Source organism: Chiroxiphia lanceolata, chromosome 7 (assembly GCF_009829145.1).
Source record: "Chiroxiphia lanceolata isolate bChiLan1 chromosome 7, bChiLan1.pri, whole genome shotgun sequence".
In the NCBI taxonomy this organism is placed as follows: domain Eukaryota; kingdom Metazoa; phylum Chordata; class Aves; order Passeriformes; family Pipridae; genus Chiroxiphia; species Chiroxiphia lanceolata.
In genome coordinates this window covers 22587057-22659145 of record NC_045643.1, presented here as the reverse complement: position 1 = coordinate 22659145, position 72089 = coordinate 22587057, and the positions used below count along the sequence as shown (strand labels likewise).

The 72089-nt window shown below is 36.4% G+C and overlaps 1 protein-coding gene across 5 annotated transcripts; it reads left to right on the top strand.

The window, feature by feature from the left end:
- Nucleotides 1-43358: 43358 nt before the first annotated feature.
- On the top strand, nt 43359-71666 carry TANK (TRAF family member associated NFKB activator). Of its 5 annotated transcripts, none has more exons than XM_032693428.1 (11): nt 43451-43571; nt 44142-44282; nt 45969-46068; nt 48085-48231; nt 51383-51491; nt 52319-52431; nt 59827-60006; nt 61312-61388; nt 63536-63654; nt 65268-65848; nt 70172-71666. In XM_032693428.1, the coding sequence occupies exons 4-11, from the start codon at nt 48133-48135 to the stop codon at nt 70337-70339; spliced, it is 1446 nt and encodes a 481-aa protein (XP_032549319.1). In that variant the 5' UTR covers nt 43451-43571; nt 44142-44282; nt 45969-46068; nt 48085-48132; the 3' UTR covers nt 70340-71666. The 5 variants fall into 5 exon arrangements, with proteins under 5 accessions (XP_032549323.1, XP_032549319.1, XP_032549320.1 ...); XM_032693429.1 differs by having other exon boundaries at nt 45966-46068; XM_032693427.1 differs by lacking the exon at nt 45969-46068.
- The last annotated feature ends 423 nt before the right edge of the window (nt 71667-72089 follow it).

The following is a 72089-nucleotide window of genomic DNA, read 5'->3' as shown; positions in this document are numbered from 1 at the left end:
CTACTGGATACCCACCACAACAGTCAAGACACCATAGGGATCTGATTCACAAGTGGGAATAGTTTCAGTTCAGGCAGATTCAGTGTTTTGTATCCCTCTTTTTCTTGCTTCTCTTAGATTCCTACCCTGACTACAGAGCTGGCTCTGCTTCTCACAAAGCAGTAGTTGGAACTGCTAAAGTTTATTACACAAATGCCAAGCTCTTATTTGCAATTCTGTAGCTGTTACATCAGAGTCTGAACTGTTCCTGCAGTGTGGGTAGGGAGCTACTGCAGCCATCCCAATATAAGATATCCCATCCTTGATCATGACTCAGTCCACAGCCATTTCTGGTAAAGAAGAGTGTCAGCTAACACATTTTAACCAGTAAGAGAGCATAAATTTTCTTGAGGAAAGGCCACACAGATAAAACAGAATTTGGCTTTTTATAGTACCTCATAAAGGATCACTGCTGAGTATCTTTCAGCATGGAATCTTTCAGCTTGGAAATTTGAAAACTGAGTTGATTATACCAGGATTTGATTATCCAGTGACAGAAAATTTAAAAGGCTCTGAAGCATGTTTAAATTAACAGGACCCTATTCAGTTGAACACCAAGACACAAACTTCCACACTTTCTAATAGCAGCCTTTGGTTTTTCTACATACAGATTGTCTATTTTGTCTTGAATTCTGTTGGACGGCAATAAAAATAGACCATTACCTTGATTCTTCATCATCCGAGACTCCCTGACTCTCCAGAGTCTTTACAGGAGCAGAGAAGTACATATGAGAAAATACTTCTGCTATGATGCTTTCATTCCTCGCCATCCCAGATTGAGGAACAATTGCTTCAAGGTCAGGAACTAGTTTCCTTTTAGTAAACCAGTGACCTTTGGATATATTGGTATATACTGTACAATTTAGCACAAAGGTCAGTCTAGTCTATAAACACCTACATAACACCTAAAAACAGGAGAAAGCAACCAAGAAAAAAAAAAGCCAAAACCAACCAACCGACAAAAAAAACTAATAAAAAAATCCAAAAGAAAACCAAACCAAACAAAAAAATGCACAAAACGCCCCCCCCCCCCAAAAAAAAAACCAACAAACCAAAAATAAATAAACAAAACACCAACAAACCTCAAAATAAATGAACTTACTATGGCAAATAATAACTTCTCATGGTAAACCAGTAACCAAGAAATAGAGTGCCTGTTCAGGGAACACTGTCTGGCTTGTAACTGGGCATATGAAAAATATATCTCGTTTGTTCTGATAGAATTCAAGGAAGACCTCTATGTAATCACTGTAAATTAATGGGATTTTTTGAAAGAAGATAAGATTCATATGGTCAACTTCACATTCTAATAGATATGTGCCAAAGAGATGCAGAATATTGGCTAGTCATTTTGGCTATAAGTGTATTACCTAGTTGAGAGCTGTATAAAGAATGGAATTTTTATGGAATTCCATAACCAGAAACATAATTAATTTTGTGTTGTCCTAAACAATTTCAATTGTCCTAAACCAAAACATTTTACTCCCTTTCAGGATTCTTCCATTTTAATAGAGTTTTAAATTAGAAATAGATCAAATTTTAAGGGAAAATACTAAGCTAAAAAATCCATTTTTAAAATTGTGACTATTTCTCAGTTTTCTCACTTTCTTTTGCTTTTCCCCAACTTTTTTCAAATTAAATTGTTTACTGAATTTAACTTACATTTATGAACAATATTGTCACCTCCAAAATCATTTCTATGAACTACATTCAGCTATCTCCTCACCTGCTCTGAGCTGGGTTAGATTAAAATGCTGGAAGTCAGCTATAAATCTCAACCATTGCACAATGATGGAAATGTTTTTGGCAAGTGATGATAGTGTAGACATCGCCAATAAGTGCTTCAAACTGGACGTTTTGTCTCTTAAACCCCCATTAACACTCATCACTATTTGATCTTTATTTAACAGCATTTCTTTCTTTCCAAAGTACCCCATCCAAAGCAAAAAGAATCTTTGCTTGACTTCTGTCTGATCAGGCCCCAACCTCCCTCTTCCTTTTGGAAAAATAGAAAGGTAGTACGAAAACCGTGTAAACTTTTTATTTAATTTTTTCCCTAGCCTTATCTTTGTTCTGTTTTTTTTGTTTTGCTTTTTTTTTTAATGAAGCTAAATAATTTCTTCTCAAAGTCTGCCTTGTTCCTCTTCCATATGTTCCCTGCCTACGTAAATACCTTTAGCCTCTTTATTAATTCTTTGACAAATGTGTTTAGACCTCCTTCTCACTGTTCCTTTTTTTTCTAGCAGGTTTTAATTTAATTTAATGGTACTTAGTAGCCAGTTCAGGTCCAGCGGAAGTTTGTGCCACTGTCCTGGCATTAGTGGAGCAATATAGCTTATTCTGGGTCTTGGTTTGACCCTCCCTTTCTCTACAGTTAACACTTTCTTTCTGCAGCTCTCCTCCCACCAAGGCTTGAATAATAAAACATGCTGCAAAGCAGTGGTGTTCCTGAGAGTTAGCATTTGGGGTAGCAGATGGGGTGATAAAGAAACTGTTTGTGGGGGCGGGGTATGGCCCCTATTACTCCACACCCACTACATGTATTTTTAGCCATTAAATATAATGTGGAAATGTAATGCATTTTAGAACTGTATTTTATCAATATATTATCCCCTTAAGTACAGTACTTTATAAATATTGATAAACTTGATTATAAACAAACTCATTGCTAATTCCTGGAGAACAGTCATCATGATGTGGCAGTGTTTACTGAAGTGGCGATTGGCATGAAGCTCTGTTGCAAAGGATATATTTCTCTGGGTTAACAATTTGCTAAAGGACATATCTCTGCATATATTCAGTTCAGCGGGTCTGCACAAGTATATGAGAAAATAGTATTTGACTAACAAATGCTAATTTTTACATAATATCCCATGTAAGAGGCATGATAGCATTTCTTCTGATTCTCAGTATTAGTAATTATATAAAATACTGTCTATGAGGGTAATATGAAGAAAAATAAACTGACTGTACCTCTCAAAACTACTCTTAGTGAAAAAGTGCAATACCTATTTCTATAATTTTTATTCATATCAGATCTAATTCAGAATTAATGTAAATTACAATACACATTAAGTAGAAAGTGGGTGCAATGCTCAACTGTTATGATTTAGTGTTGCCTTACAGTTAGTTTTAACACTTCACAGTGATAATGCAAGGTGAACAAAAAGTAGCCCTTGAAATGTTTCCTCACCCCATAGTGAGTCTCTCTCAGCAGAGATTTCCTACCGAGCAAAATACAGGTCAGCATGGGAAAAACACAGAACATGATCTGATAGAAACAATACCCTGAATAAGATAAAATGCTAGTCACAGGAAAAATCAGAATGCTGTAACAATTCTAACTTTTACATTTGTTCCATTAAAAAAAAAATCACAGTAAGCTCCTTTTTTTGCTTTTATATTGCAGAAATTTGTGTTCTGGTATTTTGTTATTTCTAACAACTTTTCCGGATCACCATTTAAAATTAAATATTTTTATTATCTGGGAGAAAAACAGCCTATAAAAAAAAATCTCAAATATTTTGTTCCATTTTTATTTCTAAGCACAATTTAATTTATTCTTCAGCAAAGACAAATTATTTTCCTGAGAAGAAAACTGCTTGGAACTTAAGCAAATTATAAGTAAGATACTTACTGGGTTTTCCCTCTCTGTTTTGCTTTAAATTATATCTCAGATTAAAAGCAATATCATATATTTATGTATTTTACTTTATATCAAGTGGGGACCTTTTATTTAGAGACTAATGAACCATTGAGATTACTTTTCTGAAAACTAAAAAAATGTTTGTGGCAAGGTATTACAGTAAGGCAATTATTTGCATTTCCTTTTAATAAAACAGGTTGTGGTTTCCTATGTACTATGCCTTTGTGTTTCTGCACAAAGTATGGACACAGGAGACTCCAATCTTCAGACATGAGCTATGAAAATGGTTAATGCATTTATGTAGCAACATTTTACATATAATAAGGGTCCATTTGATTAATTTTTTTTCACATATCCTCTGATTTTAGGGAGAAAAAAAAAGGAGATAGAAAAAAAAGAAAAAAAGGAAAACTGCTAATTTCTGCAATTACTATTGTCTTATTGATATTGTTAGAGATGGACAAAAAGTAGTCAGGACACCATTGTGCACACACAAAAATGAGGAAAACAGATTTGTTTTGACAGACTATTATGCTCCAAAAACATTTTTGAATGTAAGCTGCAGCAAAGTGCTTCAGTCTTACAAAATGCAAACCCAGTATACTATATTCACTAATGTTACAGGGAAGTATGGAAAACTGAATATAAAAGATTCTTTTTGGGGTTTGCTAAATAGGCAAGTAGCAGGATAGCCTAACAATTTACTATTGAAAGGATTTCTTAAATGTCATAATTTTCACAAAATTACAATATTTCTTGCATACACTGTGAAGTGACCACCCTTTATTTTGCAATCAGAGAGCAGAGCTGGCAGAACTGAAGTGGTTTGGCAGCTGCAGAGATGAAACTGAACTGAACAAACAGTTTCTTAAGTGATGCTTGGATAGAAGAATTTGGAAACAGTTCAGCTTTTTTAAAAAAAATCATTTAAATGTGTGAATCCTGCTTGCTACATTCTTGGGAGTAATTTCTATATATATGACACAGTAGTTATTATACTGCTAAGGAGAGAAAAGTATAAAAGTATTAGAATAAATTCCTGTTGCAGAAAAAGTACAGCTCTATTTAGAGAGAGAACTATAGTTAACATGTACAGGCAATATACAATTTTGGCAATATTTTTACATAAGTTATCAAGAACAATGACTTCTTGTTTCTTTTATTCCAATGCAGGGACAGAGTTGTGCATAATAAAGAAATCTCTTTCTGTGCTGGCTAGATTTGAAACTCTAAACACCCATATTCAGGAAAAAGTGGCTTGGAGGGCATGTTGAGAAATATTTGCTTTGTGAGTTTTACATCAAGGGCTACAAGTGACAGTCTCATCAACCACTTTGCAAAGTAACCTGCTGAACAGCACAGAGCTCAATACAAACAAATTTCATACAGCTTTCTGCATCAGGAACTATCTAGTGTAGTTTTCAATGAACTCAGTATTTCATAGGGTCAGAAGTCTGTACATTTTCATAGCTTCAATGCTTCATTTTGATCAACTTCAGTCTTCAAAGTATGCATATTCTGAGCTTTTCTGATCTCAAAGGGACAGGCAAAATTTATTGCTTAAATTTTCTGTTCCCTTGAGAGTTCAAAAAGAAGAAAATGAATGTACTTGCAAAGAATATCTTTCACTCAACAACAGCTTCTCATTCAGCATGAGGTCTTCAAAGCAAATGAAGATTTTGGTTTTGTTGGCATTTGGTCTCCCTAACCAAGGCAGCCAGCTGGCTCTGGTTTTAATACATAAAAGCTTCTGTTAATTTTTATTTTTTGCCCAGATCCACTATACTGCTGGAAAGAAAAAAAATGGCTCTTCAGATGAGGTTCATTAATTTTAGCAACAATAATATGGACCAGTGTTATGGACTGGGGACTGTTTATCCAACATCCGGTACTATGTAGTAATGAATACTGTGATTCTGTGATTCAAGGAGGTAGACTGCATATGTTTGCCTATTCAAAGACACTGGTAATTACCATAAAGTTGACATGAACCAAAGGTCATGGAAAATGCAGGGTCGAAGTTTGCTTTTTCTTTACTTATGCAAGTCAATTAGAATTTGTGTGCCTCAAAAATATAAGCTCAGGCCCAGCAAGTGCATTTTATCATGTGCTGTCTAATAGAAAGTCATTGTTCTTCAATGAATTTATAGCTAGTGAATATATAATATCTTCACTGAATATATTATATATATATTATATATATATATATATATATTCCGTGAATATATCTATTTTCACTACCTCACTATTCATGAACTTTGGATTACCATGCTTTCTATCTCACATTCTTCAATATGAATAATACTAAGTCAACATATTGTTTCATCAGCAGAACTCCCAAGTAATTCCCTCTGCTCCAGAATGCATTTTCTGGAAGTCTTCAGTAAAATTTAATGTTAATTATTATTTCTCTCTGATATTTTAAATTTTCCATTTCAAGTCACTCTATGAATATTGCATTCCTTTTAAATTTAATAACTGAAAGACAGTTATTTGATAATTTTGCTCAGGAAGAATGTGTTATAATCCACACCTAACCCTATATATAAGAAACGTTTTAAAAGCTCTCTTTGTCTTCAACTGGCCTTTTTACAGTCACATATGAAAAGATAGAATCAAGAAATATATAGCAAAAGCAAACAAAAAAAACAAGCAGGAATGAAATTACTAACTTAGAGAAACTGCATAAAAATGTGCTAAGTTCCTGTTAGTGTTAAGGTTTACATGGGTGCTTACTTCTAAAACATACACTTGTGGTTCTGTTTGTCTGGACTGTCACCTATCTTGCCTTTTTCACCTCAGTCAAGTATACGTTATATAGGCTTGGGATGGGAAGACTGGCTGATTTGTTGTCAAGGTTTTCTGATAATTCTCTGTACTGTATCTTTGCATGTGTACATTTGCTTAGTGGAGGATAACAATTTTCAAAATGAATGCGTTAATTTTCAACATAAAATAGACTATAGTAATGATAAACATCAACAAAAAAATCCAATGAATAGGTGCCACTAACCTTTTCTGTTTCTCCAGGAATCAGCATTACTGCAATGTTCAGCCATGTGTTCCTTTATTACATCTAAGATTGCAAAGTAAAGAGGATTCGTACACATCCTCTCTGCTGTGCCATCAAAGATTAGCAAACACCTAAAGACCAGGCTGCAGGACTAGGGTAGCAAGGGCAAGTTGAACAAAATTGTGCTCCCTGTGCTCCTACTTTGGGAAGGTGGCATTGCCCATAACTAAGAGTGGTAACAGATGAGGAAAGATGGACACAATAGTAAATTACAGCACAGCACAGTCCCAGAATACGAATCCCAGAATATGAAACTAAATCTTTGATTACAGTTTTTGCTAGAAACATTTGTATGCTGAGGATCTATTAGATGTAGTCCAAAGAAACTTTGAGGAAAGAGAGTAGCACAAGGATGTCTGTTATATGTAAAAAGCTGATTGATTTATTTTTTATAGTAAGAGGTAAAATGGGATTATTAAAGCTGGAATTGTAACTTTTTAGAAGATGATGCATCTCACGGTATAAGCTTCGAGAAGCCGTATCACTTATAAGACCCTGTTTCATTCTTTGACCATGAGCGATCAAAACTGGCAACTGGTTAAGACTAAAATATAAACATCTCATAGAGTTTTCCGATTTCAAAAAAATTATTTGAAACAAATATGAAAGGATCATAGGTTCTATGACCTGATGTTTCTCTTTGCGAATAGTCTCCTTTGTAACACAGTCACATCAGCATAAGCATACAGGTTTATAATGCAGTTAGCAGTAGAGCACTGCTCCAGACGCAAGAATCACAAATCCAAGTTTGTGATTCTTTACATGGTAATAAAAATCTCTTTAGCCCTCATTATTAGGGCTAACAAAATTTGTATATAATGTTTTTCTGCTCTGGAAACAACAGTGATACTTTTTCTTTGTTAGTGAGGGCTCTCTCTGAGCTCAGCATTCATTTGCTTGACTTTTCTTCTTCTGCTGCAAAAGAAATTTTGTCTTTAATAGGAGTCTGACTGGTCCCATTCCTGGCTAGGAAAAGCATCATTCGGTCTCGGTGTTGTGGCCCTAAACTCTCCTATCCATTCCCTAGATCCTTTGTAAAGGCAGTGTGATTCATTCACTTGGTTGAAAAGATGTTCATTTCTCCGTTGGATTTTTCTTGTTTGAAAGAGTGTTAGAATCAATAATCATAAATGGGGCCTTGGTAGAATTTCTCTTTCATTCTAACTTGGCTGTAGCTTTTATTTTCATTAAACATGCATCAAACTGTGACCATACTATACAGAATCTTCTGGGTAGGAAAGAAAATAAATAAAAGTACTCAAAAACCTCCTGATGTTTACTTAGACACTTGGAAAAATGGCTCTATTCTGAATCCAGTGTTCATTTTTTTTCAAAGCTGTTTCATATGATTCGGCACAGTAAATGTAGTTCTCAGAACTGGATATTCACAATTCAAAATCCACACTCATCGTTTGACAGTGGTTAAACTAATAAGATACTGACTACTGTCAGTTTAATATTATTCTTTGAAATAAAAAAGGGAGTTCTAAAGAATATAATAATTTAATATTTCTGAAATGGTACAGGCAAATTTATTGCACCTTATCTCAAACTCTGTCTAATATTGGTGTGCATATAATGAGATCTGTATTTAGTTTAGGCAGTTTCCTAGAGAAAATACAAAGTAAGAGAAATTGAGAAAAATTCTATAGAAACACAAAACAAATCTGGATGATATTCAGGACAATGACCTATGTCAGTGAGACTTCATTATCTTCTTCTAGAACCACAGCTTTCTGGCTTTGTCTCTCATTTTTAAAAGTATAAGTAGCCAATAAGCAAAGAAAATAGCTGTGCAAGGTTGGCACCATCTGCCACTGTCATGAATATGCTTGGCTTTTTGTTTTCACTTCGGTCCTCTGAGTGAAATAAAGGAAACATGCATTTTACTTTTTTTACGTATGCAATGAGCTAGTTACCTTCTCCAGGCTGCTCCTTTATCTCCTACTTGATGAAGGAAAGCAGTGTAGACAGTAAAATACTGACTAATAGGCGGCTGGCAGCATTTCTTGAAAGTTGCTTTAAGAATCACTTTTTGGTTACATGCAGATTTACTATAATGACTGCTTTTCTGTGCTATTTATGAATATGATTACACAAAACTCTCACTTTTGCTGTTATTGATAAACAATTATAGGAAAAATATTTTGTACAAGGAAGACAGAACTGATGATCTTCTGTTACATGTCATGCAAGAATGACATGTGGGTGGATGCTGCAGTTCTAATGTTGAAATGTCTTTAATTAGAACTGTTGGGACTTTCCCTCTCGTGTTTCATTTACAGTTTCTTCTTCTTTCTTTTATCTTTTGTAGGGTTTTTTTTTCTATCAAGAGCTCTCAAATGTCAGTTCACATTCATTTCAAATTACTGAACTAGAAGGTTGCTCTCTTTTATCTTCTATTAGTATTGTTATAAGATATGATACAATACTCATTATATAAATGCATATGCATTGCTTATTATCAAAAAAGAGTTATGAAAGTAAAAACATTATTACATCTTTATGTTATATCCATTCCACCTTTCATATTAGTGGAGTCACTGCTGCACTAAACATGAAAAAAGTATTGCAATATTAACAGAAGAATTATGTCTAAAATTACAAAAATATTAATGAATTAAGATTATTTACATTATATCACAGTAGTATACAGTAGGCTAATTCATAAAGTAGCTTCAAGGCTGTTAAAATGTATGTCAATTCTACCTGCTAACAGATCTTAGAATACTATGCACTAATTCAATACTTTTATGCACATGCTATCATGAATGTTTATTAAAAAAGGGCAAAGATTTTAAAGGTCTGACACTATTCATATCAATCATATTACTTCATAGAAAGTACTGTTTAGTAGCTGTTAAAGATAAAAATTCGAGACTAAATTTGGGATTGATTCTGTGAACTCTTTCGTTCAGATTCTGCAAAGCTGCACACAGTTGTTTAAAATTTGAATCCTTGCAGTTCCTAGGTAAGAGTGTGAAATGTAAAACAATTCACGTGCTTTTCTTTGTCTATTAAAGGGATGAATTGCATACTTCAAAATTTTAATAAGAACAGTTTATCCATCCTAACAATAGAGGATCTTTACAAAGACAACAGTATTTTGCAAAACAATTCATTTAGGAAACAGTCACATGACCTTTTAACTGCCTTTAAGATAGCAATAAAATTGGCTCAGTCAGCCAGTCCTAACGAGGAAGAGAGAGAAAACATCAACCTTTTCCCTTTCCTCTATCTAATTATAAACAGCATTGTTAACTGACTCCAAGATCAACTGAATCCTAATTGACCTCATACACTGTACAGTAAGAGATAATGAGAACTGCCAAATTAAATATTAAAAAAGTTAACTGTAATCAATGTCTTACCTCTTCATTTTTCATTTCATTTTTCTGGTCTTCGCAATCACAACTTTTTCTTTAAGAGCCGTTGTCAGGCTGAAATTTACCGAAACTGGGCACATGCTAGCAAGTCTATATTATGTGTCCCTGAAAAGGAGCAGTCAGTGAGATGGTGAAATTCAGTGGGAAATAAACAGTGATGACTTTGAAGCACATCCTTTAATATCTCTTCCAGTGATCTATGGAATTACTCACTTTTCTTTGAAAACAGCATGCTCATGCCCAACAATCTAAGCTTTAGTTATATTTTCAAAAGCTTCTCCAAAGACTGTAATCCTGCAATTATTTAAATGAATGCCTTAATTTAATTCCATATTGCTCTCCTGTGCTCATATAAACTGATAGAACTATTAATATCACTAAGAATTGTAATTATTTTTGCAATTTGGTCCTAAATCTTTACAAGATTTTACAGCTGTAATATTTTTAATAATCATCAATGGAATTGCCATACACAGAATTTATACTGGCAAACAGATTACCTAGATTTCTAGCTACCTAGATGGGACATGTAGCTTCATGGGGTTTATTACACAACTGTATCTGCCTTGTCTATTCCTTATAACTTATAAAAGCTGAAGCCTTTCTCAAATCTTGCCTGACAGACTTAATTCTTAACAGTGGCGGTATTCTACACATATTACTATTCCCTATAGTATTAATATTCCCTATAGTTAAAGTTATTTACTTTAACCTATGTATTTATGCCTAATATAAACATCTGTCTCATACAAAATCAATCTTAACGTAAGAAAGCAAGTACAAATGTTTAAAAAATGTAATCATCACCTTCCAACATTTTACTCATCACTTGTGCTTAGCATCTATATTAATGTAACATCCAATCAACCCAATTAGAGCTTCCACATTTGCAAGATAAACATTGTATTAAGATATAGCTAAGTTTTTACAAATGAGGCTTCTTCTAAAAAAATCGCTTATTCTAGTTCGGATCGAGTGACTAGGTTGTTGCAATTCCATAATATTTCATTTTATGGTCCCCATTAGTTACTATTACTATTAGTAATTACTAATAGTTACTATTATTTCTAGCTCTATATTGCTGTCCTGCTTCAGTTTAATTTGTTGTATTTTACACCCATTACTACCTGAATCTCATTACAGACTTCCTACATGGCACTTCAGTAATGCAAATCATCCTCCAGCAGGGGTGATACTTCTAATCAACCTAATTTGCATGATTATTCAGATAACATGATGAATCTAGAAAACTAGGCTGAAGTGGTTACTGTTCTTGAGCCCTTGAAAGAGTGAAAGGAAGGCATTTATTCGAGGGAAAAATATGGTAGTAAAGGGGAAGTCTACCTTTTCTGAGTTATTATCCCTTCAAAATCTCCCCGACAGCGAGTTTTTATCTGTATCTGTCGTTTCAGGATGCATATAATGTTTTTCGGATTTTCTAGAGTCCCAGTAACTTAATTTGCATGTAGGTTATATTTTCACAGCGAAATGAGACCATAGTTTGATAATACATTAAAGACAGCAGCATTATTGGCTTAACATATCCACTCTCTAAAAAAAGGGAAATTTACCTTATAATCCACAATCAACTGCATTGGCACAACTGAGAGATGGTTATGTAGTACAGGAACATAAGAAGGAGCTGGAGATGGGAACTGGAGGAGCCAGAAATCAAGGCAATCAATACTCAAGTCATAGTCTCAGCTACAATGGTAACATACACTACTGTAATTGTCATTTCTTATCCTTGTTACCTCACAGAAATGCAATGGCAAGGGTCCCATCCTCCAGCACAAAACAGATTATAAAGTCTATAGGGATTTTGGATGGCTAACCCATGCTAACTCTTTTTCTGCTGTTTTCACCACTGTTGTTACCTCTGCAAACTAGCATCTACAGTAATAAGTACTCCCTTCATTTACAGCATAAATATATCCCCATCTTTGGTTTCCATCAAGGTTGTAAATTAGATGAGATTTCTAAATTTTAAAAAGCACAGTATATTAAGAGAATAATTATTACTTCAGGCAATAAATGATGACTGGCTATACTTGTGTTTCTTACTACTGAGCAAATAAATAATAGCATAAGGAAAGAGACTGAATTCACAGTGAAATCATAAAATGCACATTTCTTACATTAATTTATGTAAGAGAAAAGTTCCTTTAAAAATGCAGATATAAGCATTTTTTTAAATTAAGCATGCTTTAAGAAGTGTGCATTTTATATGGATCAAAACGTGTCTTGGTATTTTTAATTTTAGGCCAAGTGGTTAAAGATATTTTGACACAAATGTTTCAAGTGTGAAATCCTCCCCATAATTTCTCAACAATCTCTTTTGAGTTAAAAACCCCCTGATTTCTGTAACTTAAGATATGCAATACTAAACTTTATAACAACAAAGGATGTAAAGATCTCTAGATAAATACAGGCAGCAGACACTAATGTCAGTATTACAGACAAAACTATTAAAATCATTTTTATATGAAAATAAAGCTATAGACTAAAATCTTAATTTTCACCATGGGACAGTTTGCACAAAAATGTTGTGTAAACCATCACTTTGTTTCTTTTTTGTCCTCCCTGTAATGTGACATTCTTTGGCTTATTCTTATATTATAGCACAATTTAATTTATCTGACATTATTTTTATGTTACATGCTATAGTCATACATTTATAGTAATTTCTCAAATCTGTGATCTATAAAATCACATCTAATCAATCATCCTGATTGTAAAATCAAAGCATTTTTTACTATGTTGTGTTTATTTTAAGATTTGTATCATTATCTCTTCTAAAAAATCCTGTGATGTACTTAATAATAACGGGAAAAGCCTAACTGCAAGTGAAGACATTTTGTAGTTAAAACCAAGAGATTCAGAGCACTGAATTCCTTTTCAGTGTGCCTTCTCATAGTTCTACAATGCCAAGTAAAATCACAGCTAAGTATCAGGTAAATCCAAGTTTCTAAATTCTTTCTTCCAAAGAGGAGACTATATGCTGTTCAACATTTTTTTTTAGTATGATGATTCTTTTCAGGTAGGATATATTATAAGAAAAATGAATACAAGAATCAAATGCTAGCCTCAGATAGAAAGGAATTTTAAGATAACCAGAAGAATGACTATGGGTATGAGAAACATTTGTTTGCAAGATACAATGGTGTTTTAAGCACATACCTAGTGCTTTCTCCACATGCTGAGTAACCAGGCTAATTAAAAAGCCCATACAGCTCTTGTTAAAATCTGTTCAAATTTTTGGAGCACCTGTTATAACAGAATGCCCACAGACTTGATAGTTTAGAGCCAAGACACCTGCTACCTTATGTCTCACAGTATGTTCAATTTTATACTGATAGTAAAAAAAAAGTCCACTTTCTGACATTTAACAATCTCATAAATGATGAGAAATAAATTGCAAAATTTCGTAATTTAACCCTTGACTGTCACTTCTCTTTACCTATAATTTCTTGTGAGCGGGCAGTACAATGTACTTTTGGAAGTGTCTCATTTCTTTGTTGCTGAATTTATTGTATGTTATATTACACTGAGCAGAGTGCATAGTTCTTGCTATGCTTTGTTCCATAAATCTTAAAGCTTTGACTAGTATATAAGTAAATATAGCTTGTATAAATAAATATGGCTTATGTGAAAAAGGGAATGTGCTTCACACCTGCAGTAAAATCCAGTTAGTATGTATTTATGTCTCCTGAACCAGACTTTCTTCTCCACTACTAATCAATGACTAGAATATACTGACAAAACAACTACATTTTACTCCAAAACTTTCTTTAGATATGATTTGGCAATATTAATAAAAATGTACCTCAGCCGACAATTTTGTTAATAAACATATATAAGCCCTGATCTCTCTAGAATGGAGGTATATTCCAAAAAGGGGGACATTATTAACAAATAGTAACCAACAGGTGTAAAAAGTAGAGAAAGATTTGATTATTAAAAAAAAAATCATTATCACAATAGCCTTTGTCAACATTCATGTATATGACTAATTTTACATGTATGTAAATAGAGCATGTGAGTATCTGCAGGATCATGAGTCACCTTTTGTAGGTATCTGAGTCATGCTGGAACCACTTTGTGTAACTGATTTCACCGGGAACAGGATTTCTTCTATGGATTCTACAAGAAACTATTGTAATTATGTAGCCATAGCTATTGGGTCAATCAGACTTCAGTATTTAGGAAGACACTGGAAACCGAGTTTGCTGGAGAGACTCCACGAGCAGGCCTTGAAACCAGCTTACTTTGCTATTCTACAGCTTAGATCTATAAAAATATGGATTTATATATTTTTTCAGAATGCTTTAGATATACTGATGAACAGAAATACAAACCTCTCAAATTCAGAACTACATTTTCTTAGATGAATGTTTGAGACCTCACACACTAAATATCAGACATCAAATTATTTTCATATTAAGATATACAACAAACTTGGAGAAAAATGTGAAACAACGCCCATGGGAAGCACTTTATATACCTCTACTTTTGTTGTTTAACATTTCTACATGAGTACAAGTAATAGTGAATGTAACCTGGGCCTCAAAGCACAATATAAAAAAAATGTTGTGTGAAATGAGAGAAGTGAAGCAAAAATGACAGTCATAAACCCAATAGCATCAGCACAGTTCTTCAATGGGTATATTTAATTCACTCGCAACATTTAAAAGCGCATGGTGAGTATTTTGCCAAGAACAATTGACTAATACTTAAACAATTATTTAAATTCTTTAAATATTTCTTTGTATTTCAAATTTCATTTTCACATATCTTTTCTATGTATTTGAAGCAGAAATGTTGTTTTAGCACACCCCATTTCCATTTAGAATTTATCTTAATTTAAGATTAGAAAACTAATTGGCAACAGATATTAAAAGTTCTTGCAAGTTTTGTAAACTGTTAGTTGCGGGAATGGCATTTTTTCCATACTCTGCCTATTGATTTGCCTTTGAGATAAAATGCATCAAGAAAGCAGGTGACAAGCCTTTGTTAATGCCTCTGGGATGAAATGCTGCAGCTACAGACTACTGTTGATAAACAGATTTTGAATTAATTAGTTCTGCATAATTATCTGACTTACCAAGTCTTAAAATTGAATGCAACTGGTCTTCATATATTTGTTTATACACCTCCTGGCAGCCATGAACAATGCTTTTATTTTATAAAAGTTCATCAATTGAAAAATCTAATTTTAAACAAGGTAATAATAAAATAGTCTGCTACTGTAAGATGACATATGGCAGAAAAAATATTAATTGCAGTTATTTTTGTTGAATTCCAGAGGCAAGTAGGACAGCTTTGCAAAATTCAGGTCAGTCTGTTGGCAAATGAAGAGATGGGCTCTGTGCTTATAATTTTTTTCAGTATGTGCAGTAAATTCTACTTGCCTTATGTACTTTACATCGATAAAGCTAGACAACTAGACTTCAAAATTGAGGGGAATTAAGAGAAAGGCAATCTGTACTTTCCTGTATTGACTTGGAAGTCATGGATTTGAACCATTTCAGATTGAAGCAATTTAAAATATTGAAATGTTAAAGCTATATCCCTCATACTGTTTTGAAAGATTAGGTGCTTGTGGATATTTTGCCTTTATTTATTTTTCTGCTAAAACCTGACTTCAAAGCACAAGGTCACTCTTGCCAAGTCTTAAAAGGCTGTTAATATACAAAACAAGAACAGAATTTTTGTGACTATAATCTCCATTTTAAATTGCTCTTGTTCTTTTCCCTTTCTCTTTTCTTATTTCTTTGTGTGTGTGTGTGTGTGTGTGTGTGTGTGTCAAAGACAAAACATGGAGAAAAAAAATTCTTGTGTTTCTACCTTCTGTTTTTTTATTTTGCTGGAAGAATTCTTAGAAAATTTTCTTACTCTCTACACTATTCAAATGACATCCTTTCCTTCTTGTCAAAAAGAATATGTTGTAACTAAAATTCTTTCATTTAATTGTTCTAACATCACTCTCCTGTGATATCAGCATTTCACCAGTTTTCCAATTCTGAACAAGTCCTTGAGGAAAGATAAGATTCATGTTCTTAATATAAAACAAACTTTAAGAAGTTTAGGCTCTAATGGCCAGGAAGGAATACATGCAAGTATGATTGTATTTCTCTTTGCGCTTTACTGTACATAAAGCTCTTGCATTGTTAATTCTAAGGAGGAGCATATGAGACATGAAGTCCTGACAGATATAAGCAAATTGCATTATTTGAAATATTTCATTTTTAAAGTGTATGTTGTAATTTATACAAATTAAATATTCACTAATAATTAGGATTTCAATCTTGTAAGTTAGAACAGCATTTCAGTCCAATTTCTTTGATATTCCAGAGAAGAAAAGTTTATTTGAACCTCAGCAATCTCAAAAATTTCAAGGAACAAATGATGTCACTAACCATATAATCACCATAACAAGACAGCCACTTGCATTTAGTATAAGGAAGCTCTGAACTTCTCTTCAACACTTCATACAGAATTTGATCAATGCACATGAACAGCAAAACAAGAAAGTGGAAGCAGTGTTACCTTCACCCCTCAAGTAAACCCAGAGAAGAAAATCAAGTGATTTGTGATTAAAAGTTTTGACAGAACATTGCATCCATTAAGAAACACAGTACTGAGTGTACAACTTTACTGTGAATCACTTCCCACCCCATCCAGTACTCTCAAGTTTTCCTTTTCTGCTAATGTCATTAAATTTCCTTCTCCAGTCCACAATTCTCCCACTTATTCCAGCTGTTGCTTCCTTTTTCATTCAATTTTTCATCCAGTATTTTCTTCTCTAATATTCACAAGGATAGTAGGTGTTATATCTGAACCAAAAACATCATAAGAGGAAGATGACTACACTAAATACAAAGAAAGTGGGCTCATCTCAGGCCAAGTGCACCGGGTTACGACATAAACAGTCATTTTGTGTGGGATTGTAGCCCAGTCATCACAAAGAGATATTATGCCAGAATCAGTTGATTTAGTTGATTTCTGTCCTAGTTAGAACAGTTGGGACCAGTTCATCACTGTATGGGTGTAACCCAAAAACTGTGTATTCTAGAGCCTTCCATGCCATTTCCCAGAAACTGTTGTCAATAGATCATTTACACCCTCTGCCCAGAGCAGCCTGACTCCTCAGGCTATAAACGAGGTGTTAAGAGGCCTGCGAGATAGGAGGGTGCCCCCTGCCCTCATACCCATTGTGGAACTCCCCACCCTGAGGGAAATACTGGGCATTCCTGCCTGAACTGGAGGATATATAATCTTGGAGTCTTGGAACTTTTTTAACCACTCGTGGGATCCAGAGGAAGACTGCAGACCACTACTCTCAACCACCACTCTCGACTGGACTGCAACGACCACTTTTCAACCAGACTGCACCAGCACTCTCGACTGGACTGCAATCACCACTCTTGACCAGACTGCAACAGCACCCTAACCAACAGGTTTTCCCCTCTCCCATTACTTTGGACTCAGGGGGCCCAAAGAACACCACTCTGTTCATGCCCCAGGGTGCTGGGTTATACATTTGGGTTTTGTGGGTTAAAACCAATTGTTGTCTGTATAATAGTACTTATTGTATTATTTTATTAAATTGTTATTCTGATTTATAATCTCTCTTTTTGAGTTGGGTTCATTTCCCCTGCCGGTTTACCTTTAAACCAGCACAATTTCTAAATTAACCAATTTAATTTCTAGATTAAGGTGTATTCAAATATTTAAACCTGCCAGAATGCTTACAACTAAACCAGAATCAGAAGAATTTTCAGAGGGATGACAAAATCTATGCCAAAAAGTATAGTTTCAGTCAAATTCTCAGTCCTTGCCCTAATTCATAATTCATTTCACATCTCAATTATATATTTCAAAATCTACCCTGATAAGTTGACACAGTCCTCTACTGCACCAGCTATTTCCAGGATATTATTCCCTTATGCCAAAAAGTGCACATCATTTTCCAGCTTCAACTTGAAAAAATATGGACTTTTCCAGTCTTCAGTGGAAACTACTGGGACACAGTGATCCTGGTTTACTTTGTCAAGTAGCAGAATAGATTTGCACCTTAATGCGGGTGACAGTATTTGTCATTCAGTGAGATAAAAACATTGCATACTTGGTACATTTTATGCTCTGTAAGTACAGAAGATGGACATTTCATCAAAGAGATTCAATTTTAAAATTAAGAAAAGTTAAAAAAATAAATACACTGAAGTTCAGTATTTATGCAACATATCAGCAAATACACTTAATTTCAATGATTTTTATAAAAAAATTCCACATTATAAATATAATATAGTTTAACTGATCAAAGACATTCTCTAATACAGAGCATTCTTAGTTTGAGGGGGTTTGTATTTTGCATATATTACATTTAATATGCAAGCAACACTGTGGTCTTCTGCACCTCATCTGAAAATCAGTTAAATGTTCTTGTCCAAAATCATGTCGATAGTCATACGTTACACATGAACATCAGTAAATGAGAAGAAATACTTAAATTAGAATTAATTATATATCACAGTTAGAAAGAAAGGTCAGTACATTAACTGTTAAGCTAAAGAAATGGCAATTTTTATTTCATGGTTCAATTTAAATTATATTTTGGATATAGTTCACTCCATTTCCATGAAGTTGGTTTTCAAAAGTGTTATGAGCTTGAAGTGGTTAACATTTTTTTAATATGCTTTTCAAGTTCGCTGAAATTATTGTAATGTGACTATATATTGGCTTGATAAGAGCGACTTATGCATTTGTAAGACTCAATAACAATGTTACAAAAATATATACCTGAACATATGTCTTTGCTATCTTGGTATGTGAATACAAAACACTTTTTGCCCATGTCCACAGAATTACTTCAGCACTATATATCCTGTCTGCTTAGCCTGTTACAGGCTGTGGAGTCTCAGAATATATCCATGGTTAGGGCTGGGCTGGATTTGATATGTAGACACAAACTACACACAACGGTTCAAAGCCAAGAATGGTTAAGGACAAATATAAAGCCAGAAATGGACCAATATGGTGAGTCTTCCTCTCCAGGAGTTTTTCTTTAGACCACTTTCATTTCCACTGAATAACTGTGAGGTTTGAGCACAGACACTTGAGGTACTGCATGGTTCCTGCTGACTGCTGGTTTCTAGGAGCCAGGAAAGAAACTTATGAGCAGGAACCTGACTTGAGACTAGGGACAAGAGTATTTCTCTCAGAGAAGGGAGACCTGCATACAGGTCCCTAATCTACAGGACTTCTTCTTTTTTCATTGTTTGTACAGTAAAACACAGAAATAGAGCATAAGTTCTTGGGATGGGCAAGGAATGGTAGAAAGAAAGATTTCTTTGAGAAACTTTGAAATTTAGGAATTTTGAGTATCTAAACTTCTAACACGGTGTGGGAGGGAAACACCTCAAATGTAAAGACATGCAAATTTTTAAACAGCCTTTCTCCTTTAACACTGATGTAGGTGTGCTGTCCCTTTCTTCATTATTTTACTCACTAAATATACAGTGTCCCATCTATTGTGATTGCCATTGTGGGATCTGTATACAGTAAAAACAGTTTCTCCCAGTTTCCAATTCCTAGAGTTCTCTAAGAATTGAGGTACCTAGTAGATAGGATACATTAGCATCAATTTCTGAATTAGTAGTAATATACTGAGTCCTGAGAACTCAATATTGTTATTAGGAGCTGGATGCTGGGTGAAGACACACTCTGGTACTCAGCACGCGATGGCAGTAGCTTGCTCTCACAGTACCTCCTGTGCAGAGGCAAACAGAGTGGGAGGGCAGTGGTTTCCTGGGACACTGAATGTTAGGCAAGGCCTCAGCACTTCTCTTCACATCTTCTCTGAGTCAGAACAAGGAAAGTGGTAAAAATAGGTGTGTGGGAGGTGGGGAAATTGCATTATAGTTCTACTTTAATTGCAAATGGATCATTCAAGTCACGTCGCCTTTACAGATACACAATTTTTTATTGTGCAGAAAATAGCAATTGGAAGCTTAAGAAACTGCAGAAACTAGCAGTGCTAAATGTGGGATAATCCTAAAATGGGTGGGTGTCAAGTGTGTCTACATGATGTCAAGGGATTATAATTTTTTAACAGAAATCATGGTGGTCATTAAATTGTTCTTTTCTGCTGGATTTCTTCCCCCATGAAGTTTACTCTCACAGACACTTAAAATAAAACAAACAAAATAACCCCAACAAATTGATTAGTTGCTTTAAGTTCAACCTTCTCTTGAGTTTCTATGTTTCTGAAGATTATCAGAACTACGTTTGAAATACACGTTTTTCTTAAATTATATTTTGAAGGAAGATTGTAATTCGGGATTTTCATGCTTTAATACATGACTGTTCTTCAGCCATATCTCTGAAGGACCCTCACTCACTTGCTATACTGACCCTGAAAGTGGAGCCCATGTGAATCTTTACCCCAGGACAGACCGATCAGGGAAGCCTTGTATTTGCTATGCTTTCAGAACCTACAGCTGAATGCAAGTTATAGCTGTGACAAAACTTTTAGAGAAAAGAGCTGGTGTTGTCATAAGTAGTATTAAAATATGAATGTAGTTGTAATGACTATCATATAAAAATAATATAAGTATAAGGAATAGCAGCTCAGTTCAGAATTCAGCAATAAAAAGGGCATCTTAAGTTATGTTTACAAGTACACCTGCCATATGCTACATTTAGGGAAAATCGTGCTAATTACTTTGCAGAGACATAGAATTTTTTCAGACCTCTAGGTATAAAAAATACCTGTTCTTTGCAATAGGACTAGCTTTGCAAGATTCAGAAAGTAAAACAGTTTCAGGTGTTTAACCCTACACACTTAAAGACCTAACAATACAACAAATCAGAGTTGAACCATCTGACAGTAAAAACAAGACCAGTACATACTTCTGAGAGCCAGGGTCTGGGGGACATATCTATTTTAGGACTCATTATTTATTTATGCCAAAGAATATGCTTAGTGATTTACAAAATGGAAAATAAAAAAATTCCTACTTTGAAATAGACAACACATAAACCTTGGCTGCTGGAAAACAGAACTGACACAGAAAATATTTGAAGTACCACTTGTCTAATCCTGTATTTGTAATGTTTCGGCAGAACTTATTTCAAATTCAATGTGAATTACACTTACATAAAAATTACATAATTACCCCCTGCTCTGTTACATGATTACTACTTCAATTCTTATCTCTGTTATGACAGCACACTAGAGGTCTCAGACTTTGAGAGTTCATATACTGTACAAATACACAGAAAACAATACTGAGTGTCACAAAAATTTTAATTTGATTTAAAGAAAATGTGAAGGGAGGAAGAGAATAAGAAAGTGAGGGTCATTTATTTATACAGAGAGAGGGGAAGTACTAGTATGCATAAAGGTATGTGTCCTCTATTTTCCTATGACCATAATTTCTATACAGAGTGTACTTCTGTTTCTTGTAATTATTTCTTGTGTTTAATATATTTTTTGGACAGGTTTTGGGGTTATTTTTTGTTTGGGTGGTTTTGGTACAGTTTGGGGTTTTTTAGCTGCAATTATTGTCTGAATTCTTATTGATGTAATGAGGTATGTTATTGCTCACTGCTTTTCATGTCATATACGTGTATATTTCTAAATGCCTTTTCCACAAGGGTAGCTTCCGTTTTTGAAGCATAGTTAATACACTGTATTACAGAGGAGACATATGCAGGGATTTAATTCATTCTTTTGTTTTCTGTTTATTTTTTTCTCTTAATTTAAAGCAAAATTAATTCAGACAGAATGTCTAGAGTTGATCTTTGGTTAGGAAAAAACATGATTATTATTCATGCAGCAGTGTTTATTTCCATCTGTCACCATAGCAGTTCTTTTAATAACTTATTATACAATTAGTTCAATAGCTTTTCTGCTCCTTTGCTACTACTGCACATGAAATGCTCTTATTCCTATAATGTTTTCACTGTCCACATTATACTATCCATAAGTAAATCTGTTTTGAAAGTTTTAGTGGTTATACTGAATGTATTTCCTGCATAGTTTCTAAGATGAATCACCTAAACACCTCTAGAAGTTACCTATACAAAATACATACATGATGAATTGTGCAAGATGAAACCAAGGACTATTTCTAGAATCTAATTAATTAGTTCTTGCATCTCAAATCAAAAATAATTTTTGCACCTGCAGAACTTTTATGTATTTCTTCATGAGGACATGAGGCCTCCATTTCATCTCCAGGGAAGTGGCTAAGATCCTTCAGATCAGCAGCTTTTGGAAGATTCACCAAGGGAAAACTAAATGCATATCCCTTACAATCCTTCACAACCCCGCAGGCTGAACAGGAAGTTTTATAACAAAAAAAAGGCATGCATGATAAGTTTATATTTACAGAACCAGTAGACTGTACCAAAACAAAAACAATAACAGCAAAAACAAAGCAAATGAGTGAAATGTTATTGGGAAAGGAAGGGAGAAATCAGGAGTGCAGGGGAGAAAAGGATGGGAGACAACCGGCTAGACAGCATCCATGCATAAAGGACCTGGGATCCTGCTGAGCAAGTTCAACATGAGTTAGCAGTTGTGCATTTGTGGCGACAAAGCCTGTATTAGCAAGGGCATAGCTAGGACATTTAGAAAAGTAGTGTAGCACTCGAAAAAAAAAAGTAGTGTAGTCTGCTGGAAGAAGTTGTGGAATTGCCACTTCTTAGACACATTTGAAACTCAAATGGATGAGTTCCTTGCAAACTCAATCTAACTTTGAAGTTGACTCAGTTTTCAGCGTGACGTTGCACTAAATGACCTTCAGAGGTCTCTTCCAACTTAAAAAAATTCTGTGATTGTAAGTATAATGCTACAGAGTTGTATAATTTTTCTTCATCATTTCTCATCTTTTTGCCTAGGTCTGCTTTGTTAATATTCCCACCCCCAGGGAAGAAAATATGAGCCTGAGAGTTGATTCGCTCATTTCTGTTCTTGATTTTCAAACCAAGTATCTCTAAAGATATGATATCCAGAGAATAATTTCTTGTAAAGTCTATCTCACAGAATTTCAGAGAAAAAAAATAAGAATGCAATAGCTAAGGAAGAATCTTTTATTTCTACTTTCTCAACATATGGGGGGAAAAGGTTTTTGATATAAATGTTTTGAATGATCACACTAGGCCATGACATCCATTTAAAAATCTGATTAAAATATATAAATACAGCACAAGGAGATGAAAAAGCAGTTGAGACTGCCATCTGATAAAAAAAATAAAGAGGCCAAGGACATCCATGACCTGTGGAGGTACAGATGAATAAATCTAATTGATAGATACTGATATTTCAACAGTTGCTATATCAGTAAAAAATACAGAAACCTGTGAGTGTTGTACTGCTGCTTTTTATTTCTCATTGTAGGCTAAAAAGCCACCCATCTGCCATTCTGAAACTTCTAATAGTCTCTGAACAGGAAATGTAACTAAAAGTTTTATATCCAGTAGCACAAATGATAGCATCACAGTACCAAAGAAAACAAAGCTATACAGTTTTATATCCACAGTCAGTGATTTCTGCAGTCGCAGAAGAAAGAAAATGTATTAGAATTATTCATTATTTTTGGTATATTCTAGAAATGTTACAGTCTTCTGAGTGACTCCATGGATGGTCTGCTGAAGAAGCCAGAGAAGAGCCACACTAGCCAGAAATAGCAAAAACATCGGAATTTTAAATCTCTCCTGGCTACCTGGCTTTAAAACATTGTGCAAATAGTAGCAGTAACCAGTATTCTTCAGCTTCTACCACTACTTCTGGTCAGACAGCTTTTCCTGAATTTACGCCTCCTCAAGGGATGTATTTGAGAAACATCCCTTGGTTGCCAGAGATGAATGCTATGGGATAGGTATGATGCTCTCCTTTGTCTCTCATAGGTCAGAACGTGATATCTTAAGCTGAAGCACATTGCTGAAAAGACATTTTGATTTTGCTTAGTTCAAAACAATTCAAAACTCATGATCTAAAATCTAGATATTTTGAGTGATAAGACAGAAACTCAAATACAAATAGGCACGTTGATTATATACATATATATATATGTATATATATGTATAATGCTTCACTAAAAAGGCTTTCTTCCTGTTGTAAAATGAAGATAACCACTGTTTTATGGGCAGCTGGCAGCCCATATGCCAGAACCACCAGATTTGAGTAAAGGAGTTTGGACTAATCTAGTAAGTGTGCTATGGGAGAAATGGGAGGAGATCCTGTAATGTTTTGTTATCCCAAGTGAAATACCAGAAAATGTAGCTATTTCGGCATGACCTGAACACATCACTGGGAAAAAAGGGACTCTGACCATATGAAACTTGATTTTCACCAAAGCATGTATCACTTTTTTCTCTTCACTCCTTTTGTCAGACATGGATTCTTTTCTTTCTCATATCTTATGAGACTGCTGTTCTTTTTGCTCTTTCTGAGGCTTTATGGGTTTTTTTGTTTGTTTGTTTAGTTGGTGGGTTGGTGGGTTGGGGTTTTTTTTGGTGGGTTTTTTTGTTTTTGTTTTGGGTTTTTTTGTTTGGTTTGGTTTTTTGTTTGTTTGTTTGGGGTTTTATATATTTGAGATTTAGCTTTCTTTTTCCATTCAAAGTTTAGAAACAAAGGCACTTAGAGACATGTCATTTCTAAAGGAATAAGTCAGCTTCTTATGAAAATCCATGGTTCGTAATAGAGTCTTTCTCTATTAATTATTAACTTTGTGCAAATACATTTGGATTATAGGTTTTCTTTCTATCACACCTCTTCCTGTAGAAGTTCTTTTCAGCATATACCTTCAACCCTGACTTCCCAGTGTACTCACCCATCCTCTGTGTTACTTGTGCTGAAAAAAAGATAATTTTGCAATGCTAATGACATTCACAGAATCACGGAATATGCCTAGCTGGGAGGAACCTAAAAGGATCGACTCCAACCCTCAGACCTGTGCAGGACCATCCCCAAGAGTCACACCATGTGCCCAAGAGTATTGTTCAAATGCATCTTGAACTCTGTCAGGCTTGGTGCTGCGACCACTTCTCTGGGTAGCTTGTTCCAGTGCCCAACCACACTCTGAGTGGTTTTCTAACATTTAACCTAAATTCATGGCTAGGCTTCGTGAACACAGATTTAGGATTTAACCTAAATATTTTCTAAACCTAATATTTAGGTTTAACCTAAACCTCCCCTGACACAACTTCAGGTCATAATATAGAAAGACGACTCAAATCTCAACAGTATTTTCTAATAATATTTTCGCACCTGAAAAATGGATATTGCTACAGCTGGACAGAAGCTTCAGAAAAGTAAGATTCATGGACATAGTGTGACTTCAAACAAGACAGGAGATCTTCAGTCTCTCAAATACTGATACATGTCAGAGTTCTCTGAGTTAGAATACGCAAATGTACTTGTAACACATGCTTTGTGACTATTCTAATACAGAGGACCCTAAAAATCTCTAGTTCATTGAAGCTGAAGAAAAATTGGTACAAAAAGTTTAACATTACAAGCACAATCTAGTGAATGGCAGATGAGGAAAGAGTACCATATGTTTTGTGATCAGTGTGTTTTTCTCTTTTAAAAGAAATACACACGTGTATTGATCACAGATTTGTAAAGGTAGTATCCTTTTTTTACATTTAGCTTAACCATGTAAATAAAAATTACTTACCTGGAAAAGATAACAGGATCAAGCACTTTGACAGAACAAGTCAAATATTTCAACTAATTTAGAATCCCATGGCTTCTAAATAACTTATTTGGCTTCAAGTGTAAGTAGCAGAAATAATAGCGGTATCCAAGGGTATGTCATGGAGAATCAGTAAGAGCCTGTATTATGATGTGCATAGAAAGGTATTTGCAAATAAAACAGTTCTCTTAATGTCAAAATATAAAATTATATGATGAGTTGCTGTACTGAGGGGAAATTATAAATTGACATGTAGAATTCTCTCTACAGTAAAATTCATATTTAATAGATGATTGTGAGGCTTGATGAGTACAAAGGAAAGGTTTTCAAAGGCCCCTTAGTCACCAAGAGATTGCACATAGCAGGCAAACCTATCATACAATGAATTTACTACACCTTTCTCAAATATCTTGTGAAGTCAATCATTCAAGTTTGGACAGTGATGGAATCTTTTGAGTAGCTTCACCAGGACAGGGGGAAAAGATCTGAGCAAATCAGATAGCCTGATTTGGTGATCTGCCTGAAGGTTTCCCTGCTAATACAAAAGGTGCAGGTCAGATGACGGTGATGATGGGGGAACTTGGCAAAAATACCTATTTTTGAGATGACCAAAAACTCGAAGAAACATAGTGAACAGAATGTTCAGAATGTTGTTATTCCCTTGTGAATAAACTACAGATCTTCCTTTCACAGTGTGCCCAAGAAAAGAAGTCATCATCATCAATACTGGTACACTGGGTATAGGCAAAGAGAGCAGAGAATGTAGCAAGCATCAAGAGAGAGTCTGGTACAAAAGCCATCTAAAGTTGCATATTAAGTTACAGGAGTAGAAAAAAAGAAACCAGAAAAAGTGAAGAGGAATTGAGAAATTCTGTTTTAGTTGTGAGGAAGTGGAATCTATGCACATTTCTGGGAGCTAGAAATGTTTAGCATATATTTATACTGGAAATCATAAAGCCGTCAAACCTGTGTTTGATCTGCAAGCAAACAGAAAGCTAATTAGAGTCAGGTATTTCTTGATTATCCTAATTGGAAGAAGCATTTTAATGAGGAAGCTAGAAGCTATCATGGAAACAAATGGCACTAGATTGTATACAAGTCAGATAAACAGTGATGCTATAAGCCAAGGTTCCTCTTTGGACTGGCTGCAATTTTTAAACAGGGTAAAAAAAGGGTCAGCAAAGTGTGGAACAGTCATGTGCTAGACCTTAGAAGGGACTCAAAGGGGAGCAGGAGTAACTGAGAAGTCAGATGCAGAAGCTGTTAGCAAGCTGTCTGTTGTTGTTTATTCATATTCACTAAAAAAAAGACTTTGTATTACCTGACCAGAAAACAAAACAAAGAAATCCAAAACATTCTCAAACATTAATTAATACCTTCATGTAACAACCAGTCACACAAGGTCTCAAATGCTGGCTCACTGCTTCAGTCAGGGAGCAATAGTATAGCCTTTTGAGAGGCTGATAGTATACCTGATTTTGAGAAGTCTAGAATACCAGTACAAGAAATTTAATAGAAAATGTTAATTTAAGACACTATCAAGCTCAATAATGTGAAGCTCACCTTAAAGCACCCTAGCAAGCCTGAGGCTGTCTTAGTTCCTAAGAAAAACCACATAGACTATTGCCAAAAGAAAGGAAAGATAAACTGAGGTTGCAAGTGCTGCTCTATCCATCCATCATTGGTGAAAAAGAGGAATGCAGAAAAGGAGATAAAGGAGACAAGAGCCTGTCATCTCTTAAGCAGAAGGTAAACTGTAACTCATTTAAAAACAAAATAGAACCCGCTCTCTCTCCTTGCTAGCACTGCTTTGTTAGTATTAAGCCAAACACCAAAATTAAATTGTTTAACTTTCTTCTAGACCAGGCAAGTGATTACTGAACGATGCCAGGAGATGAATCCATAGCTCCAAGGGCAAGTTATATCCAAGCTGATGCCCACCTACGAGTCTTCAGTTTGTAGTCCTTGGCCATCAATATTCTGTGGAAAAGACTCAGTGTGAAACCCAGCTGTTGTGTGGAGATATTTTCAAAGGAATTTTTGCAGGAAGAACTATGACAGAAAGAAAATCAAGAGCCCAAATCTATTTATGCAAATGCAATAAGAAAGACTTATGAACATTTATTGTTTAGAACATACCATCCTATCGCTTTAGAAATTACATGTTTGTAAATACCTTGTTCCTATACTTTGGATAGGAATACAGGTCTGTAGTTCATCAGATTCTCCTCACTGCCTTTTCAGAAGATAGGCATAGTATTTGTCCCTTTGCTAGTTAGCAGGATCTTTCCCTAACCATCACAACTTTTTAAAAGATTTTGAGAGGCCTCACACTGACAACAACAACTAAGTCCATTAGCAACACCAGATAAATCCCACCTGTTCCATGGACTTACATATGCGCAGTCTACTCAAACTGATTCTGACTCAGTTGCCTATCGTGGATAGTAACTTTCTGCCATGAACTTTGCTGCTGGAAAGAGACCTGCAAGGCCTGAGAGCAGACCTTGCCAATGAAGATGTCAGCCTTCATCCTCATTATTGGATTGTTTACCCTGTTCTTCAGGTGGCAACGTTTTCCCAGGTCTTCCATCTGCTGCCAGTGTACCCACACAAGTTTGTTTGGCTTTTTTTTTTTTTTTTTTTTTTTTTTTGCTGCTCATATTCCTTTCAGTTTCAGCCCCAGATCTAGCTCTGGTCTTCCTAATTCCATCTTTGCATACCCAAGCAATGTTTCCATATTCCTCCTTGATACCCTGTCCATGCTTATGTCTCCTATACACTGTCTTTTTGTGCTTGAGTTGCCAAAAGGAAGTTATGGGCTTGTCAATTGGTAATTACGAAATTATGAATGGGCAAGAGACAGACCAAGTTGCAAGACAGTGTTGATGCAAAATCTGATTAACCTGAGAATATTTTCCACATATGAAATTTACAGTGCTCTATATTATTCCTTACACTTAAATAACTCTGGGTTTCATCCCTGTCCAGTGACCTACAAAGTCTTGAAATCAATTAGATAACTTAAGAGCATTATTGGGAAAACTACAAACCTGAAATATTGTGAGCAATAAATAAGCACCATCTGTAATGTTTTGTTCAACGCATGTTCTAAAAAAACTTTTGAGGTGGTGTCTCTATCTTTTTGATACTCAAAAACTTATGGTGAGCCCAAATGACAAATTATGTATCTAATGAATCATGTTGTTTTATTATACATATATAAAAATATGAAAATGAATGTCATAAGAGGGCAGCATTTTTAATAATTTCCAAAAATACTTTTTGTATTTGACAGCATTTCAAATCTTTTAGGGCTTTTGTATTTTCCAAAACCTATTTTTACCTTTTGTATTATTCATGTAGCCATAAGCTGAGACATGCTTGCTAGCAATGTGTGCATGCTCATCTCCACGCATTAGCAAGAAAAAGTTAAAAATAATAGGGAAATGGGACCTGCAGCACACAGGAAAAATCCCAAAAGAACTGGATAAGCTTAAGGTAAGTGGCATTTTTTTTTAAATCAAAATCTCCCCCAAACTTCAAGTCAGATCTTGTTTACTCAAAAGCCATTCAATCAATCTTAACCAATGTGTTTTTAGGGTTATTTTTAACATTACCCTAGTGCCAAATACATTTAGAAGTCAGAATGAAATAGGAGTGGAGATAAGGAAGAGAAATAAATCTGGTAAAATAAATAACTCTGGTAATACAATAATTGTATATTCATTACCGTGGTTGCCAAGCTGACATTTCTAGGGCTGTCAGACATCCAAACAGTGTAAATAGAAGTTTGCTTTCAAGTCAATTTATTTTGAAAACTTACAGGTTTAAACAACAATAATTTGGCTAAAAAATCCATCTCATATATTCTAGGTGCTGAGTAGATTTAAAGATTTAGTCTGAACATTACCCTGAATGTTGTGGAGGGGAAGAAATAGGATAGTGAAAAATTCGCATGACAGGGAAAGGTAAGGATGGCCAGAGACGTAACAAGCATGATGCAGGTTAGAACCCAAGAAGTCCTTTCTTTACCTTCTATTACTGCTGAAATCTGCTTCAAGACTCTTTCTTTTTAATCTTCCACATTTCAGTGTCCTTTGTTACTCTTGCAGTCAAGAGCAAGCACACATCTTGGAAATGGAATTTGTCTTTTTACAACCACAGCCACTCTTTGGAAAGGACTTAAAGCTGGCAACAGTCATGGCTCCTTCAGGTTCCTGGTTGAAAAATCAGATTCATCAATGTCCTAGTTAGAGCAGCTGGGACCAGTTCATCATTGTGCGGGTGTAACCCAAACTGTGTATTCTACACCCTCTTTGTCATTTCCCAGGAACCGTTAACAATAGACCATTTGCAGCAGCCGCCCAGAGCACAACTGACCCCTCAGGCTATGAGTGTTAAGAAGCCTGTGAGATAGGAGGATGTTCCTATCCTCACACCAATGACTCAGGTGTGATAACTCCCCTCCAGGGAGTCATTAGCACCTCCACACCCAGCCTGAGGGGTCATGTCTGCTAAGGGCCACCAAGGATTCCAAAAATATCTCACAATTCACAATCACCCATTGTGGAACTCCCCACGGTGGGGTGGGGGGGGAAGTACTGGGCATTCCCACTCGAACCTGAGTGTATATAATCTTGGGGTCTTGGGACTTCTGGGCCCACTTACCAGATCAGGACCAGAACCTCAACCAGACTGTGACCAGCACTCTCACCAAGAGGTTTTTCCTTTCCTTTTACTTAGGACTCAGGTGGACAACGTGGGGCTCAGCACAGGGGCCAACAAACTGTTCATGCCCCGGGGTGCTGGGTTATACATCTGGGTTTTGTGAGTTAAAACCAATTGTTTGTCCATATAATTGTATTATTTTTTTAAAATTGTAACTGTCACTTATAATAATCTCTTTTGAGTTGGGTTCATTTCTCCTGCTGGTTTACCTTTAAACCAGCATAATCATATAGGTTGATCTTACCATATATACCCCAGTCTGTACCTGTGAATCCCTTGTTACAATGAAGTTTTCTTCATCTCATTATTTTTCTTCCTCTTTGGTCATCTCTTTAAGGGCAGGTAAATTCCTATTTTACATATTACTTTTCCACCATGTATTTTTTCCATGTATTTTTCTCCTAAACTATTCAGGCAGCAAAAGAAGAAAATACTCTTGTCTCCTCATCTCAAACACCGGGGAAGCTTCTTAATGCTTCCAGTCTGCGGGGCTGGTGTTTGTCATGAAAGAGTATGTGTGCTAGAAACATACACAAGCCATTGTGAAGTATTTAACCAGGAAAAGTAGTGGTGGCCACAGAATTAAAAGGCTGGGAGGTTTCTAAGTTCTAAGAAGCAGATTAGGAAGGAGTAGCTGAGTTAGAGAGGGTTGGTGGAGTCTGGGCAAAAGCAGAGCAAAAACTGAGAAACATTTAGCCATAAGCAGCAGAAGACGAAGACAGGAGAACCTAGAAGGAATGGAAAAAGACCAAACAGAAATATCAATGCATACTGAAAGAAAAGAAGCTTTACCTAGCATTGCTCAGCTTTGTTGGCAAAAAATTCCAAATATAGAGGACAATTTCTAGGATGCTTTGCACATTAGTTGGTCATCTAGGGTAGGAATAGGAGTGAAAGCTATATTTATAATGTAACTGAACACTACTACTATAGATGAAATAATTGCTGTCTGACATCTCTCTATAATTAACCTTTTTCATTATACTGTATACCCATCTTAACCTCTCATCAATTGCTGGTTTTTTTCCTGTAGTATGAGATATTGCACTCATTTCTTTTAATATAAAAGAGGCCAAGAGATTCATTATTGCTGTTTATTATCATTATTTCTAATTATATGATATTACCCCTGGCATTTTACTGTATGTCTACTCAAGTAGATTTGGATTTGCAGCAAGGTCCTGTTTAGACATTGAATGAACCCAACAGTCATGTTTAATAAGTCTTATGTTCCGTCAGAAAAAAACAGCTTATTACTAATGAGGTGTATTATGTTATTTAATACCCAAATAAAACACTATTTCTTGAGTATGCATGCCTGGGGCACAAATCCGACAAACACTTAGGGAAGCAAAATGCTGTCCAAAGAGACAGTGATTAATAAAGACCTGTTGGGGGGGGTCATTTCCATGTTTTAAAATACTGGCTTTGCTATACTTATTTTTTGGAGTGAATCCAGTATGAGGAAACAGTGTAAGTATGCTAGGGAGAGCTTCAGGGAACCAAGGAATAATCACTGGGTCTCCGCCTACTGGCTGAAATGCCGATGTCTTACATGTCTCTGTTGCTGGAAACAAGAAGAAAGATTTGCTTAGTTACTAAAGTGGTGCCTGGGCATCTTCAGTTTCTTTAGCTGGGGTTGAAGCAAAAATAAGCATTATGTTGAACTAGTATTAGATTTTGCATTTCATTCATATAACGTGGTGTGGAGCTAGGCCAACTGGCTCCACACTATGGACGTGACTTTTACTCGAAGCGAATTTGTATCACTTGATTAGCACCGCTTTTCACAAGCCACACTGCGGAACAAAAGCCATAATTTTTCTCATTCTTTGCTGGGATACTAGTGTTAAAACCTAAAACCTGATATGTCTATACAAGGATCCCACCCAGCTTTCTCGCATCTTGGACCAGTCACATCTGCAGAAGCAATGGTACCTTTTATTAAGCCACAGTCACATAGTCTTCCCTTGTTTTCTTCCATGGAAGTACAAGTTCCCGCATAAGAATGCCCTTATTGACTCAGAGACCCCAGCAGTAACTAGGAATGGATGCCTAGGGAAGTGAGTTCTATGCACAGAAGATTCTCTCAGTAGTGCACTTCACCTTTCCTACTTTTGCTCCATTTCATTTAAAACTCACTCAACACACCTTCTAGCCATCCAGAAAATAGAAAAAAGCCCACACCACAGAGGAGTCAGAATATTTTGGTAGAAATACACAGTTAGTGTAATTATTGATAATATTTATTTTCAAACTACTTCCGTGTAAAAGCAAAAATTCCTACAGATCTTAAAAGAAACAGATTTCTGTTATATATTCTGTAGCAGTTACCAAAAAATTAACAAAGAAAGAAAAAACCTACCTTGAAAGTAAATGAATATACAGAATTCTCTCCTATTTATTTCCTTTACAGCAAATTCTACGTAAAATTGTACATGAAGGTTTGTAACTGTGTTTTTCCTATGTTTCCTAATTGCTTACAAACTGTTCAAATATGATTAGTTATATGTTTAATTTTACTGAATACAGATGTAGTTTAGGTTTCTCCTTGAGATTGTCCTCTTTTTATTGAAAGAACATTTAATTTTAACATTTATTAAGCTTCTCATCTGTAATCAGTATGATGGTATTGAACTGATCTAAATATTTTTATTGATATGACAATTTGAAAAATAAAATATTTAAACCATACATTAATTTTAAAATGGCTGGCATTCCATTTGGCACAATGGAAAAGAAACACAATAATTATGGTTTTGCAACACAATTGATGTATTCAAACAGTAGACTTATGATTTAATAGACAATACATCATCTTTAAGTATCTTTATAGTGGAAAAAGAAGCTTAATACTCAAGAAAGGAAATAGAGTGGTATTGCCCAAATAAGAAGGAGCTGACCTTTGGATTTGGGAAAGCAATCTGGACATCACATAAACTTCAGGGAAAGAGTAAGGAAGAGGTTGTAGTTATTTGACTGCTTTGCATTGTTCCCAAATGAATGAATATTAATTGAGAAGTGTTGTTACACATTTTATGACACTCTGGGTACATGTTCTGAAATCCCATGAGGCCTTGTTTAAATACAAATTAATCCTAAACTACACTTAATTAGCAATGCTGTAGTTGATTTTGCTTTTTCTGTTGTAAGAAAGAATACAATATCTTAGAGTTTTGCTGTTTTCAAATGTTAAAATATACAATGGAGGTGAAGAAGTGATTTCGTAGCTGAATGACTTCCTGGCAGGAGAGAATCTGACAGGATGGCATTTTACTAATTAAGAAGAGTGCTGGACTAACCAGATGGGAAAAATACATACTGAAACTTTTTTTTAATTCATTACTTCTTTTTTTATTCCCACAAGACAATGCAGAAATAATCAGGGACAACGAAGGGCACGTAAAGAAGAACTCATAAGTAAGGAAATTTGCTAGCATAAAATACCAATCAGATAGTAACCAAATAATCCTGCTTTAATCAGATCAAAAATTAAGCAGGAATCAGAAGCCACTGATGTAAGCAAGACATTTCTATGCTTCAGACCCATCTCTAACAGAAACATATAGTTTGACTTCTGATGAGTCAGTCAGGACTAGATCTAGACAGACATTTTAGGTCCTAAATCCAGTGTGCAGGCATCATTTTGATCCTCCAAAAAATGGAGTTTTTGAGATTTTTCATCTCCTTTAGAAAAAGAGGAGATAACACAAACGACCCCACTGCTAGTGACAAAATAAGAAATTTGCTTTGAAAAATCCCGAAATGCTAAATAACAGTGGGAAGGCCTTTTTAGTTACCTAAGCTCAACGAAGTCACTGAGGAGTAAAAGAATAATGCAACAATGTAAAAAAGATGCCAAAATCAGAAAAGTCAAAATGGGGTAAATATCTACTCTGTAGCTAGATAGACAGAGGAAAGAGAGATCTGCTGGTCAGTGGAGAAAAAGTATGATTAGAGATGGTATCCAAAAAGCTGATACCTTTTTTACTTTTCTTCACTAGAAGGGTCAGCCTCAATCAGCTGGCTAAAATCATTAGTATCAGAGACAAGGGGACAGAATACAGGCTTAGATAAAATACTTTCAAACCAGATGAGCTTGAAGAAATTCCTCTCAGAATACTTAGAGAACAGAATAAAGATGTTTTGGAGCCACTAGCAACAATCTTCAAGAACAGATGAGCTTCTACAAGAAAGAAAAAGGACAGATGACATGTTTATCTTTAAGAGCAGAGAACAGAGGAAATCAGGAAATTACATACTGTTCTTCTTTATTTTCATTCTGAAAAAAAATACTGGAGCAAATAATTGAAGAAGTTTGCTTAAAAGCTTAAGTTTTTGTTCTGTTTTAAGGATATAAAACAGCCGGCATGTGTTTGTTGAAAACTACAGTGGAAAGTCTCAGCTGGATCATATTGTCCAGTTTGTTCAGTATACCTTGTGGAAAATGTGGTTCAACTGAAGAATAATTAGAGATTTAGAAAAAAAATCTGTAAGAAAGAACAGAAGGTCCCTCGGGAGGCTGTGAAATCTTTATCACCAATATAGATCTTCAAACCAGGCAAACATATGTTCGAAATGGTTTAGGTAAAGCTGATGCTGCCTTTGGCAAGGATGGTATCCTCAGAGGGCTGTTCTAGGCACCAGTAAAGTAGAAAACCAATCAGTAAAACTGATTGTCAAAAGCAGCAAAGTGGGAATGACCTACTGCCTACCATGCCATAAAACATGTAAATATTGTTAGAAGGAGACTGGAACACAAAGATTATATTAGCCATGAGACTGGAGGACTGTAATCTCTGTTATCTGCCCCAATCAGTCCATGTAAAATCTAATTTTCATCTCCAGGAGATGTGACTAGAAAGGATTGAGGACTAAAGAGTTTTACCCAGAGACAGCAGCTATGCTTAAAACATTGCTTTTCAGCAAGCCCCATTACTCTGTGCAGCAAAGTTTTGTACCAGAGGCTGTAGCAGCCTCCATGAAGCCACCGGTACCATAACCCTAAATGCCTTTTGTGATTCTTGTCTTTAGCTACTCTACCATCTGTCAACAAAGTAGGAAGAGATAGGCTGGAAGATACAAGTGTATCAGGGATTGGACTGATAGAACCGTACCTTATTAGTCTATTACCTCTGAAGAATTTGGAGAAAAAATTTAAGATCACCTCGGTTAGTTCCAGCATATACTTTAGATCAAATACTTTAAAACAGGGGTTTAGAGGCAGATGTCAATTTGGTCGTACTTCAGGGTATGAATGGAAAGGTAAAGCCGAGTACTAAGGAAGGAGGGCCTCTGGTATTTCATTTGCTTACTCCCAACTCACCTGACATCTATGACTTTATCTTTCCTGGTTTTCCTCCTCATATTAAGAGTTGCCTTTCTTTGATGTTCTTTTTGCCTGAAGTCCTTCTGTGATCTAAAATGCAGTTGATACTCACTGTTGCAGGGAATGATTTTTTGGTTCTGTCTAAAATTCTACCATTTGATTTAATACATATGCAGTGCAATCAAGGAGCGCTTAATTGCAGTTATATGATGACACTATAGCAATAGTCAAAACCTGGTCAAATAAGACTATTTCCAAATGTCATAGAGGCAGAAAATAAGAGCAAAATGTCACTTAGAACATTTCATTCTAGACCCTGGGTGTGTATCTGCTGATGTAAACTGCTAATTAGTACAGAGAAGTTAATGTATAATAGCTTTTACAATATTGTTTTGAGTTATCGCATTCTTATTCAGATCTCTGATCCAAGCCAAAATTCTCTTGCATCTTTTTCTTCCAGAAAGCCAACAATAAATGGATACAATGCTGGAAGAGCAGGTGTGTTTTCTCTTAGAGGAAGCAGCTATAGATATGAAAATGTCTTAGCAGCTGGTGAATAAGAAGACTGAAGCTGTGCCAGACGAAGTAAGCGAGTGAGTGTGCATGTGTGTGTGTGTGCACGCGTGTTTTGCCACTAATTATGCAAAAAGGCCCAAACCCATTGATCATGTGTTTCTCTCCCTACTTCACCAGGAATAAATCTTGAAGTGTGACAGCTCTTTCAGAAAGTCAAAGTTATTACCAGTGATGCATTTTCTGTATTAGAACTGAGAACATACAATGAATCACCCTTTTTTTTTTTTCTTTATGCTTTGTGCACATGTTCCTGTTTACTGCATGGTAAGAACAAATGTAATTTGCAAGAAGCTGGTCTGAATTTTTGTTGTCATTTACTCCATTTATCTTCACAGACAATAAGGCTGTATTCAACCAAGACAGTGTCAACACACAGTGAGCCACTACAGAGCACATGGCTTCAAGCTTTCTTTGTTTAAAGTTGGGAAAGATTTACCATAAAATTCAGAAGGCACAGCTACTGACTTATCTTTGGTGTATGCAGATATCAAGAAATTTTAGTTAAAACCTGAGCAGCCTGACTGCTCAAATCTTTTTGCTTTACTTGGTTATAGAACTTCACTGCAATGACACATTTTAAGATTTATAGAAACACTCATTTGACCATCTTATTTTGTTTTGCCCACTCTAATTAGTCAACCTTAGACCCACCAAACTCTCATAGGAAGACTAGGAGTAAAAATCAAGAAAAGCACTTTGTTGAAGTCTCAAAACCATCTTTTCATTCATAAAATTATTTAAAAATTAACATGAGGAGTTGGAACAACTGTATCACAAGACATAGATGAATAATTCCAAAATACTTTTTTGCTATGCAGATAAACAGAACCATTTATTTTCAAGTGCTGCTATAACATACAATCAAATAATGTTGAAAGAAAAACGTGGAAATGTATACCAATTCCATGTATCAGGGATATTATAGATACGGTTTCAGTTTCTCTATCTTGTAAAAATACTTAAGGAGGACTTGTGGTTTTGTTAAAAGATTAAAAATGATTGAACCATTTTACTACCTGTTCCTATAAATTTTACTTTAGGAGGAAACCTAGGAAGTTTATTCCATTGTACAGTTTTAACTAGGACAACATTAATTGGTGTATATGGAGACACAAACCCCCTGCACTAAATAAACTGCATTAAATGGTTAGATGCTGCCTCCACTTAAAGAATGGGAAAAAAATCTCTCTAACTACTACTCTTTGTGAGGCCTTTTTCTCAAGATCTGTTTTCAATCCACCAATCAAGAAGGTCACCTTGCTGTGTATTTACATAGACGTACCTTCTGTTAAGCTTTGTGAGCAGTTAGAACGATATTATGCAGTTGATCTGTTGGTCATCACAATTTAACTAGAAATGTAGTCAAACTATAAAGAGTATCTTTGAGAAACCAGATAAACCTCACTGGTTATCTCTAGTAAACCTGCTCAAAGGTTTTATATTTCAAATGGATATTTTAAAATAATAAAAAATAATTCTGAATGGATTCCAATATCTCTTGGAGCTTCTGCAATTGTAATGCTCCCTATCCTTCTAGAGAATCCTATCTTTTATAGAAGATTGTTTAATGTAGAGAAATTCCTGCACATTTGTATCAGCATGAAGTCATTAACATAAGAACATACGTCGCATTGGTTCAGACCCATCTTCTCTTCAGCAGTGGCTAGAAATCAGTGCCCTGGGAAGAATAAGAACAGGGCAAGCATATGTAATACTTCCTCAGAGTCTTCTCCCAGCTGCCAGCTATTTTCAGGTCAGAGAACTTCCTGAGACTGATGCTGCCTGTCTCTTTAGTTTCCCACAGTGAATTTCTCAAGTATTTACTTGTCCAATCTCCCCTTGAACACATCCAAAATTTTCACATCCTGAGCAGTTTCGACAAGAATTTTCATAGGTATACTAATGCAGATCCATTAACTTAATGACTTTGCATCAACACCTGTCTCTTCCTTTTCCCCAAACTTTGGAATTTTATGACACTACAGAAACAAAAATAATACCATGGAATCTATGATCTTGCTGCACAACATAGCTCCCCTTTTTGCAGAAGAGGAAAAGAGATTCCAGAAACGGAATGTGGTATTTCAAATGCATCTTCCTTGACTTCTTCCACTCTTACTCCACACTGATAACCTGAACAGAGGTTCGGGATCAAATAACATTCAATGAATAGTGCAAAGGCTCCATATATCAACTATTTTTCTTAAATTAGATACTGAATATAATGTAGTTCTATCTAAATCAGGTACCAAGATTTATGAAATTTTAACAAGGAACAGAGGGAGAAGGCCTATGTAATGTAGTTGATATCAAAATATCTCAATTTTCACATTGACAGATCTAAGGAATTAATGTTTGTATGTTAAATTTTCTGAACACTTGTTTCTCTGGCAAAAAGGCACTCATGCTACAGAAAACAAATTTTCCAAGCTAAGTGTTTTCCCTACACTGTTCTACAGAACTCAGTTTCACTGTACAGTGGTTTGAGGGGGAAGGGGAGGAAAGACACAACTGTGACAAGAAGCTGAACATGAGCCAGCAGTGTGCCCAGGTGGCCAAGAAGGCCAATGGCATCCTGGCCTGTATCAGGAACAGCGTGGCCAACAGGTCCAAGGAAGTGATTCTTCCCCTGGACTCAGCGCTGGTGAGGCCACACCTGGAGTGCTGTGTCCAGTTCTGGGCCCCTCAATTCAGGAAGGATATTGAGGTCCTGGAGCAGGTCCAGAGAAGAGCAACTAGGCTGGTGAAGCGACTCAAGCACAAGTCCTATGAGAAGAGGCTGAGGGAGCTGGGGCTGTTCAGCCTGGAGAAGAGGAGGCTCAGGGGAGACCTCATCACTCTCTACGACTCCCTGAAAGGAGGTTGTAGCCAGGTGGGGGTTGGTCTCTTTTACAGGTAACTATCAGCAAGACAAGAGGGCATGGTCTCAAGTTGTGCCAGGGGAGGTTTAGGTTAGATATTAGAAAGAATTTCTTTACAGAGAGGGTAATCAGAGATTGGAATGGGCTGCCCAGAGAAGTAGTGGATTCTCCGTCCCTGGAGGTTTTTAAGAAGAGACTGGATGTGGCACTTAGTGCCATGGTCTAGTAACCACAGCGGTAGTGGATCAAGGATTGGACTTGATGATCTCCGAGGTCCCTTCCAACCCAGCTGATTCTATGATTCTATGATAAAACTAAAAGTAAAACTAGAACTCAAGGGTTTGCATAATTAAGTTTCTTTGGATCTTAACTAAGAATAAGTGCATTGGCTAGTCTTCTCTGAGAAGTATTTCACTCTCCATCTTGTACTCTCTGTATTTGTAACACAGGTTATATTCTATATAGAGGAATAGCATTTGTCTTACAAAGCTGTTGCTACTTTCTTTTGGTGTCATTATCATCACTGGCTTTTTCTTCACAATACATTAAAAAACATGTATTATATTTGGTACAACAGTTGCTATGTATGTTAACTGTTCCCACGCATGCAGAGTTGCCTGTTCATGCACTGTTCCCTTTTCATGAAGGCTAAACTTATTGCAAGGTAGTGAGCCTCCAGAACCCACTGACCTGAATTATGGAAATCAGGAATGTTGCACTGGGTCCAAAGCCAGTTTGCAGGTTGTTTCTGCTAAAGTCTCCATTTTAGAGAATGACTGTCTGCTTGCAGTTACATTTAAGGAAGTTCTTCAGTTGGGTATTTCTCAGTGGAAGTTCCCAGCTAATATTAGTCATAAGCGGTACTGAAGTACAAAACCACATTTCATAATCCTGTTGACACTCCTCCTAGGCAACACAAAAATTTTCTGTACTCTTACCAAAGAGATTAGAAAAGAAAATGCAAACCTTTTGTTCCTACACTTCATAAAGACAATGAGTAAATTATACTTAGCAACTTCAGCATTTGGATGCATAGAAAAAGTATAAAGCACTATGTTTATGTTGCTTATAGTTCACCAAATCTGTATGTCTGCACTTTGACTAATATCATTTAGTTAGTTTCTGGAACTCAGGCTTTGTCTGTTACCACCTATTGGCAAAATACATACTAGGGTTTCCATAGGCTCATCAACTTTTGATGTTGGGGAAAAAAAAATCAGCCTCAATCTTCCTTCATACTATGATACGACAACATTTGTTCTAAATTAAGCCACAATTCTCTTTTTCTGACCAGGAAAGGCATTTCAAGTTCAAAGCACACTATTTTATTTTGTTAAAGCAACAACAACCGGTTGCAAGGATGGAGAAACATCATAGAGTAGCAGAGACTCCTTCAGCACCCAGCGCACTCCTTTGGGACCACAGTTTATAAATTCTGGAAAAGGTTTAACATCTGACGTGAGCCATCTAGTGTCTGAACAAATGGCTACATTAACAACTTGCAAGAAACATTTTAACCTCTTTCTGGTAGTAGCCAATTTGTATTTATAAGCTTATAGAGTTGTATAAAGCAATCAAATGAAACCTTCGATGAACTACAGCCTTTTGTCAGCTGCTGCAGCACCAGCCTCTGCTGAGAGCAGTCAGTTCCTTCCAAGACCTCAGCACAGTGTAACCAATATTGTTAACACACCAGCACAAACTAAGTAAAATTCCTGTTAAAATACCATTTTGGAAGTAATGTCAAACAGCAAACTGCATATAGATGATGTGAGGTACATAAATAGGCTGCTTGACCCACTCAGAGCAAATTTGAATTTTCACTATGAAAAAAATATCAACTTGTTCCCCCCCCCCCCAAAATAAAAGAAGTTTCTAAGTGTAAGTAGTCAAAATATTACTTTCTCTGAGTCTAAAGACAAAGACAAAAATAATAAAGACAAGAACTTCTTCACCAGCACTCCTGAACTCCAGATAGGTGTTTTGCAACTGGTTTTAAGACTAGTAGATTCTTAAAATCCTAAATCATTTTTAAATACACTGATATATGCTTATTCTTTCCAGCTATCTTGTGAAGACTACATATAGGAAAGCAATTCTGTCTTGACAATGACATAAAAGTGTGAAATATTGATGTGGGACAAAAATATAGAAAGTTGTTTCTCGAATAGCTGTAGAGAAGGAAATACAGAGACAGAAGAGGAGGAAGCAGAAAAACAAAGAAAAAGAAAGCAAGGTGAGGAAGAAAAGGAAAAAACTAATTGAATGTAAAGCAGAAAACACTCTAAAAGATCAAAATTAGAGATCAAGTTAGCTATGCATTAGAGGTTCTGTATTATTTTCATGGGTATTTTTCTTTTCTTCTATTTAACAATTTATTGAAATGTTGGAAGTCTCTAGGAGTATCAAGGGGGTTACTGTAAAGCTTGTTACATACATCTTTTTGTATTTGGGGAAGAAACATAAGGAAAGAAGACACTAAATAATGAAGACAGAGGAAAGAGCACCTTCTCTTGTGGTTTACTGTGAAAGAATATTACTGATAAAGAACTAAGAGATTCCAAACTGTGTGATTCCAAAAGTGATGTTTGTAGATGGTTGTCACTTTTGCTTTGCTGAGTTTGAGACCTTCACAACAAATTAAGCACATTTCTAGAATTTACAATTTTTTTCCCTGTAACAACTAACATGCTATGGATGCTGTATATGTTATGGTTCTATTTGAATTCAGGTAGTCATAAACTTAGTTGATACATGTTTATCATCAGATAACACCCACTTGTACTTTTCTGCACATTATCCCTGTTTAAATATAGTGTCTGTTAAATTATATTTACATACATTGATCTGAATTTAAAAATTGCATGTTTTATTTCAGTTACTGAGATACCCATTACAATTTTAAGTGTATAACTACTTACCAAAACTGAATAAAAATTTAACATGTAGAAATTAAATTTAAAAAAAAAAACAGCCATAGTCTTTTTTGCCCACCCACCCACTTTTTTTTTTTTTCTAAGACCTGGTTGAGAGAAACCTTAACTAGGACGTCTCCAACACTGTCTCTGAAAGAGATTTCATTCCCATTTCTCGGAAATATGTTAACAGAGCAAACCCTCTCTGCACCTTAATAGTTCATTAGAACCTGAAGTTTTAGTAACCTGAAGTTACTAAAAGTGGCCAAATAGGAAGTATATTTATAGGCTTATTAAGCCGTCTGCCTATAAGTCTCTTTAGCTTTAGCGCAGGCCAAAACAGAATAAAAGAGTTGTTACGGATCTGTCAGAAAAGGTAAATTACAATAGAAACAGCCTTCAGAGGAGCACAGAGAAGAACACCTGGCCACTTTTCCTGTGGCTATGTTTGAACTCAGTCCTCAGGCTTCCAAGTGCATGCACCCAGGGAAGGTAAGGTTGCAATAGCTGGAACGCAGGTTCTGATCTGTGATGGGCCAAAGGGGAAAGTTCTGCTCCAGCAGAAGAAACACTACAGCCTGGCTGCGTGGATATGTTCACTGGGGTTCAGAGCCGGCTGAGATTAATTCAAAATCTGTAATGCTTCTCTGCTGCTGGCTCCGTGACTATCCTGGGCAAGTATGTAACAAACGCCTCAAGTTTTCCCATCAGCTCCCACCCTCCTACACACCTTCAGGGAAAAAAGTTGTACTTATACATGTGACCTAAAGAGAGAAGGACTTGTAGCAGTAGCAAAATTAAAACTGTATGTTTCCATTATATTCTTATGTATAAAATTCATTGTCTGCATGAAATAAGTGCAGAGGGGGAAAATGCCAGCGTAGTAACCTAAAAAAAAACCACTTCAGACAGAAACTGCTCTGAGCATAAAAAGTATATTACAAACGTAAGTATTGTTATTTACAAATCACCCTGAAACACGGAAAGACAGAAATAGGGAAGGACTGTGGAAGTCGGGAGCGCCACAGACCCTGCTTGAGGCGGGTGCTTGGCTGCGGCCAGGCAGAGGAGGCACTGCAAGGCAGAGGGAAGCAGAAATACTCCCATCTTTGAGGTGAGGGCAGCTGGGCGCTCCCACGGTGGCGAACTCCGGCGGCCGCTGCCCTGCCCCGACCCGGCGGGCAGCGCCCCGTCACAGGGCGGGGAGAGGCACGGCAGGAAGTCGGTTCTGGTTCCTGGGTTAAGGCGCTCGGGCAGGAGCGAGCGCCTTGTGCCGGGAGCGGCCGCGGGCTCCGCGAGGCGCTCGTAAGTCTGAGTCGCTTTGGGAAGCGCCACTCGCCGTCCCGCGGGGGGCTGCGAGCGCTCGGCCCGGGAACGCGGTGCGGGCCGGGCGCTCCCAGGCCGCGCTTCCGCCCCCCGCTCCCGGGGGCGCCGAGTCCCCCTCGGCCCGGCTCAGCGAGCGGGGCCGGGGGCGCAGCGCTGGCGCGAGGAGGCGCTCCCGGAGCGGCGGTAGCGGGGTCGGCGGGATCAGTGTCGGGCGGCGTGGCCCGGGCGGCGATGGCAGGAGCAGGAAGAGGCGCTCGCTGTCCCCGCGGACAGCGGCGGCGCGGCGGGGGGGAGAGAACCCCCGCGCTCCGGGAATCACCGTCCCGCTCCCTGAGCGCTGAGGGGCGGCCCAGCTGTAGCGCTGAGGGGCGGCCCAGCTGTAGCGCTGGTGTGGCAGGAGGGGCTTCTGCCGTGTTCCCGATGCATTCCGCAGTCGGGCAAAGCAGGAACTTTGTCCCCTAAGAAAAAATAAGGGGGGATAAAAAGAAAAAAAAAATCGAAAGAAAGTGCCGTGAGCTCGCATTCTCTCACAAATGATTACCTCAACAGGTTTCCAGTTCCCAAGATGATGGCAGTGTAACTTAAAAAATATTTCCATTGAAAAAGCTGTTTTGAAGGCAGAATTATGTAAAGAATTACTTGTTGCTGGATGGCACCTATGTTCTCATCTCTCATATGAACCTATGAGAGGTAGGCATGTGTATTACGAATTAATGTGTATATATACACATGATTAGCTAAAATATTTTTTCAGAATTAAAGGTGTTTTCTGAGGCACTAAGAAAAGTCATATGCCTCTCTAGTGAGCTGTGGAGCTGAGACTGCAGCAGCAATATGCTGCTAATCTTTGTGTTGGAGCTTTTTTGGCATTTGACTCAGAATATTCATATTGTGTTTCTTTTTTTTTCCCACCTATATCAGCAAAATGTTTCTCATTTGAGGCAAGTATTTTAAGATAATCTGCAGGTTTTATTTGGTTTGTTTACTTAAAAGTTTGTCTTACAATGTTTACTATACCCAGTTGTTTTCTGGTGTTCAAGTCTTTACCTAGATATGAAAATTGAGTTCTCATTGCCATAGCTTCAGCAATACAGCACTCACAGGTATTCACATTTGCAGGCTGAGCTCTGGAGCTAATCTCTTCCTCTAATTCTGACCCTGTTGGAATAAATTCAGCAATTTGTATTGCTGCATCTCTGCTGACTACATATTGCTGTTAATGATTGTGGAAGTCTTTAGGATCTAATGAATATCTAGAATGTCAGTTGCTAAAGATCAGGGTTGTCAGTTTTGGGCTGAATTATGTATGGAATACAGTGACTGGAACATAGCATAACTAAGACTGGTTAAAATAGGGGGATATTTGAGTTGGGGGTTGTTTTGGGGTTTTTTATTTTAGGGTTGTTGGGAGGGGTTTTTTCCTCTTAGTTGGATGTAGGGAGAAGGGTAAATGACAAGGAACAGTTGGCAAATTCCCTGATAAATATTGATGCCTATGGAGGAGAAGCAGGAAAAGGAGCCAGCTTTTCTAACTGCAAGGAGTTCTGGATATGAGATGTATAACATAAGAAGCAGTTATTTATTCCAGCAACAGGCAATCCAGGGTGTGACTACAGAGTAGTTTAATCCAATCTAAATCTAGACTGCGGCAGTCCTGCCCACGGCTAGTCTCATGTTCCCACTGCCTTCTTGTGCTGGTAGTAGTGCTCCAGCAGCCTTGCAGTGAGCTAGCTCCAGTTTTAATTTCGAAGTTGGTTTTTTTAGGGGGGTTGTTGTTGCTTTTTTGAGGAAGTAGGGAGGTGCTTTGGCATACTCAGCTGTGTAGCATAGAAGTGCTAATACTGGTACAAGTAAGTGGCAAAAATACATGGCCAGAGATCAGGTAAGGTCCAGGTATTCTTCTCTGTGGCAGGACAGACTTACATCACTGTTACATAACTGTGACCTCATGTTACAGTTTCAAAGCCAATGCTGCTGCTGAACACAGGGGTTCTGTCTGCCTTTTGCTGATGTTTTCTGCTCCTGTGCAGGAGTCCTTGTGTTATCGTGTCATTTGAAGTGGTCTGTGGATCTGATCTGATTAAAACTAACGCAGCAGAAACACCTTTAGTATTTAGTTTTAAACTGGATCAGTTTGCTGATGCGGTTTCCTGTAAGGTTGCTTATGCTGGAAGAAAGGGAAGGGTGAGGTGGAAGCAGAAATGAGTGTCTAGGGGGTATGGAGCAAATACTGGACCAATTCTTCTAGTTACAGTTCTATCTTAAAGTGTTGCTAGTAATGACTTTCATTGACCCTTTCTTACTGCATGGAGTCTGAATTTTAGGGAGCTACCAGTAAAGTAGCTACCATTCTCCTTAATTTTCCCTACCAAGTAGAAAATCAGGTGCAGTGCTACAGTTCTGCCTGTTGGATCAATTACCAGCAGTCCAGATGACAGCAGAACTCTTTGTCAGTGCTCCCACTGACAGTGAGTAAGTATAAGACTGGAAATCAGGTATAAATTTTAAATACTGTTTTTGAGATGGAGATTTGAATTTGCATGAATGAAATGAGTACCTTTATTTTCTATGAACTTTGAGCCCTGTTCTCTCTCTTAGTATGTGAATAGCGTTTTCAATCCCATTGGACTCATTTTTTGAAGTTATGTTTTATATGTACAAGACATGCCATTTACTAGGTAAATTGTTACAAGTGTCAGTGGAGAATTTCAGAAAAGTACAAAGTCAACGTTGATGCAAACTTTGCAAGCTTTTAAAGAAAGTGAGAGCACGCTTGCAGTCACTCTCAGCCATAACAATGCCTTCTGCAGGTTAGCACCTGTCCTTGAAAGCAGGTGTAATATCTGATTTTATTCACTGAATTACATAAAACAGTCCTTCATTTGAAATTGAAAGAAAGCCTACCTATTTAGTTAAAGATGTACCCCAGGTATTAGAATGAATATTCCATTTACTGAAAGGATACCCTTTGGGGGAGTTAGGGGGTAGATGAAGTAGCCTGTGTTACTGAAAACACTCCGAGACAGTATGCAGGGACCCAAGATTATAAACTACTGTACTAGTGTTCAGGAAAACAAACAAACAAAAAACCCAACAAGTCAAAACAAACAGAACTTTCACATGAAACAATGTAGGCGTTTTAGCGAAACTTACAAATTTGGATTTCAGTAGTGCTTGTTACATCAAAGGATCCCTAAATGATTCCAAGTTGTTAAAGAATTCATTTTGCCACTTTTAAAGTACAGCCATGCCAGAGTTGAGATACAACTGCTTTTGCAGTACACTATTAAACTAAAATTTGCAGGATGAAAAAGTGCAATATCTCTACAGTAATCTGTTGCACCTTCTAGGAAAGTCAAACCACATTTCTGTATTCAAGCCCTATGATAGGGAAGATATTCAAAAGCCAGAAAACATGAACAAAATCTTCAAGCTGCAATCCTCAGAATTTAGACCAGGGTCCAAGACAAATTACCCTCATACCCTTCTTGCTTGGTTTATCCTCATCTGACTGCACCACTTTCCTTGACAGTATCTGTGGTTTATGCATAATCCCAGAAGATAGTGAGAGATGGTAGTGGCACACCATTTACTGTGAGATAACCATGCTTTAAATACCAGGAGGGATGAAATTATTAATTTTTTTTTCTTAATGCTAGTACCTTGGTTTTTTGGGGGGTTTTTTTTGAGAGTTCACTAACTCCTGTGCTTATGTTATGATAAATTTTGATCTTAAAATTAATGTCATATATTACTATAGAAGCAAAGGACCTGTGTTTGCAAAGTTCTTGAAATCGGAGTCTGTGATGTTTACTAGTGTTGTAGTCTTATGTGTTGAAGTTCATGAGCTGTAGTTTTGGGAGTTTTACTGAAGTTGTACACAATGTGTAAAAAGTTTATAATATTGTGTGAAAAGGTCCAAGTCTTGCTAATTCTTACTGGTTGGTATAGCTGATTTTTAGATAAAAGGTGTTTTAATTCACCTTGTAGTGTAGCTTGTGTTGCCATTTTCAAATATGGCATAGAATAGGATAGATTTATGTAATCTAGTGTTATTGAGCTTTTGTCTTTCTATTGCTTAATGCCAAAAGCTGAGTTTAGTTTTGTTTATTAATACTGTCTGTTATTTCACAATTATGTAAGCCTTAAATTTTTGGAGATCACATAAAATCAGGTAACTGGTGATCTGCACCAGTTTTATATCTCAGTCCTAAACACTGTAACTACACATATATTTCCACATTCTGTACATCCAGAATTTGATCCAGAGCTAACCTGCTTTTGTTTGGCTTTTGTTTAAAACTATCCATGGACATAAAAGTAAATGTTGAGGTGAGCAGAGCTATAATTCAAGCTATTATGTGAGTTAATGGTCAAACATACTGCGCATATTACTTGAGTATGATATTAGTACAAGTCACGCTATGTATGTTTTTAGTCACGTACTTCTGTTTCTTAGCATTCTCTCTTTTTCCTTCTGATTACTTTTCAGGTCTGTTAACTCCACCATCTTTCCAGTGATGCAACAACGCTGGGAATTATGGACAAAAACATTGGAGAGCAGCTTAACAAAGCTTATGAAGCCTATCGACAAGCATGCATGGATAGGGACCATGCTGTGAAAGAACTACAGCAAAAAGTATGTGTCGGTTTCTGAATTCTATCTTTACAGCCATCCTTCCCACGGAGGATGGTGGTACATGTAGATTTCAGTTTCACTTTAGCTATGTACACTTCAGTGCATCTGTTAAAGTTGGAAATTGCCATTATGAAACCAGGCCAGTACATTGCAGAGTAACTCATTAAGCTGTGAATTTAGTAGGTGGGTTCTGGGTTTTGACCTTGAATTAATTTCATTTTTTTAAAGGTGGGAAAATTGTTGTCTGTTTTGGAGGATTAATGAAGTCTTCTAATGTAAACAGCAAAGATATATATAAAATTTACTTACCTTTTTGAAATTTAATTTGCATTCTTAAAAATTAATTTTTAAATTATTAATGTAAATAGCTCAAATTAAACCACTTTTTGTTAATAGGAAGACAGGCCATATGAATTACTAGGTGTAAAGGTCAAATACTCTAATATTTTAAGCACTGTGCAAGCTATTTGGACAGCAGAGTTTTTGTGTTGCAATGTGTACAGCAAACATATCTGAAAGTTGCTAGAATAAGTATTCCTTTTTTAAAAATAATAATCTCTACAATTATTCTGTAATTATGAAGTAAAATATTCTGGAGGCATTCTGACCAGTAAGGAGCACCTTTTGAATTTTTATTTAGTCTACTACAGAAAACATTAGTTCAGTCAAAACTCCTCTTGAATTTCTCATCAAGTAGGACAACATATTGCAGAGCTATCAGGGTTGGCTTTGTCATAGTAGTTTTATCATTCATATTCTTCCCAGCAATGGAACCTCTGTTACAGGGAGCCTTGAATGGTTTTGGTGCTACAGGACTTTCTGATACTTTGTAGAACTGGTAGGCTGGGACTTTGTTCAGGGGCAGATGAACCATATTCAGTGTCAAGTTATGGAAGCAGTAGTAGAACTGGGAGCAGGGAAAGGTCTGCTAGAGAATATTCTGATATCTGGGCCCAATCTTGTCATCTCCTTGCATGGCAAAATAAACTAGCCAAGGCATTGCAGAACACGTAACAAGTCAGTCATGTGTGCAATCATCCACTGTGCAGTCTGTCTCTATTCATAGTCTTGCAGCAGTGCTGCTGTAAATCTGTAGAGGTTTCTATACATAACAGGCACAAGTAGTGTGATTTTTGTGCTGAAATTGCAAACTAACTTAACAAAAGGCAAGACATTTTAGAATGTTAAGGGATCTTTTAAGTTCTGTCTCATATGATGAACAATTATCTATTTGAAGAAAAACTATTAAAGTTAATACTCCTGAGTCATCTACAGTACATGACAGAAACTTCTGCTCGAGAAACAAGACATCGAGTACGAGATGTGATAGCCCTTCCAAAGTCTTTGCAAGAAAACCAGAGAAGTGTGGGATCATAAGCGTTAAGTGAACTAAATGCTTGCAATATTTCTCTCTACACTTTTGCTTGTTCACAAATTAAAAATTAAAGCCTTTGATAAAGGATTACTACCAGTTTAAATCTTTGTCCTAATCAAGCTTTCAAGAGATGAATTTTGTGACTTCAGAAAAGAACAAAAGTATTTTTTCAAGAAGAATTGATACTGTAATTTCTTGGGGGTTTTTTGTTTGTGTTGTTTTGGTTTTTTTTAGCAAAACTCCTGGCTTTTCAATGACCTTTGTACAGTGCTTTACTCTAGCAACTTCGTCTGCTATTGTGTGGCCTCCACACACTGTTGGATTGTCCACCATGCTGTTGTTAACAGTTTACTACTTAAGTTACCGATAGGCCACTTGTTTTGCCAGTCTCTAGAGCTGGGAGCCATGTCAAGCACACAGAAGCCAGAGTCATCTCGGCCAGATGGTGTTTGATACAGATGGATGGTTGGTTGTCATGCAGATCTTCTAGTTGGTAACTTGTTGCTGCCATCTGACTCAAGGAATAATTTGTGCACACTGGCTGTCAAAAGCATCTTCTCTTCTGTCTGTTTTAGCTGTCATGTCTGTGCTCTGTACAGAAGTGTTGACAAGACATTGCTGTTGTACATTTTCAATTTGGTTCTCAGTGATTTTTCTGCTTCATGAGGTCTCTTCTAGCTGCTGGAGTGTACTGCTCTTTGATCACTTTTTTTTTTCTTTTAATAAACTCTCATAGTACAACTACTACCTGGCCTTTTAAAATAAATTTTGCTTTTAGATTTTTTTCCTGCCTGCTTCACAGACAAACACACTGGACAGTAGGAGAGTATGGAATTTAACTGTAGCTGAGATTTGAGAATTAGATAGCAATATGAATAAACTATGAAAGACATGAGAATAATGCCCCGTCTTCTCCCAGGCGGTGACAGGTGCTGACCTGTCCAGTAATTGACACATTCTTAATTTCAGAAAAAAATCAGTGCATTCCTGAGTGTTTTCTTGTTGGGATTTTGCAAGTTTTCTTGCTTGTTTTTAGCACTGCTCTAACTTCAGCATTAGGCATGTGCTAATGAAAGAATAGTTTTGAGTATTAGCATCTTCCTACCACCTGGCCAGTTGTTCAATTAATGGAATGCCTAGCAATATTTATACACTTTGGTGAAATATGAGCAGTATTATTAGAGGCTGTATGGCCTGTTTATAGCAGGAGATGGAGTATAGGAGGTACAGGATGGGACTGTTTGCTTGCCTTCTCTCCCTGTCCCATTCATGTAGGGTAGAAAAACAAGTCCACTATTTTTAAAGAAATGGACAAAACTGTTCATTGGCAGTCAAAATTATTTACAGAATATCTGTTGTATGGAATAAGCAATGTTGATGTTTTGCATTTAAAATCTATCTTTTTAAAAGCCTTTTTTTTGTTTAATTTGTTAGCAAATATGGAGGAAGAAAATTACTCCGTTCTATAGTTAAACTAACTGACCAGCATTCTGAAGCATACTAAAATTTTAATTTTAAGCCTGACTTAAGAATCCTAACTTAAAAGTTACCCTTTACCACTGCCACGGTTGAAACAGTTACTAAAGCTCAGGATTTATTTCCTATAATACCTTTTCTAATCAGTGCAGTCCCAAAAATATTGACTTACCAAAGGTTCTCATGCAGAGGACCACAACTACACTTATCTTTAAAAATCAGAGCTGCTTTTTATATGCCAAGTAGGAGACCCCTAGTCAAAACAGTATAAGATTAATGCTAATTATATTGTATTTGCAGACAGAAAACTACATGCAGCAAATACGTGAACAGCAGGAAAAGATAGAGCTTCAAAACAGCATTATTGCAAAACTGAAATCACAGTTGGCTGCTCTGAATGCTAATAGAGGTATGTACTCCAGTTTGCACGTTATTGCTTTTCATGCTGTGTTGCTCTGATGAATAGTTCTGACTTTGTTTCTTCAGTTTTTACAATATACGTATCTCAAATGAGTATCATACTTTTCTGTGAATGTGAGAGTTAACAGAAATGTGCCGTTTCAAGATCTATTTATAAAATGCAACACTTCTGGGGTCTCTCTTTATCCTCCTCAAGAAATGGTGAGATTTTCTTTAGAGGTAGAACCTGCTTACACTGAAGCCAATAAAAGTTATGAAAATATGGTTCAAATCATTCACTAGAATTATAAAAATATGTTACATATTAATTTTACACTTATCTGTTAATAAGTTTATCTCAGGTTCTTCTAGATATGAGTACTATGATTATATGTCTTTTATGTTAGATGACTCTTGTGATGCTAATCTTATTGGATAACCAGATTTTATAAGCAGGTAATTCTCTTTCAAATCAAATAGTCATTGATGGATAATTTTTCACTGTTTGACTGTATTACACAAATAAGAGAAAAGAGTCAAAGTAACCATGTGTTAATCTGCCATGCTCATTAAATATTTATTCACACTAGCCTAACACTCCTGCTTTTCATAAATACTAGCAAAGTGGCTGACTTTTATTTTTAGGGTACATGTACATCCTTTATTGCTGATTTGACCTGCATTGTCTCCAAGCACTGAATTTGCCTTCCCTTACTTGTTTAATATGAAGGCTTGCTGAAAGAAAATAATAGAGTTAATGCTTCATGTAATTTTGCTTGTATTTATAAACTGAGTGTGAAAAATGCAGTGATAGTCGCCTTTTTTTTTTAATTTAAGGTAGTGCACATCCCTACATTATGATGCATGAAGACATTGAAACATTCAACTTACCTTTCAGCCAGCTCTCTGAAAAACTGAACATAGCAAAGCAAAGAGAAAAACTCTTAAAGGTACGGTCACCTGCAGTATATTTAACATAAGTTCACATTTGTGCTGTGATTATACTATGAGACCCTAAGAGGTAAGTGAGATTTTTACTGGTTCATTTGAGCTACACCTGAAGTGCATGGGTGTTGTGACACTGAGGTCTGTTTAGGTGAACTAAGCATCTACCTTTGATCCTTCCCAATTAGATTTCTGTTTGGCCATCAAACTCCCTAGAATAGTTTTGATCATAAAGTAGGAACTTACTTGCTTATTTATTTCTTAATTTGCCAAAATCGGTGGTCAGAAAAGGGCTTTTTCTTTCTTACAACATCATTTCACATTGCAACCAGTCTCTGTATTTTTGCAAGAAATGGAGAATCTGCACTCAAGAAGTGATGGAGTAGAAAGTGAACCATACATTGCTCTGGATATGCTGCTGATTCGTTTGGATTTTCTAAATAGCCAGGTTTAAGACAATGTCTCTTCTGCCTCTCTTCACTGAAGTAACACTGAAATTTTTACTACAGCCTATTGGGAGTAACAGGAATAAGAGTAAAGCAATAGTCCAGAATATGACTTAATTTTATATATTAAGAAAAGACAGTGACAGAGATGCACAAAGTTGCGTTGTTCTTATCCTGTCATCTCATGTTTTTTGAGAACAGTCTTGTAACATAAAATCTCTTTATTTTTGAATATGAATCTCCATAGCTCCATAGCAGGACCCTGTAAGGGTCGTAAAAAGACCCTTTTGTGAAATCGGGCATTATATTTAAAAAGAATCTATTTCAGGATTTATTTCCTAAACCTGAGCTAGAAACCAATTAATTATGCTAAATTCACAGAAATGCATTTTTTATCAGAAATGTTAATTGAAAAGTAATTTGTTGGATTGCTGATGCTTGCTTAATTATCCTGAAGGAATCTCATTTGAGGCTAAGCCTTTGCAAATATTTTAAATGTACTGTTAGAAAATATTTATATATACAATCCTTTTCTATTTAAAAAAATCTCTATATCATTTTTCTGCACTAGAATCTGTAATCACAAGATGTCATTTCTTTCCTAATCTTTGCATTTATTTGGATTAGAACACAACTGAAGGGTTAATTCTTTGATGGAACATCTTTGCATATTTTTGCATTTCGCTGTCTTGAGTTGGATAAAAATTGTGCCTTAGGCTTGCGCATGGAGACCTGATCAAGTCTAATATTTCATACACTTGTTTCTGAATGCTTGCTAAAGAACAGTAGTTTTAAGTAACTTAGTCATATAATGAGTAGGAGAAAGGAGAAGCTGTGTTATCTGCTTTTCTCATGGGCAAACACTGAGATTATGTGAGCTGTACAGGAGATTATAGGCAGTGCATGAGAAGATGGAATCGTTATCTCAGGAGCTATTTTCTTAATGGAATGTACCTTATTTGTCTTTATCTGCATATTTTTGTGTGTAGTCACTTACTGCAGCTACCTCTCAGCAATAGGTATTTCATCGTGATTCTTCTCTTTCTGTGCCATGAACAGAAATATCACTGATATAACTCAATGCAGAATCAACTAGATCATCTGTCTGCATTTAAACCCAGGCACAGCGCTATATAAATAAGGTCTTTTCAGAGGGGATGTGTAGGGATTCAAAGCTGGGTTGAGCCAGCCTACTCTATGTTCCTGTTCGGGGGAATGTAGTAGCTCTCTTACTCTGTGTTGAGAGCATAGAGCTTGAGGAAGAATGTTGACTGGACAAAAACTGGCTTCTGCAGTTGCACATGATATCTTTGCACCATCTTTCTGATGCAAGGAGGACCCTAATGTTTGGTATTGTGTCTAGTAAACTTTCACTAACCTGGCAAAAGGATACAAGTTGTCCAGATAGCACAGCAGAGGCACACACACTTCTACTAACTCTGGCTGTGTCTTGGCCATGCCATTCATGAACTGGCTATAAGTAAGATACACAAGTTCTCATTTTATTGAATAAACTCAGGGGAGAAGAACCATATAACCCCAACTTCCTGTTGAAGATGATGGAAAATTAATTGTGTTGTTTATATGCCTTTGTGGTAGCTGCCAATTTTTGTGCTTTTTAAATGTAGAACTTTTGATGTATGATGGATAAACTGCATGGAATGAATGTGTGAAACAAGCTGGGGAAAACCCAAGAGTTCCCATTTCTCTGTCTTTCTCAATAAATGAAGTAAAAGTAAAAAAAAACCCACAGAATAGGTAGTCAGCCAGTGGAAGTTTGTGGTTCAAGGGAAAATTGGACAACTTCATGCACAAAAAAATCTGTTGAGAGTTAGTAAATACATAGAAACTATTACTAAGAAGATCTGGGAATTTATTAAAGGATGTATCATGAATGTCTCCTGTTTTCTTGTACTTTTTTCTCCCCTAGACATCATATTTTGACATCTCTTAGCTCAAAAATCCATCATACTCTCACTGGCCCAATATGGTTGTCTTATACCTAATTCAATAAAGTACTGGCTTTTTCAGGTATTGAAATTTGGAAGTTCAAATATTCTATTTGAAAGTCTGTATTTTTCTAGTCATACTCCATCCACATTATGCTCTAAACCAAATAAATTATGCCTACAGCCATTGTCCTTTACAGCCTCCTCAGAGTCTCTCCCATGGCTGGAGTGCCTGGATTTATAGATACCTTCTGAAACTGTCTTTTGCTAAGTTCAGTGGGATTTTTCAGTGGATTGTATTCTATCCTGCAGTAATATGAATAGGAATCCTGCATTGATTGTAATAGGTGCATGATTAGAGCTTAAATTTCAGATGTTTAAAATAAGGGAGGGGCTGTCTTTTCTTTGTTTTCTAGTAGTTTGTCATACTTATATATTTTATATGCTGTTGTCAAGTTCTGTTGCCTGTGTGTCATAAAATGTTTTAAGATTTTTTTTCCTCACATTTTTCTTCACTGAAAGAGGTGAGTGGACCAGATTAGCTTGTTGGTCAGTACCAAATATATACAAGATTAAGAGACTTTTTCAGTCACCTGCCTGAGAAGACTAAAGGGCTCTATATTGCTGCCTGGTTTTGAGACCCCGGCTAGACTTCGTTCAACAGGAAGAATTTGGCTCTCTCAGAGCCGAAGCTGCCCAGCAAACAGAAAACCTTAGAGATGAGACAATGTCAAGCTTCTACTTTTTAGAACAGTCAGACATCAGAATTCTTATAAATTCAATAAAACATGAAGCTGAAGTCAACACTGTGACAAGACAACATGCTCATGATCACATTTTCCTGGTTCAAGAATTTCACTATTAAACGCTGTGTGGAATTTGTTCATCAGAGTGTTTTGTGCCATGAAAAAGAGGAAACTGTGTGTCAGGAATGAATGATGCATAGTTATACAAAATTGTTCGTCCTGCAATTAATGTTTAGGTCTTCTTTTTTGTGCGGGACATAAACAGAGGAATGGCAGATGTATGGTAGTCATCTTTGTGCTATAAATTAGGGTCCTAAAATGACTTACATAACTAAGAGCAGCTATTGCAGCAGTCTTGCAGAGTTGCATATTCCAGCTAATACCAGCTTCTCTGGTGTCAGTTTCTTTCCTATCTTTAATGCAAAGAAAGCTGTACTTGATTTTATGCTAGCTGATAATTTTATACATTTAACTGTTGTCTGCTGCTGGTATGATGTGTGCAGTAGGATTAGCCCCTGCGACCAGACGTAAAAAATTCTGGTATCAGCAGCCTATGACCAGACATTAAAAATTCTGGTATAGGTAGCCTTTTCTCCTATTCCTTCATCTGTTTAATCTATCTCTACCCAATAATAACGAAGAGTTTGTGGATAAACTGTTAAAAGTTACACTTAATATTCCCTTAGACCACTTACAGTTCACATCAGTTGAATAGTGGTTTCCCTTGAAACCGTATGACCATTTGTTTGTTGTAGGAAGCCACTGAAATAGGCCATTATAGCACACTTCAGGGAAAAATAAAAGGACCTGCCTTTACTGCAGTACTGGTGACTGAGTGGTTGTGAAGCAGCTCTGCTGAAAAGGAGCTGGGATCTTGTTAAACAGCAAGCTGAGCATAAGCCAGCAGCATATCCTGACAGAAGAGAAGGGCAGCAGCTTCCTGGGTTGTATTAACAGGAGCACAGCTAACATACCGAGGGAAGTGAGTATCCTCCCTCTATTCAGTGTTCATGGACTGCATCTGGAATACTACATCCAGTTTGGGGACCTCTAGTACCACAAAGACATGGACAAACTAGAGTTCAGCAGAGGCTCCACTGAGATAACTGGAGGCTTGAGTACATATCCCATGAGAAGAAGCTGTAGAAACTGAACTTGTCCAGCCTGGAGAAGAGACAGCTTCAGGGAAAGCCAATAGTTTTCCAATACCTACATCGAGGTTAGCAGGCAGATGGACCCAGGCTCTTAACAATGGTGCATGGCAAGAGGATAAGAGACAATGGGTAATTGAAACAGTAAAGGTTCAGACTGGACGTAGGAGAAAATATTTCACCATGAGGACAGCAGACATTGGAAAAGGTTGCCCAGAGAGGTTCTGCAGTCTCCATCTCTGGGGAATTCAAGACCAAACCGAGTAACCCGATCAAACATCGTAACTGACCCTGATTTGATTAGAAGCTAGAGAACCCTTGAGGTCCCTTCCAAGTTCAGTTATCCTCTGATCCTATAAAGCCTCTCCAAAAGAAAATATACTGATCTGTTCACAATACATATGTAACTACTTTGCTGGCAGCTAATACCAGCATGCTTAAAAGATCCAATGTGTTGCAAAATACTTAACTGAGCAGGTATGACCTGTGTGACACACTTATAAAGTTTATAAAACTTTCACCAGTTTATAAGTGTTACCAAATCATTACAAACCACCAAACTCAGTATTGGAAACTGTAAGATTATCAAGCTATGAACAGTTGTATTATTGAAAGATCCTGAAAGGTTTCTCCAGTGCTTTTCCAGGTATCCTGATGGGACACAAGGATGATTTCCATCAGCATGTACTGATATGTCCTCATTGCAACATGTTGCAATGGTTCTTCTCATGTGGCTTTTCTCCCTGCTTACTTAAATGTTGTCCTCACTTCCTGCAGGAGATATAGGAGAAATGGAAGAGAGCTACTGACCGTTGCTGCAGTGTTTCCAGTTATCCAAAGGCTTTTGAAAGCCCACATAGGAATTGGAGCTGTAATAGTCCCAAACATAAATTATGCTGTATCACATGCTCAGTGAAAAAGTTCTTTTACTGTCCTTAAGATACAGTTGTTCTTCAAGGGTGTTATCTTTGATGAAAGCTTTTTCCTACATGTTTGGATTTTCCATTATTATCAAAAGAAAATACAGGAGAAACTGTGTCCCCTGGCTTTTTTTAAATGAGAAATGGAATTTGACCTGCCAGAAATGCAAAGCGTGGAAGAAGGGCTAGGATTAAGGAGTTGTGCTGTGATAGAAACATGCCATTTTTAGGTAATGTTTTGAAGTCACTTGAGCAGAAGAGGCTTAATCTGGATCGCTGAGATACCACCCAATCTGGAGTTGCATTGAAGCTCTTACTGTAGGTTTACTATTCAGTCACAATTGAGACTAAAAACCGATGATTCAAAGCTATTTTTCTGCAGTTTTTTGTTTGTGGTTTGTTTTTTCTTTAATCCAGATAGTATTACCCTTTGAGGCTAAACACTTGTGTCAGCTACATGTACACACATCCATGCTTAACAAGCTGGTGTCTTGGTGAAGCAGCTCTGGACCCAGCCTTGCATGTCTGTCATTGTCAAGTAGAGTAGCCCTACCTAATCTCCAAATGCACAACCTCACCCTATTTAGGTTCCATTTGAAAATAAAACATGGTCTTGGAAAAACACTTAGCTGCTTCTTTCCTCTTAACCTTGCTCGTCTTGCCTACAGACTATCTCACTGCATTTCACTGACATTCTTCAGGAAGAGTTAACTTTTGGGCTTACTTCTCTCACAGAGACAGTCATGGGGCTTCAGGATGCTTTTTGTGACACTTGATACAGCTCAAGATTAGTGTTTCTGTAGATTTCGTAAACTGACAACTATAAGGTTTTCATAGCAGCAGTTTTTAACTGTTGGTTGCTCTTGAAAATTTTTGCAATTTTCAAGCATATTAAAAAATTGAGCATATTAAAAATTTTTTTTGTTATTCTACCAAAAAACCCACATACATAAAAATTCCATTAATTACTAGATGGATCATTAAAGTCAGGACAGCCAGTGCTTTTTATTTCACAAATCTTTATGGGATTGAAATATTTGCAATACAATCCTTGTGGAGGATGAGAGGCTGGAGAGCAGCCATGCAGAAAGAGATCTGAGATTTGGGTTGAGGGCAGGTTGATATGAGTCAACAATGTGCCCTGGCAGCCAAAAGGGCCAGCTGTGTCCTGGGGTGCATCAGGCAAAGCATCGCCAGCTGGTCAAGGGAGGTGTTTGTCCTGCTCTGCTCTGCACTGGTGCAGCCTCACCTCGAGCACTGTGGTGAGTTTTGGGCTCCACAGAACAAGAAGGACATCAAACTGTCAGAGTGTGTCCAGAGGGGGGTGACCGAGATGGTGAAAGGTTTAAAGGGCAAGACTTACAAGGAGCAGCTGATGTCACTTGTTTGTTGAGCTTGGAAAAGAGAACCTGAGGGGTGACCTCACCCCAGTCTACAACTTCCACAACAGGAGCAGCAGATGGGGGAGGTGCTGATCTCCTCTCTCTGGTGACCAGTAATAGGACACGAGGAAACGGAATGAAGTTACATCAGGGGAAATTCAGGTTGGACATTAGGAAAAGGTTCTTCACTGAGAGGATTGTTGATTGTTGGAACAGGCTCTCCATGGAAGCTGGTCATGGCACCAAGCCTGTCAGAGTTCAAAGAGTGTCTGGACAACACGCTTAGTCATATGGTTTAGTTTTAGGTAGTCCTGCAAAGAGCTGGGAGTTGGACTTAATCCTTATGGGTCCCTTCCAATTTGAGATATTCTGTGATTCTATTATAGAATTCTTGGGTTTGCTCAAAAATTAAGGTGGCTGCAGAATTATCACCATCTTCAAAAAGGTTTAAGATTGAAATTCATGAAATATTGTTTTATGTATTGTACATGCAAAAGATATAACTTTTTAATGTAAATTATACAGTAATTGAACAAAGTGTCTTTATTTTTTATAAACACTAATATGACTTTCAGAAATCCAGAAGATACAGTTCTTTGAATAATAATCTATGATAAGTTACATCTATGTGTAGTGGTAGAAGGTTTTTACTATCAATTTAAAAGTAATAATGTAATAAATAAGACTGACCCTTACTTATGTTGCAAAACTTTAATTTAGCTTACTCCGGACTGCTGAATAGTGCTAAATAGTCCACAAGTCTCAGTTCTATTAATTGTATTGGTGTTTCTAAAATTATTTTTTAGGAACAGTTAGAAAGTGAGAGCATGAAATTGAAGCAACTTGAGGACAAAAGCAATCAAAAGGAAAGGAAGCTTTTATCTGTTATTTCCAACCAAGAAGATAAAATAAGAAATCTGAAAAGCAAATTGAAAGAATTAAATGAAGCACAAAAGAGTATACAGATGCCAATATATAAAAGGGAGGTAAGATAAGAAACCAAGTAGAGATAAAATGAAAAAGACAAACATTTGTAAATTATTACTTCTTTCAAACAGGAAATGTTTGGAATTTATACTAGTTATTCTACTAAGCACATTTTAAATTTCAGCATTGTATAATTACTAGGAAATTGTCAAAGTATATAAAGCACACAGGGAGTACCATTAAATACATATTAGTTGGTTTGTATGTTAATTATTTTATGTTATGTCTTTAAAATGTTCATATTTGTGGAAACTCCAGATTATAATTTCTGGTTTATAAATTTCAGTTGGAAGTTTCACCAAGACCGAGTTGATTTTTTTCATTTTTTTTCCACCCTATTTTTGTTACAGAATAGCATCCAGAGTGCTATTGTGGGATAGCTAGAGTGCAGTCATTGATGTGACTCTAACCATGTATATACATTTTACCTAGCTAATTTAAAGAGAACACAGGTAAGGGTGGGAGCACAGCAACATATAAGTTGTTGCTATTAGACTTCCCAAGCATTGCTCAACTTACTATGACAAACACTTGTAAAACATGTTACTAAGTATAAGGCAGCTCAAATGTGTCTACAGGAGCTGCAATTGCCCTTCAGTGCAAGTTAAGACACACACCTGTAGGCTATGGATCTGTGGTTATAAGCACTGTATCATCTTATACAGATTTCTAATCTTATACAGTTTAGAAATCAGCTGATCTGGGAGGTGTGATCAAGTTCATGTCTGATTTGGAGCACATATGAACTACCCAGGCCATCTGGTAATGCAGCTCTAGTAGAACTGCGGCTTAATGACTGGTTGTTACAAAAACTTTCCTTAATGCCTGGCAGATTTAAAACTATGTAATACTGGAGTGAACCACACGGTGGTAGTCAAAGTTAATAACTTATTTAAAAACCTGCTAGAACTTCTGACATATTAGCTTGTGATGTGTTCAGTGAATAAATTGATTTTTAAGAGCTAAAATAGCTGGACACTTCACTAACAAGCTTATACAAAATACATAATCTTACCTTATACATGACTGAAAAAGAATTACAGTCAAGCAATATTCTTAGGATCAGTTCCCTTTCGAGGGAGTATGAGCAGAGGAATGCCATACTGCATTAAACTAAAAACTGTTAAACTAAAAGTAGGAATTTCACACAAACATTAAAAACCTGTTTTTGTCATTTTGTGAATATTTTGATAGCTTCCAGCAGGACTTAGGTGAAGGACCCCATGACATTTTTATTCATATCAAGGTGAAGCGCAAAATTAATATGCTAACATGTGCTCAATATTTTCATATTTTACTTCAAGGTGAAAAGTAGGAAAGTTGTTCCAGATAAGCCTGAATTATCTCTAGGGATCTCTGGTATTTCACCTATGGCTGAAAGGTAAATACTTTTGCAGCATTTCTAAAATTTGCTTTTGTCTTTTCTGTCTTTAAATAAGGCCCTCTTTTCTACACAGTACCTTAACAAAAGGATGGGGAGAAGTGGGAAGTGGGGAGCATTAGAGGTCAAAGAGCTCATGTGGGAAGGTAATAAAGCCAGCAACTATGTGGAATCATAACTGGGGCTTTACAAGTATGTAGGGGTAAGTTGGGAGGAAGAAAAATAGCCACTTGGTTCAGCAGGAGGTTAAACTCTGGGAATCAGCAGTGGATGTTAATGCTAGAGTTTGGATAAGCATTGACTCCCTTGCATTAACTCTCTTCAGGACAGGAATGTACAACCATAGTGGATTAACTGATAGCAGCACAGCAGAGAAGGCTGCTGTGCTGCCAGGAGGGAGTCTGATAGTCAGTATGAAGAAATAATTCATGGCCTGATCCATCCTAAATGAGAGAGTTTGAAACTAGGTTTATCTGTTAAGTGAAGCCAGTCAGCCCCTGCTATGACCAAGGGACCAAAAGCAGTAGATTTCCTAAGCAAGTGTTCCCTCTTCTGCCAGTGATTTCAGAAGAGTATTGACCAAAGTCTTAGGTTTGCATTTTTCATAGAATAGGCAGTAATGCCACTTTTAACAATTTTACTGAAGTTAGGTAGAAGATTCTCTAAGGTGAGGTTAGGGGAGTGTTAAGGGAAAGTATGGTAAATTCTTGCTGTCTCCTTATTCTCTTGCCCTGACATTCTCTTGACCACTCCCAGACATAGGCTAGGTGAAGTGCATGGATCTTTAGTCTGGCTCACTACTCCTTTAGAATAAGAAGGAGAGGAAATAAGACTGTGATGTGAGAAAGACTTGTTTGTCTTTATTGATTTATATCTAAAAAATGAAAAACCTTTACCTGTCTTCTGTCTCCCTGCTCTCAAATAGCTCGCTTACTTTACTGTTTTCTTGGAAAGAGGTATGTGATTGGTAAGATTACTGGTAATCTTACACTAGTAAGATTATAGTATCACAAATGTCTAGCAAATTAAGATTGCTTCATCTAATAGTATGTATATTTTAAATCTCTGATTGCAGACTTGAGTCTTTTGTAATTTGTTATGTATTAAAACATCTGAACAAATTGTTAGAATGAGAATGTTAAAAGTAGCAACTTTAACTCCTTCTGCTAATCTTTTTTTCAAAAGAGATACAAATAGACATTTGTAAGACATTCTCTTCAAAAAGAAAAGCACGGCAGAAGTAGGAACACAGCCCGATTGCTATACGAATAAGCAATAAAAAAGGAAAAGAATTCAGTGGATTAAAGCAAAATCCCTTTTGAGGTCTTTTGATACAAAGATGCAAAAGAGAACACAAATCGAACTTCACTTTTTCATCCTTGAAGTTAATTTTATAAAATCCATTATGTTTTGCTTAGAAATGTAAATTACTCAGCAAGTTTATCAAAATTTCACAATGGAATTTTATGGATGCATCAATAACTGAATAACATAATGCCTTTGGGCAAATAAACTCACTCCAGCATGAACTATTTTTACCATTCTCAGTGCAGATAACTAAATATCAGATGCCCATGTATAATAAAATAAATCCCTCAAAATAAAAGGAAAATTCATATGATATTGTATGAAACAGAGAGGGAATGAGTTCACAAGCCCCTCTCCAAAATGCAAAGTAGACAGAAATGGAAAGAACAGTAACAAAGGCTTATGTGTTCCTTCTTCTGCAAAGTCTGAAGTATGCAGACAACAACAGAAAACAATGTTCATAGTGGCAGAATCTTATTTTCCCAAGAATGAGGTGGAAACAGTACCCATGGGAAAGATAAACTGTTCCACAAAATACGTGAGGGAACTGAAAGAAATATAAAGGCTGGATTTCTGGGGGCAGTCCTTGCAGAGTCAGTTCTTAAGTTCAAATATATGTGTGTACGATATGACTAAACAGCTCTTTGATAACATTTTCTTTTCCCTTTTCTGCTTGCTTTTATGAAGAGAACAAAAATATGTATACATATGTTGAGGAACAAGATCTCCAAGAAGAGTAGCTTATAGTATTGCTTTTCTCTGGTTTCTGGGTGTGACTAGATTAAAGGTCACAACAAGCTGAATTGGTTGACTCTTTAATTTACAATTTGATCTTCCAGAGAGAATCTGGAGACTATTTTCCAGGACATGAAAGAAGAGTGTCATCGAATATGTATGCTAGCCGAAGAACAAACAGACCAACTGATTAAATTTAAGATAAAGCCAGAACCTGAAACTGGTAATATCATACTTAAGCTCTTATTGTGATTCAACTGTTTGAAAGCTTTGCTTTATATTTGAAAATACTGCAAATTACACATACATAGAAGTATTTCCACTGTTTACCATCTGCCTTTTTCAAGTCTGTTCACATGGTGCTCAGTATTTCACCAAGAAAAAGCACCGCCAGTTTTGGCATTCTATGACGAATGCTCCAAATCACATGCTATAAAAGACAGTCATCACATCAATGGCTCTTGTAATTGTTTTGCCCCTTGGAGTGAGAGGCAGGCACTTACTACATGTGATATCCCATCATACTGTGTGAATGACAGCACTTGCTTGCTTTTAGTTTAGCTGTCAGTTCAAAAGATGTCTGCTATGAATGTCTCTGGCCCCATATCTGTTAGAGGAAACTGCTGGACTGAGGACAGTCAGAGAACTTATTTTCTAGACTTCCTTGTGCAGACTTTTGCATACTGTTTTGTTATATGGGACAAGAGCTTCATCCAACACTTCCTGAAAACAAAAGAAAGGCTTGAATTTTGTTGCAGCCGTAAGAGATCCTGGATATCCAGTTCTCCTAGTGCTTAAGTTTAATATAACATAAGCTACTGTGGATATTCTCTACTAGCTTTTCGAATAGTAGGATCAGACTCTTAAGTGATTTCAATAAACACCTGCCAAACTCACGCAGTTGATGCAAAATATGCTGATTTCAGCGCTTTCTTTTAATTTAGGTCATCCATTACTGAAGTTTTGTTACATGAAGTGCTAATGTGTATCTTGTGGTTTCAAATTGCTATGTCTGAACTGTATTGTTATATATGTTAATAACTTTCTTATTCGAGGGTGGAAATTTTAGAGGATGTGTGTTTGACAACTTACTTCAGAATGGTTTTGGTTTCCCTAAAGAAGTGCCTAACTCAACGGTGTGAAAAGCTATACATGATATAATCTGTTTGATTTCTGTTACTTCTGTGTTCCACTTTACTGTAATATCTGATTGATGTCAGAAGGGTGCTGTACAATCAATGTGTACTGAAGTTATTCTCTCACCTGATTAGGATTAACCATGTACATTATTATCATTTTTGTTAATAAAGTGCTGAAAATGAAGGGGGAATTCTCAAAACAAGTGAAAATATGGTCCCATTTCTGAATAGTTATTCAGTTTAAATATTTAACTAATTTGGAAACCAGTGGAGTTGGTACCTGAATACCTTCTAAAATCGTGCTCATGGTGCCTAGCATGTTCTTGGCACTGTGTGAAATGGTTTGGGTTCCAGCTTCTATTTCTGTCAGAACACTTCAGTAAATATATGCAAGTATGTGTTAAGAGTATGGGACAACATAATTTTCAATAAAATGAAAATGTTTATAGCCATAGTCAAACAGAAATAGAATTACTAGAACATAATTATTTCCTTTTATTCTGTTCTGATAGTTTTTGTGTCAGATCTCATGTTTGTGAAAGAGAATTCAATCTGATTTTAAAGAGAAAAAAGTAACAATTAAAAAAAGCCAAGAAGAAAGATCAAAAACCCCGCAGGAAAAAGACCCCCAACACCACATCTTTAATAATTGTACTTCAATGGACTATTTAATGTTTTCTTCATTCTTTCTTCACAGAAATACAGTTTTCCATGCCGATACAGTGTACTGATAAAACTGATGAACAAGCAGAAGAGCTTTTTAAGCCTCGGGTTATAAAGGATATAAATAGAGGTGCATCATGCATCACATCTATCACACCAAGAGGAGTGGGCCAAGATGAGGACAACAACTCTGTAGAATCACTTTCTAAATTTAATGTCAAGTTTCCACCTACAGACAATGACTCTGCTTTCTTGCAGAGCACTCAGGAAAAACCAACAGTTTCTTGTACCGGTATAGCTGAAAACATGCTTCAAGATCATCATTTTAACCTGGAGCACAGAGACCGTGCTGCTAACCTCAGTAAATTGGAACCTAACTCATTTGAAGCTCATGGCATTGATCTCATGACCTCAGCTTTACAAAGCTTAACTACTGTTGACAAAACAAACCCCTCAGATCATGCAAACGTGCCTATAGAAAATATCCATGACAAACCGTGTTTGAAAACAACAGACAGTGGTTTCACATTTGTACCTAAGCACACAAACCAGGGTGTACCTGAAGCAATTTTTTCTTTAGAAACTGCTGGAACAACTGTCAGAGGTCCTCATCAGGTATCTATCTATAAATAGTGTACATTTCAAAAAGTGGTAATGATTCAGACACACACTTTGCAAAGAGCTTTGAGACAGGATTAATATACTCTATATTCATCAGTCTTTTTTTTAAGACAATATCTCTTGTCAGTTCTTCCTAATACTGGTGTATGTATACAAGTCACTTTTCCAGTGAAAGGGCAGGAATTTAAGCAGACACAGGCACTGGATGCTTGTACAAATTTCAGTTCATCTCGATATTAATTGCTTCTATATCTATTTCAAAGCTGTCATTAATCCTAAGTTGCCCCCTAGATTGCTTTCCTTCTACCCTTGATCTCAGTTGAATAGGGCACAAATTTGTTTTAATTGTTTTTCATGTACAGCAGAAAATATGAAAAATGGACTAATTAAAAAGCTGAACAGATAAATACTTCCACTATGCTACTTTTTATTTCAATCTGAAGTATAAACAACACCCTATTCCTCCCCTCTAAGAAAACTTAAATTATTTCATCGTAGGAGGAAAGCATTTTTTCAAATGAAGGAAAGTTCACTAAAATACTTTATTTTAGGTTTATGTAGGTAATTTGGGCTTGAATTTCAGTTGTAGCTTGAAGTCCATGGGAGCTTCTGAAACAAGGCCCAGTTGCTGTAATGCAGAAAAGTATTTTGGCAGGTTCTGACACTCACAACTCTTGAATACTTTGCTTCTTTTGTGTAACTCCTGTCTCATCTGAAAGCTGGCAAATTATGGAGCTTTATAGACTGATTTGGTTGGTTGGTTGGTTGGTTGGTTGGTTGGTTGGTTTTTTCTGTGGCTTTGCTCGCACCTTGTGAAAGAACGGATTTTCAAGAATAAGCAAGTAGTGATATTTAGGAATTCTCTGAGCCTAAATTTAACATCCTTTTACTATTTACATTGATGTAGTTTTGTGTTCTTTTCTAATGACAAGGTACGTGCAGCAGAAGAGCTTTACATCTCCATTTGGCCACTGCATGACATGCAAAACTAGCATGTGGAAAGTGTCTGTAGGACGTGATAGCTTTGATGTTTTCTTCTCCTAAAATTTACCCAGTCTAGTTTAATTTTCTATCATAAACAAGTTTTGCATGAAAATTTTAAAGCATGGAAAGTTTGCTGTTCTTCATCATTGTATTTTAAACTGTAAGCCTGATTTTTCAAAAGGTATTTTAAATATCTATTTGTAATATAGGAGATCTCGATTCTATACTAACTTATTAATCACAACTTTTATTGTTTTCTTTATTTTTCATTGGGTCCTCAGTTCAAGTTGCAACTGAGTTAAACAAATTAAAACATTTATTTTATTGCCAGCAGAATTGCTGTGGAGCTAGGAAGCATTCACTACTATGCTTGTTACTATCCTCTTTTCCTGTATTCCCTCTCCAGCTTGTTCTTTTAGTAGTTAGTATGTGTATTCATTTTTCAATAGATGGCACCCTGCATTGTACATTACAGCAAGTGAAACAGCTGGTGTGTGGTTATAAATTGATAGGGGAATGTGCAGCTTAAAAAGTACAGAACAGTGGTTGAATAGCAATAAGCCTTTGATCACTGGTATTTCTGCAAAATAAGGAAATTAATTTGGAGCTATCATTTAAAATGTGAATGATCTACTTTATGGAGAAAAATGTACTAATGCTAACACTCAGAGAAGAAGAAAGCTAATGGTGAACTGTTTCAGTATTTGTAAGTCATATCTACAATAGCACTGCATTGATTAAAATGTTACATCTTATCTACAAGCTTGTTTGAAACAAACCAATACTACTTTAGAATCCATTAAATGTACATCTGTGTATATCAGTATTAAAGATCCATCACCTTTATTCAGCAGCATTCAAAATAGGTTTTTAAATATTTTTCCCAGTGAATTGGACTCAGCTCTAGAGATTTTTTCTGACTGTTAATTGTGCTGAGTTGATTCACAGATAATATATATGTAGATCAAAACACTCATGTTTTTTTAGAAGTTACTTGTATACATGCCCTTTCCATTGTGTTAACCTTAGCAAAATTTATGTAAAAACTTGTTCTTAGTATTTTTACCACCTTTCTAAGGGTAGTTATCCTACATACAGCTTCTATCATCCCTTCCAGTGGTGAAGCTCCAATAGGAAGGAATAACATACCTCATTTTTTTCCCTAGCGTAGATAAAACTTTCAAGTATTTACTACATATGTTAACTTATAAAATGGAAAACCCCATAAATGCAGTAGATTTGGCAACAGTAAGTTCTTGGAACTGCTCTCAGTTGGTGTAATAAATTTAGCTCTTTCCTTCTATGTGGATACTAAATCTAAAAACTCAGTACTGTTTTCTTTAGATGTAATTTAAAAAAAAAAAATGTGACTGAAAAGAGCAGCAGATTAAAATAAACATGGATATTAGTGAACCTAGGATTTTACAGACTACATTTAACTGAGGCTTTCATATAGATGCACGTGTTTATCTGTATTTATCTGCAGTTTGAGGGGGTTGTTTCCACCAAAAATATTTCTAAGTATGTTCATGATTTTAAAAGCAAATCAACAGTATTAATCTTAATCTGAATACTGATGTTTTTGAAATGGAACACCTGCTTAAATAGTTCTCCTGTTCTGAAAATGATATTAAGTACATGCTTAGCACTCAAAGAAATGGAAGTTGAGTGCCTGCCTCTGTGTGTTGCTGGATGAGTACCTCCCCTTGTTGTGCTTCCAAGATGAGACATAGTATTTTTACAATATTATTTTATCTCTTTTTCAAATTACGCTTTACATCATAAGGTATCAGAGACAAGTAATTCTAAACACATTTATGTGGTGTGTTTAAGTGTGTTAACTTATGTTTAAGTGTGTCAGTGTCTAGATAGATTTAATATGCAATTTACACCAGCAATATACAATAAGTAGACTCTTCGAGCTGAAAAGAAGTGGTGTGATTGCACTTAATTACTAATTAGTCAATTTAATTATATGGATTGCTGACCATAATGAAAGACAGTAAATCTGCTATTGCTATGTGATAAGCTAAACACTGTTTAAATACCAAATAGGCAGGAAATTGACTCCCAAGAAGTTTAGGGTTTAAAAAGAAGGTTTAACCGCAGTGAAAGCCGGGTTAGTTGTACAGTGGGTTACCATGGCAGGAATAAACAATAGATTCTAACTATTTGACATGATGAAATTGGAAGAGCTGAAAATTAAAAATCTTGGGTAAGTATCAGTAGCAAGAAATTTAAAACTTCTAAAGAAACTACTTTCTAAAGTATTCTTGCTTGCCTTTCAATGTGCTAGTGAAGCAAGAGGGAAGAAAACTGAGCCAAAAAAACCCCTGTAGGGTGCTCTTCTCTTCTAGATTCCATCCCCACATAGAGCTTATACCAGCTTGCTGCCATTCTGTCTACTTTGCAGTCACAGCAGTATGCATTTGGTTTTCAATTTACTCAAAACCTGATTGTCCTGGCCATATAACGTAACTATTTATTTGATCTTGTGTTGTTAATATTTAAGTAATGAAACTGAATTTTTAACTTTACTTTGAAAACTGATAGAAGACTTTTTGGTTCCTGGTTGGTATGATTCTAAATAGTGCACACGTAGTCTCCAGACTTAAGTGCCTTGAATTCCAATGTCGGATAAACAGAGTTAGCTTTAAGCTAACTAGCTCAGGGAGCAAGAGCAATGCAGCTGCTGAACCCAATACAGCATAGTTCACAGAATTGCCTGAATGCATGGGTATGTATTCAGATGGTCCCAGCAAGTTTGATGCTGTCATGCCGAAGGAATCCCAAACCGGATTATTTTGAGACACATTTACAGTAAAAGACAGTCAGAGCAAATAAATACCTTAAGCCACGTGATATTGCTCTAATAATTTGTAAGTAAACTGAAAGCTAGTTACGTGCCAATAAGAATGGATATTAACTCTGTACAAGAAACATTTTATTCTAAGGTAAAATGTATTTTCTTATTTCTGCTGAATGGCTATTGTTGTTCTGTGACTTCAACAGTAAATACTGAATGCAGAGTTAAAGAAAAGCTTTAATATGTATCAAACTGGTATTACAGACTATTGCTTATAGCAGTATTTATTATTAATAGATACAAAGGTATTTTAAGTATTGCAAGGACAGTGTGTTTACAGAACTTAAAAAACCCTAAGTTCTGCCTTGTTTTTTTTAATGAGAACTCTCTAGTTAACGTCTCTGGCGAGGCAGGTGTAAAGGATACCTAGTTTAAAGAGACAGGTATTTTTTATATAAATATAAGCTACAGCATAATGTAAACCACATTGTAAACCACAGCAATAATAATTTTCTGTTTTCTTTTAGATCATTTGGCAGCCTCAAGACAATGATTTGCTGGCACAAGCATATGCAGACTCTGAACTGAATCAGTGTAGAATATGTGAATTCTGTCGAGAAGTTTTCCCACCATCTCCAACATCTAAGGAAGATTTTCTTCGTCATCTGAATTCCCACTTTAAAGTACAGTCTTAATGTATGAGAATTCAATGGTTCACTGGTTTTGCATACTTTTTTTATTCAATAGACACGCTAAGAATTTAAGAATTAAGACTTCTTGTAACAAGAACTCGTGACCTGAAATTGTTTTGTCAGATAAGCACATTTTAGTTGTCTTTTGACAAGGTAAAATGAAACTAAGTCACTCAGTACTGTAATTCACATTATTGCTTGTTATGCCTCACTATTAACTTCAAGAGTGATGTCAAAAACTTTTTTTTCCCAATTAATCTTTGCCTGATAGGCCCAAAGTCATGATTATATTTATGAGTGTAGACTTGCAGGGTTAATGCCTTAATATGACTGGCAAAACTGATGTAATGCTAGGATTTTTTTCACAGTATCCAACGATGTGATTATATTCTCCTTGAAGTAAACAGGAGAGATGTAGGCTCTCATTTTCATTTCTATTATAAAATTTCCAAATTTAACTTAAATAGCAAACTTCTTAATTCAGATTCTTATAAAATTATCACGGTAACCTAATGCCAGGCATGCCAAAATTAGAATAGGCTTGTTCACTGGTAACCTAAATGAATGGTTGACTTTCCCAGAACAACTGTTTGCTAGAGAGAGTAATCAAAAACAGCACATAAATGATCCTTTGCCAAAATGTAACAGTAATGATTTTATGGGTATCTGTTACATGTTATTAAAAAAAAATACTTGTTTTTGTACCTTTCTAGCATTAATAATTACTAAAATGCTTTCAGGAAAAAGATTATATTAGTATGAAGGACAGAAAGGTTAAACTTTCCCTAAAATTAATAGTACCAAAGATTATTTGCCTTTTCTTCTGGTCTGCTATGAAGGACCGCTCAAGTCTGGTACAGACTAGAAAGCAAAGGCAAAATCCTAATCACCCAAATCTCAGTGACTTCATTTTTAACCTGAATATGCTTAGCAGCTTTCTCAATGCAATTAAATTTGTGTTTAGTTGAAACATTGCAGGTCTGATAAAGTTTGCACATTTTCTGGGTTTCTTGATATCAAATTAAAAAGAAGGGGGAGTACCAAGTGTTTTAACTTAATGATAAAGGGTGCTTGCTTTTGCATTTGACTGAATACAGGATTTAGTCCCTGATATTTGATAATTAGCATTAGGATTTCCTAGCAGCAAAGCACCAACATTTTCGCTTTTTAAAGATTCGTTCGCAGGTGACAAATTTCTGGAAGAATTAAACACTGCATAATTTTTAGAAATGGATTTTTCTGCAATAATTTTCTCTATTTAAACATGTCATGTTAGTGATGGGCTGTCAACAGAGTGTGCTGTAATAAACAGTGCATGTCTGCTACATGACCTGGAGAAAGAGTTTGTTACTGTTCAGAGCTGATACACCCCGCCCGGTCGCCAGCGGTGAAGAGGCGATGTTCGGGCCTGGACTCGCCTTGCGGCGTGTGAAATTCCTCCCCAGAGAGCACGGCTGGGGGTGGTTCCCGGGAGAGGCAGAAGTTCCAGGCTTGGGAAGAGAGAAGGGGATTCGCACATCTCCATCCAGCCCGACACACACACTGACTCGTCCTCTCAAACCGTGAAATTCGAGCTCAGAAGCTCACGTTATTAAGAGATGAACAAACTGCGAATCACCTTTGAAGAAAATAAAGTCATCTATTTTTCTCCCCCGCCCTCCAAACCGTGGATGCGTTTCCCCAAGAGCCCTTGTGCTGGCAGAGCCGGGAGCCCTGCGCCGAGCCCGAGTCCCCGCGCGGGGCCACGGCTTTT

What these genes read in the sequence shown, in the direction of transcription:
- TANK (XM_032693432.1), top strand. Translation starts at nt 48,133, where the DNA reads ATGGACAAAAACATTGGAGAGCAGCTTAACAAAGCTTATGAAGCCTAT. An exon ending in AAAGAGAAAAACTCTTAAAG is followed by an intron (nt 52,432 to 59,826) that starts GTACGGTCACCT and finishes ATTATTTTTTAG; the next exon opens with GAACAGTTAGAAAGTGAGAG. An exon ending in TGCCAATATATAAAAGGGAG is followed by an intron (nt 60,007 to 61,311) that starts GTAAGATAAGAA and finishes TTTTACTTCAAG; the next exon opens with GTGAAAAGTAGGAAAGTTGT.